The sequence below is a fragment of the Triticum aestivum genome, chromosome 3D, assembly GCF_018294505.1.
Source record: "Triticum aestivum cultivar Chinese Spring chromosome 3D, IWGSC CS RefSeq v2.1, whole genome shotgun sequence".
Lineage (NCBI taxonomy): Eukaryota > Viridiplantae > Streptophyta > Magnoliopsida > Poales > Poaceae > Triticum > Triticum aestivum.
In genome coordinates, this window is record NC_057802.1 from 130,389,083 (window position 1) to 130,461,171 (window position 72,089).

Below are 72,089 nucleotides of genomic sequence, written 5' to 3' on the forward strand. Positions count from 1 at the left end.
GTCAAGGAGGGAGAGATAGAGATTTGCAAGATACATACGTATCTGAATGTTGCAGACCCGTTGACTAAGCCTCTCTCACGAGAAAAATATGATCGGCACCAAGACTCCAAGGGTGTTAGAATCATTACAATGTAATCTAGATTATTGACTCTAGTGCAAGTGGGAGACTGAAGGAAATATGCCCTAGAGGTGATAATAAAGTTGTTATTTATATTTCCTTATATCATGATAAATGTTTATTATTCATGCTAGAATTGTATTAACCGGAAACTCAGTACATGTGTGAATACATAGACAAATAGACTGTCACTAGTATGCCTCTACTTGACTATCTCGTTAATCAAAGATGGTTAAGTTTCCTAGCCATGGACAAATATTTGTCATTTGATAAACGGGATCACATCATTAGAGAATGATGTGATTGACTTGACCCATCCGTTAGTTTAGCACAATGATCGTTTAGTTTGTTGCTATTGCTTTCTTCATAACTTATACATGTTCCTATGACTATGAGATTATGCAACTCCCTAATACCGAGGAACACTTAGTGTGCTATCCAACGTCACAACGTAACTGGGTGATTATAAAGATGCTCTACAGGTGTCTCCGATGGTGTTTGTTGAGTTGGCATAGATCGAGATTAGGATCTATCACTCCGAGTATCGGAGAGGTATCTCTGGGCCCTCTCGGTAAATGCACATCACTATAAGCCTTGCAAGCATTGTGACTAATGAGTTAGTTGCGGGATGATGCATTACGGAACGAGTAAAGAGACTTGCCGGTAATGAGATTGAACTAGGTATTGAGATACCGACGATCGAATCTCGAGCAAGTAACATACTGATGACAAAGGGAACTACATATGTTGTTGTGCAGTTTGACCGATAAAGATCTTCGTAGAATATGTAGGAACCAATATGAGCATCCAGGTTCCGCTATTGGTTATTGACCGGAGATGAGTCTCGGTCATGTCTACATAGTTCTCGAACCCGTAGGGTCCACACGCTTAACGTTCGGTGATGATTGGTATTATGAGTTTATGTGTTTTGATGTACTGAAGGTTGTTCGGAGTCCGATATGATCACGGACATGATGAGGAGTCTCGAAATGGTCGATACATAAAGATCGATATATTGGATGACTATGTTTGGACATCGGAATGGTTCCGGGTGAGTTCGGGCATTTATCGGAGTACCGGGAGGTTACTGAAACCCCCCGGGAAGTATATGGGCCTTATTGGGCCATAGTGGGAGAGAGGAGAAGGGATCCTAGTAGGGGGAGCCCCCCCAAGCCCAATCCGAATTGGGTGGGGGGCCGGCCCCCCCTTTCCTCCCCCCTCTCTCCCCTTCCTTCCTCTCCTAATCCAACTAGGGAAGGGGGGGAATCCTACTCCCGGTGGGAGTAGGACTCCCCTTGGGCGCGCCATAGAGGGCAGGCCCTCCCCCTCCTCCACTCCTTTATATACGGGGAGGGGGGCACCCCATGGACACACAAGTTGATTGTTTAGCCATGTGCGGTGCCCCCTCCACAGATTTCCACCTCGGTCATATCGTTGTAGTGCTTAGGTGAAGCCCTGCGCCGGTAACTTCATCATCACCGTCATCACGCCGTCGTGCTGACGAAGCTCTCCCTCGACACTCAGCTGGATCAAGAGTTCGTGGGACGTCACCAAGCCGAACGTGTGCATATCGCGGAGGTGTCGTACTTTGGGTACTAGGATCGGTCGGATCATGAAGACGTACGACTACATCAACCGCGTTGTCATAACGCTTCCGCTTACGGTCTATGAGGGTACGTGGACTACACTCTCCCCTCTCGTTGCTATGCATCACCATGATAGATCTTGTGTGTGCGTAGGAAAATGTTGAAATTACTGCGTTTCCCAACAGCATGCACTTCAACATCCATGCGAACGACGACTTAGTCAATGAACTAGCCACCGAGATGGACAAGGACAGGGCGATTTCTAGTTGCCTCAACACGATCCCCATCTCGTCCCTTTCCTAGAAGTCGGTGAATCCCTTCTTCTGCATGCTCAACTACATCACCAACCCCAGCGGGGCAGATGAGGCTAAGGTTCTAAACGACCTTCATGATGACAACCTCATTGTCCTCACCATGCCGATGACAGGCACCGACGACACCAACAAAAAGATGGAGGCGATTCAGGCAAAAAGACAGCGGGAAATGCACATGCCAGCTTCAACCACAAACCGACCTACTAGCATCGAATGAGCCAGTCCAGACTGTAGCGAGCGCTGTGTGTCACCTGGTGAAACTGCATGTGTCACTTAAAGTATATTTTGGTGTGATGACAATATGGTTAGAGGAACTAATATTGGGTGCTAAGGTTTATCTCAGTATATTGGTTGCAAGTTGTTCTTGATGGAGATGTGCGACCCCCATTTCAAAAAGATCAAAGGCATGGTCTACCGGCGATTAGAAGGTTTTTTTTGTTCGATTCAAGTCATAGGAAAGACCGCATTATTAAGAGGGGTCGGTGTGGATTTGTGTTGTGTGGGAATGTCATTGCCAAAACTAAACACCAGTCTACCCACTCCTACCACTTATATCCGTAGTGTGCTAACGTGTAGTACTCAGAAAGTTTGCAACAGAAAGTTTCTGGGTACCCCGTGCGCACGGTGTCTTTGACCCTCGTGCACACGGGGTACCACGTAAACTTCCTGGGTACCCCGTGCGCACGAGGTCTTTTGATCCCCCCACCGTGCGCACAGGGTACTGCGTAACTCCCTGAGTACCCCGTGCTCACGAGGTGGTGCGTCTGTTCCTGAGTACCCCGTGCGCACGGGGTCTCTTGACCCCCGTGTGCACGGGGTGGTGCGTTTGTTCCTGGGTACCCCGTGCGCATGGGGTCCAACGGGCAGAAATGGACACCCGGCCAAGAACACTATAAACCCCCCTTCTTCCTCCTCCATCCCTAGCCCTAATGTCTTGTTAAGCTCCACCATGCTACACTCCATTTTGCTCAATACTCTCAATCCCTCCACCCAAACTTGTTGAAACTTTGGGGATTGGGAGAGCAAGACTGCTACTTCTTGAACTTGCCTTGGTTTTTCCCTTGAAGAGGAAAGGGTGATGTAGCAAACTAGAGTAAGTATTTCCCTCAGCTTTTGAGAACCAAGGTATCAATCTAGTAGGAGACAACGCGCAAGCCATCGAATACCTGCACAAACAAACAACTTGCACCCAACGCGACAAAGGGGTTGTCAATCCCTTCACGGTTATTTGCAAAGTGAGATCTGATAGAGATGGATAAACGGTCAAGTAATATTTTTGGTATTTTCGGTTTATGGAACGGAAAGTAAAAGATTGCAAAATAAGTAAATAGGAAACTAAGATTGTAGATCGGAAACTTATACAATGGAAAATAGACCCGGGGCCATAGGTTTCACTAGAGGCTTCTCTCAAGATAGAAATTATTATGGTGGGTGAACAAATTACTGCCGACCAATTGATAGAAAAGCGCAAAGTTATGACGATATCTAAGGCAATGATCATGAATATAGGCATCACGTCCATATCATGTAGACCGACTCCTGCCTGCATCTACTACTATTACTCCACATATCGACCGACTCCTGCCTGCATCAAGAGTATTAAGTTCATAGAACAGAGTAACGCATTAAGTAAGATGACATGATGTAGCGAGATAAACTCAATAAATATGATGAAAACCCCATGTTGTTATCCTCGATGGCAACAATACAATACGTGTCGGTTCCCCTTCTGTCACTTGGATCGAGCACCGCAAGATTGAACCCAAAGCTAAGCACTTCTCCCATTGCAAGAAATACCAATCTAGTTGGCCAAACTAAATCGATAGTTCAAAGAGACTTGCAAAGATATCAAATCATGCATATAAGAATTCAGAGAAGATTCAAATAATATTCATAGATAAGCTGTTCATAAATCCATAATTCATCGGATCTTGGCAAACACACCAGAAAAGAGTATTACATCGAATAGATCTCCAAGAACATCGAGGAGAACATGGTATTGAGAATTAAAGAGAGAGAAGAAGCCATCTAGCTACTAGCTATGGACCCGTAGGTTTGTGGTAAACTACTCATGCTTCATCGGAGAGGCAATGGTGTTGATGTAGAAGCCCTCCGTGATCGAATCCCCCTCCGGCAGGACGCCGGAAAAGGCCCCTAGATGGGATCTCACGGGTACAGAAGGTTGCGGCAGTGGAAAAGTGTTTTCGTGGCTCTCCTGGTAGGTTTTGTAATATTTGAGAATATATAGGCGGAAGAAATAGGTCGGTGGAGTCACGAGGGGCCCAATAGGGTGGGGACGCGCCCTACCCCCTGGGCGCACCCTCCGTCCTCGTGGGTGCCTCGTGGCTTTCCTGACGTGTACTCTAAGTCCTCTGGATGTCTTATGGTCCAAGAAAAATCATCGCGAAAGGTTCATTCCGTTTGGACTCCGTTCGATTCTGTGAAACTCTAAAACAAGGAAAAAACAGGAACTTGCACTGGGCTCTAGGTTAATAGGTGTAAGTGCATCTAGTGCCCCTTAGTGATTTTGGTGTATTGAAGACTTATAGGTTAAGAGACTGATGCGTTTGTGAGTGTACACATGTTTATAAGTCTATGAGGAGTTTGATATTTACAAAGAAAGTCGACCCCTAAAAATGAAGTTCTTCAACTGAAGACTTTGGATTTCTGCAGACTTTGAAAATGAAGAAGTTGGTGTGACCCTGAAGACTTGGTATTCATTCGAGGAACATGAAGCGTGAAGACTTTTGTTTTCGTAGTTTCATTTTATCTTTCTTGAGTCATAGGAAACACCGTACTGTTAAAAGGGGTCGAGGAAATACTAAGGAAAAATTTCCATGTGATGCTCAACTCAAAATAGTACACCTACCAATCCCTTCGACTGAAGCCATTGGAAATCTCATACAGTTCAGTCAATTTATTCAGTGACAGAGACGAAGCTCTTCTGGTCTCTGAGGAATTTGTTCTGACTGAGGAGTTAGGAATTCGCCAGTGCGGATTGCCTACAAGTGAGGAACATGATAGCCCTGAGGAATTTGATAGTCAAATTTCTGACCGTTGTTGTGCTATGCGCCAGCTGTCCCAAAATATCTTCCCACCTAACAGTCATATCATTGAAGGGCATTTATGTCTTATCATGTTGGGATGCTCCCTAGGCTATAAATAGCCGCCCCCTACAACCACTAGCTGGTTGGCTACTCCGATAGAAACTGACACTTGTCATTTGAGAGCATCCCATCCTCCGAGGACTTTGAGCGAAAATCATCAAGTGAGGAAACCCAAACCCAAACACCTACAAACCTAAAGTGATTGAGCATCACTGAAGAGATTGATTCTGCGTGGATCCGACGCTTGTTACCTTTGAAGACTGTGCATCTTCCAGACGGTTAGGCGGCATGGTCTAGAGCATCCAAGAGGGAATTTGTAAAACCCCGGTGTAATGATGCTACAGTAATCCTTGGGGTTAAGGTAATCATTTTTGCCAAACAAGTGTTTGGTCATCATTGTCTCCTCTCTCTTTCAAATTCCAGTTGAATTCAATTTCAAATTATGAGTGAAATTCAAAATGATCAAACATGAAAACTAAAATGTTCATCATGTGGAAAGTATTCTTCTGGTAATATTGGTGGTGAACCAACATTTTTGCAAAGTGTCTAAATGGCCTAAAATAGCTATAACAGAAAGTTGTTAAAAGAAAAAGCAAAAGTTAAAAAGAAAAAGAAAAGGGGGAGAGAGAGAGCAACCCCCTCCCTGGACCGAGCCCACCTGGGCCGGCCCACCTAACCCACCCAAGCCAGCCCAGTTGCCCCCCTCACACCGGTCTCTCCCCCCGCCCTGTTCCTCGGACCGCAACAAGGGCGTCGCCGCTGAACCCACCGCGCCGGCCACACCGCTACAGGCGCCGCGGGGAGGATAAGGACGCCAGCGTCGACCCCCTGCCCCCCGAGAGATCTTTTCCCCCTTCCCCACGAGCTGCTGCTTGCCCTCTCCGCCTCTCCCATTCCTCACCGCATCCGAGCGCCGCCGTAACGCACGCGGTCCCCGACACCACCTCGCCTCGCCACCGTGCCAAGAAGGACCGCCTCGACCTCCTCTGCCTCCCCGGCGAATCACCCGAGCAGGAGCGCCTCTGCATCGTCCCCTACGTCGCTGTCTTCCTCCTCTGCTCCGACGAGCTTCGCCGTCGATTCCGCCGAACCGAGCCTTCCCCGAGTGCGCTTAAGCACAACTGCAGGCTCACTGTAAGAGCGCGCGACATTCCCCTCCCTCTCCCATGCGTTTCCGTCGCCATAGCCACCGCTGCCATCGCCGCCCGAACGCAGCTCCGCCGCATAGCTCACCGCCGTCGCTATGGGCATCGTCTTGCTCACCCGAGCACACGAGCGTGCTCAGGGCTACCCGCTGAGGCTGCCCGTGGCACTTGCTTCCCTCCCCGTATCCCTTAGCACCTACCTCGACGAGCGCCCGAACGAGTCGCTGCCTCCGCTCGCCGCCGGCGTGCTTCCGGTGACCAAATGGTCATGGGCTCGCGACCGTTGGCCTCGCCGCAACGCGTACGCCCTGCCCCGCCTCTAAGTTCGCTCGCTAACGCACAATATCGCCTTCACCGTAGCTCGCCCGAGCGCGTCGCCGCCGGCGACGCCGTAGCTCCTAGCTCCGGCCACCACCACTCGATGCGCGGTCGAGTGGCCGTTCGAACGCGGCTAGCCATGCTCCTCCCCGAGCCCTGTACACGTTTTCCGGCGAGATCTGAGCCGCGCCGCCACGTTTGGCGTCGCCGGCGTTGAGCCGCCGGCCACCGCCAACGTGGCACACCAGGGGCCACCCCCTGGGTCATTGCCAGCGGGCCCAGCGGGCCCCGTTGACTGGGTTGACCCAGTCAACGTGCTGACTGGACCGGCCCATGCAACTGACTGATGGCGCCCACACCCCTAATTAACGAAGTTAATCAAGCTAATTTAATTAACCTAATTAGTCACTGACACTTGGGGCCCACCCCTCTAATTAGTCTGTTAAATTAGTTGAACCCACTTTTTAACCTAGAGAGGCTGACAGGTGGGCCCCACCTGTTAGTTTGACTAGTCAGCAGGTCTACCGAATGCTAACGCGTTGCTGACGTCATGCTGACGTAGTAATTCCTTTTTGTTAATTTAATTAATTTCAGAAAATGCTTTAATCTTTGAAAATTCATATAAAATAGACCGTAGCTCGGATGAAAATGCTTTGTACATGAAAGTTGCTTAGAAAAAATCCAACGAATCCGAATACGCGGTCCGTTCATCTGTCACATGCCCCTAGCATGCTGAACATGGAACATTCCCCCTTCGGTCATCTGTGTGACACAGGTCCAGAACCGGGAAAACATTCCCGGTTGAATCCACCCTTGACCTTTATCATGCAGTACTACGTTAGGTCGACCCTAGTTCTGCTTTTCATCATGTCATGCTTAGTGGTACCTCTGTTTGCTCTGTATTTACTGTTTCTTCCCCCTCTTCTCTCGGGTAGACCCCGAGACCGATGATGCCCCTTTGATCATCTATGTCGACGACGACCCTTCTTCCCTTTCAGCAGAGCTTCCAGGCAAGCCCCCCTTTGATCATCCCGATATCGCCCATTCCATTCTCTCATGCTTGCATTAGATTTTGCTACTGTTATTGTTTGCTCCTATTCTGATGCATAGCCTGCTTTTGTAACCTGCTCATTGTTACTTACTTGCTTATCCTAAACTGCTTAGTATAGGTTGGTTAGTGATCCATCAGTGACCCCCACCTGGTCCTTGTTGCCCCTGCTTCATCATCAACGACTCGATCAACGTGATCGACGACCAGAGCCCGACACCTCACATCACATCACGCCCCTTTTGTTGCTCGACTCTGCAAAGTTACCATCGAGTGCCGAGGGTGGAACCTCATACATCACTCCTGATGAGATCTCTGTAGGGTAGCTATTCGGTCATGGTCATCGAGGGTGATTTCCTCCTTAACCACTTCCGATATGGCTCTGTCGTCCAACCCCTTAAGTGTGAACCCCGGGGGTGGATCCTCTTCCGTTCACCTTGATGATTACATTGAGTGGAATTCACCGGGGGTGATTCCTCGGGTTTTCCCCTTGATGTTTGGACACACAGATACTTGGGCTTTACAACTGTTACTTGGAAAGGCGGGTCGACCCTGAGGGGTACCTAAGGGAGTCCTGGACTAAGGGGTCCTCGGGCGTCCGGCCTGTTAGCCATGGGCCGGACTGATGGGCTGCGAGGATACGAAGACCGAAGACTGCACCCGTGTCCGGATGGGACTCTCCTTGGCGTGGAAGGCAAGCTTGGCGGCCGAATATGTAGATTCATTTCTTTGTAACCGACCTTGTGTAACCCTAGATCCTCCCGGTGTCTATATAAACCGGTGGACTTAGTCCGGAAACACATACTCATTACCATAGTCATACATGCCAGACTTCTAGGGTTTAGCCATTACGATCTCGTGGTAGATCAACTCTTGTAATACTCATATCCATCAATATCAATCAAGCAGGAAGTAGGGTATTACCTCCATAGAGAGGGCCCGAACCTGGGTAAACATCGTGTCCCTTGTCTCATATTACCATCGACCTTAGACGCACAGTTCAGGACCCCCTACCCGAGATCCGCCGGTTTTGACACCGATATTGTTGCTTTCATTGAGAGTTCCACTGTGCTGTCGACGAAAGGTTCGATGCCCCCTTCAATCGTCGATAGTGACGCTGTCCAAGGAGAAACCTTCCTCCCCGGACAGATCTTCGTGTTTGGCGGCTTCGAGCTGCGGGCCAACTCGTTTGGCCACCTGGAGCAGATCGATAGCTATGCCCCTGGCCATCAGGTCAGATTTGGGAGTTTGAATTACGTTGCGAACATCCGTGGAGATTTGATATTCACCAGATTCGAGACCGCAGCGATCGCTCCTGGTCACCTTGACGACCATGACCCAAATCTGTCGTCAGACCGCACCCCGGAGATAGCTCCTGTGACCGCTCCGGCCTTAGGTCCTGAGCACACTGCGGCATCCAAGGGTTGGAGGCTCAACCCCACCACGGAGGCCACAAATTCCCTAGCGTTGGAGCCGCACATGGACTTAACCTCACACAATATATGTGTCACCAGAATTCCGGACTCATCTCTGGTTATAAGTTTCGAACCATGTGAGCCCGCGGACGCCGAACTTGATCATTCATCAATCTTCGAATTCAGCGCCGTAGACATCTTCCAGCACTCGCCTTTGGGCGATGTGCTAATCTCATTAAAGAGCCTGTCCTTGGCGGGGGACTCGCAACCGAACTATGTCAGGTTCGAATTAGGGGCTGATGATCGAGAATTTCGCTTCCCACCCGCCACCCACTTCATAGCCACTGTCGAGGACTTAACCGACACGCTTGATTACGACTCCGAAGAAATTGACGGTATGGACGATGATGCCGATGAGGAGCAAGGCCAGAATCCGCCATACACTGGACGCTGGACGGCCACTTCTTCGTACGATGTGTACATGGTGGATACACCCAAAACAACTTACGACAATGACAAAGAAAATCCAGTCGAGAATAAACCTCCTGAGACACAGCAAAAATGCCTCACATCGTTCAAAAGACAGCAATGCTGGCACCGGTGAAGATAATACTCCGGACGAAGCCGAAAACAATAAAGACATTGCTGAGGTAACATCCGAACAGGAGGAGCAAGAAAACGGGCAAGCTAGCCCCAACGAACGGGCCAGACCCAACGACTCGGAGGACGGTAGTTACCGTCCGCTCTCCGAGGATGAGGAAAGCCTCGGCAACGAAGATTTCATCATGCGTGGGGAACCTCTCGAGCAGGAGCGCTTCAAGCGCCACCTAATAGTAACGGCAAGGAGCCTGAAAAAGAAACAGCAGCAGCTTCAAGCTGATCAAGAACTGCTTGTCGACAGATGGACTGGTGTCCTGGCAGCCAAAGAATACGGCCTCAGACGCCCAGCCAAGAGTTATCCAAAGCAATGGATGCTACCCCAGTTCGATGAAGAGGCGCCGGAACCCATACCTCCCTCGCGTAATGCGGCCGATCGACAACCACGCGGTCGGGACAGTGCGGCGGACTGACCACCACGTGGTCGGGATAGAGCAGCAACTCAGACCGAACAGCAGCCTGCCCCACCGCCTCGTAAAAATAGAGACGAAACAGCTCGGGGTCATACATACGACCTCCGGCAGACCCTGGATAGTAGAGCATGACATACCCGATCGATTTATGGATTGCGAGGACGTCCCTCGACACGTGACGACGACTACCTATTCGGACGTGACAAACCTAGTCACACCCGAGCCGATAACCGCAGACGAACTCCATCAGAGCTACGGCATAATGCGGCCAGATACAGAGGTTCCGTGCACCCTCTTTGCTTCACTGATGAAGTACTGGATCACGAATTCCCCAAAGGGTTCAAACCCGTGAATACCGAATCATACGACGGGACAACTAATCCCGCGGTATGGATTGAGGATTTTATCCTCCACATCCACATGGCCCAGGGAGATGACCTCCATGCTATCAAGTAGCTCCCGCTAAAGCTTAAAGGACTAGCTCGGCACTGGTTAAACAGCCTGCCTAAAAATTCTATTAGAAGCTGGGAGGAATTGGAAGAGGCCTTCCTCGACAACTTCCAAGGTACATATGTCCGGCCACGAGACACCGATGACTTTAGTCACATAGTCCAACAGCCTGGAGAGTCAGCCAGGAAATTCTGGACTAGATTCCTAACTAAAAAGAACCAGATCGTTGACAGTCCGAATGACGAATCCCTAGCGGCCTTTAAACATAGCATCCGTGACGAATGGCTCGCCCGCCATCTCGGCCAAGAAAAGCCCAAATCTATGGCAGCCCCCACGGCACTCATGACCCGCTTTTGCGCGAGTGTGGATAGTTGGCTGGCTCGTAGCAAAAACACAGCCAGTGAGGCGGGCCCCTCTGAGGTCAAAACCAACAACGGCAAACTCCGACGTAACAGACACAAGCGCCGAAGCAACGGTGATAATACCGACAACACTACAGTTAACGCCGGATTCAGCGGCTCCAAGTCTGGTCAGCGGAAAAATCCGTACAAAAGGAACAGTCAAGGACCATCCAGCTTGGACCGCATACTCGATCGTCCATGCCAGATACATGGCACCCCAGACAAACCAGCTAATCATGCCAACAGGGATTGTTGGGTCTTCAAACAGGCCGGCAAGTTAAATGCCAAGAACAAAGAAAAGGGATCGCAAAGTTAGGACGATGACGAAAAGAGCCCCGGCAACCAAACTCAGGGGGGCAGAAGAAGTCCCCCCCTCAAGTCAAAACGGTGAACATGATATATGCTACACACATCCCCAAAAGGGAGCGCAAGCGCGCACTAAGGGACGTTTACGCGATAGAGCCAGTCGCCCCAAAATTCAACCCATGGTCATCATGCCCGATCACTTTTGATCGTCGGGAACATCCGACCAGTATCCGGCATGGCGGATCAGCCGCACTAGTCCTGGACCCAATCATTGATGGATTCCACCTCACGCGAGTCCTCATGGACGGTGGTAGCAGCCTCAATCTGCTCTATCAAGACACAGTGCGCAAAATGGCATTAATCCATCAAGGATCAATCCCACGAAGACTACCTTCAAAGGAGTCATACCAGGTGTAGAGGCCCGCTGTACGGGCTCAATCACACTAGAGGTTGTCTTCGGATCCCCCGACAACTTCTGAAGCGAGGAGTTAATCTTCGACATCGTCCCCATTCCACAGTGGTTATCACGCACTACTCGGACGGACTGCATTTGCTCAGTTCAACGCGGTGCTACACTATGCTTATCTTAAGCTCAAGATGCCCGGTCCACGCGGCGTCATAACGGTCAACGGAAACACGGAACACTCCCTCCGTACAGAGGAGCACACCGCCACCCTAGCAGCAGAAGTACAGAGCGGCCTTCTCAAGCAGAACCGTAATCCGGCCGCTGAGCCTGTGGACATCGTAAAGAGGGTCCGGACTACGCTGCAACAGGATAGCTCGGTTCATCAAGAGCTCAATTAGCAATTTAGCCTCCGTCCCAGCCCCGATCAGGTAGTGGCATTCGTACCACGCGCGCATAATCACGCACTAGAAATCCCATGGGCATCGACGGAGGCACAACTAGCTGGTGATCCGCAATACGGCTCGACCGCTCCCGGACACATATACTTTCACAATTTCTTTTCTGCTTTTCAGGTAACTTTTCCAGAGGCCTTCCCCGACGACTTCATCGCGGATCCTTTCAAAGGACAAATACACCAAGCTGGCAGTCAGCTCGGACATTGAGGGAAATTTCTAAGTGGTTTCTTAAGCAACCACTCTACCTGTCTCTAGGGTCCCACGCGCAGGTCTCCCTTGGTCGTGGCATGTCAAATAGCCAGTTGCCTATCACACTACTCGTACCAATGCACTTTGACGTATTAATCAAATCATAATGGAAACATTTTGCGGGCCAAATTTTAAGGCCCCTGCTCATTGCTTTTTGCTCCTTTTCTGTTTCCCTTTTTACTATTAATAAGCTTATCAGATAGCACCCGTACACTGTTGTACGTTTCACTTTGCCAAGGGCTTCATAGCGCCCCGCACTATGGCAACAAAGTCCAAACACTTTTTACAGTATAGTTCGGGACCCCAAATTTAGCACTATATACTTTGGCTCCGAATCATGTCTTTGGTCAATAGTTGGGTTGCCCGGCTCCTGTGCTTGCTACCTTGCGTTCCGCTATATCGGCTAAGGTAGTAAAGGGAGAACTACTGCGATTGTGCCCTTGTTTATCCAAAGGAGCACCTCAGTAGAGAAAGCCGAAAACTGACTGTCATGATGCAGCGAGAGCCTGTCAGCTGTTCGGAGGATGAAAATCATTGGAGATTTCTTCCGCGTTACGCGAAGGATCGGTACTTCCCGATCAGATGCTTATAGCACTCTAGTTCGGAAACTAGGGGCTGCGTCCATGTTTTTATTGTTGAACTCCTATGGCTAAGTGAGGGCGTTAAAGCCGAATAGTCTGGTTGCCTGGTTCGTTGCGCTAAACAACTCCTTCAAGGACCATATAATTGGATCAAGATTGTTTAGATTCCATCCCGAACACCTCCGTACTACCTACGTGGGGGCAGAAGCCGATGACTGGCCAACCCTCAGATTTCATATAAACACGGCCGCACAGGAGGTAAAATTAAAAACATAACAATCATTATATTACAAACCCACTTTGTTTCACTATACAAGGCAAAGACAACACGAATGTATTCATTCAAAAATAATGTAATGCCCACACTGCGCTACTACAATGCGAGACCCCTCCAAGACACCCGTGAAATAGCGCTCGGGTGTGCGGTGCTCCTTGCCCTCTAGTGGCCCCTGGGCCAGCTCGACGGCGTTCATCTTCGCCCACCACATCTTGCAACGGGCTAAGGCCATACGAGAACCCTCAATACAGGCCGATCGCTTGACGATAACCAGCTGAGGACATGCGTTCACCATCCGCCACACGAGTCCGAAGTAGTTGCTGGGCATAGCTTCGACTGGCCATAGCCGGATTATCAAATCCTTCATGGCTAGTTCGGCCACCCTATGCAGCTCCACCAGCTGTTTCAGCTGATCGGTGAAGGGCACGGGATGCTCTGGCGCAAGATATTGCGACCAGAATAGCTTCTTCGTGGAGCTCCATTCCTCGGCTCGGAAGAACTCCATGGCGTCGGACACACTTCACGGCAAATCAGCAAAAGCCCCTAGAGAACTCCGAATCCGGGTTGGTAAAAGATACTTCCTCTTTGCACATTTGCTTTGCATACTGAATGCCTTACCCGCTGCGATCTTCCTCGCCTCTTGGATCTCTTGGAGGGCACCCTAGGCCTCATTCCGAGCCGTCTCTGTGCTCTGACGAGCCTTGGAAAGTTCGGCCTCTTTAGCCGACGCGTCACGCTCCAAGATCTCGCACTTTTTCACCACGTCATGGAGCTCTTGTTGGACCTCGTTGACCCAGGCCTTGAGCTTCTTACGGGCAGCCTGCTCCTTGACGGCCTTCCCCTCGGCTTCGCCCAGGGCCTTTTTCAGGGCCTCGACCTCGGTTGTCGCTCCTATTTATATCAAGACACTTCGGTCAATATACAACATCCTACTCTTTCCAAGTACTTCTTGGGTCATTACATACCTTTATTCTCCTGGAGCTGCCTCTTCACCTGGCCGAGCTCCTCCTCGGCCTTCTCCAGTCTCCGCTTAAGCTCGGAGACTTCGGCAGCATGTGAGGCCGCGGACAGCAGCGATGCTTGCATATTCATTCCCGATAAATTTAGTTAGTTTCCTACAAGTAAGGGTCGACCCTCTGTCCGGCTTTTCTTTCCGAACACCGGATAGTGTCTCAGGGGCTACTGACTATATTGGGATTTTTGCGTCGCTTACCTCAAAACCTGTCAGCAGGCTGCTGCAGGCTTTGGTCAGCCCGCTCTTGGCGGACCGGACCCTCTCAATCACCGTACCCATAAGGATACGATGCTCGTCCACAATGGAGGCACCTCGAAGCGCCTCCATCAGATTATCCGGTGGCCTAGGTTGGACAGGGGCCACCGGTGGAATGGGCGCACCCCCCCTCTTTCAAAGGAGGTCGCTCGCCAGAATCCGGAGCCGTATGGGTCGCCGTAACCATATTTGGATGAGGGCCGAACTGAATACGGCCCTCCTCGCCAGTCTCCATGGGGATTTGCTCCCCTGTGTGTCCGGCGGTGGAGGTTTCGCCCTCTGGCGCCCTCTTGACAGCGTCTGGAGCCTCTCCTCGACCTGGAGCGGTCTTTCGGGACAACACATCGGTGTCGTCCATGGCCCTGGGAGAGTGAGCGGTCGGCGGTGACATGTTGGCCATCTCCTTGGAGTCCAGCGAACCTCCTGACGAGGATCGCTAGAAGCTGTCGTGGGCCGGACTGAAATAACACAACTAACCAGGTTAATGCAATGAGGAGAAGAGGCTGGACACATGGATATTCATGAATCATAGTACTTACGATGCAGCCTGAGGCTTGGCACGGGAGCGGCGCTCCAGACTACTGTCGACGTCCCATACGGAGTTATCCGCAAGGGAGCCCTTCCTCTTCTTGGGTGTCCCCACCCCCCAGATTCATGGAGGCCGCCCTCTTCTCCCTCCCCTCATCACGGGGAGGGATCTCCTCCTCCTACTCCTCCTCATCATTCTCTGGGACCGAGGAACGGGTCTCTTCGTCTTCGGACGTTACGTCTGAAGTACCGTTAAGACGGGGGCCACCTTTGGCCCCTTGGCCTTCTTCTTGGCCTTCTTCTCCGGCGCCTTATAGGGTGCCGGCACCAGCATCTTCGCTAAACGCGGGATGATTGGTTCTTCAGGCAGCGGAGCCGGACACTGGATCCGCTTCGCCCTCTCCATCCAATCCTGAAGAAGGAATGATGATAAAAGCTCAGACATCACCCTTGAAACAAGCAATTAGGGGATGCATTAAAAATAGCGTACCTCGCTGGCGGGGTGGTTAGTGTCGTGCCCGCGGTCCGAGTCTGTGGCCGATGGTTTCTCGTTGCCCTTAAAGAGCAACTTCCAGGCACCTTCGTGAGTGGTTTCGAAGAGCCTCTTCAGGGTATGGTGCTTCTTCGGGTTGAACTTCCATAGAGGGCGGCTTCGGCTTTGGCACGGGAGAATCCGGCGAACTAGCATCACCTGGATTACATCGACAAGTTTGAAATTCTTGTCCACCATGCTCTGAACGCGCGTCTGTAGCACTATCAGCTCGTTTGGCGAACACCAGTTCGGGCTCTTCTCGACCCAGGAGGTGAGCCGCATTGGAGCACCGGGGTTGAACTCAGCAACTGCGGCCCAGTTGGTGCTGCGGGGTTCCGTAATGTAGAACCATTGTTTCTGCCATTCCTTGACAGTCTCCACGAAAGTGCCTTTCGGCCAGGAGACATTGGACAACTTACTCACCATGGCTCCTCCGCACTCCGCGTGGTGGCCATCCACCACCTTTGGCTTTACGTTGAAAACCTTGAGCCACAGCCCGAAGTGGGGTTGGATGCGGAGGAAGGCCTCACACACGACGATGAACGCCGAGATTTTGAGGAAGGAGTTCGGGGATAGATCATGGAAGTCTATCCCGTAATAGTACATCAGCCCATGAACGAAAGGGTGGAGTGGAAACCCTAGCCCGCAGACAAAATGAGGGATGAACACCACCCTCTCGTTGGGCTTCGGCGTGGGGACGACTTGTCCCTGGGCCGGCAGATGGTGGGCAATTTCCTTCGCCAAGTACCCTGCCGCCCGAAGCTCTGTAATGTCCTTCTCCTTGACGGAGAATACCATCCACTTGCCTTGGCCTCCGGATCCGGACATGGTTGAGTGCTAGCTTGAGTGGGAAGAAGATGAGAACTTGGGCGTTGGAGCTCAAGATTGGAAGGGCGGAGGGAGAGAAGGCGTGGGAGAAGAAGGGGGAATCCTTATCCCCTTATAAGGGCAGTGAATATTGAATGCCTCCCCACTCGCCTCAAAACTCGCCTATTCCCAAGGATTGTGTAAATGGTACGGTTGGGTTACCCATGGCCATATTGATGAGAATCCCGCAATAAGGGGACACGGTCTCTGCTTTGACAAGACGTGCCAATGGCAACCGCATCTCGAAACGTGGAGAAAACGGTTCGAAATTATGACCGGACAGATGTGATGTCTTGTTACAAAAAGTTGTCAGCGGATTGGACTCGTATAAAATTATCTTCTCTCTGCGGTTATGTGCGGTGTGTGTGTTACAGGTCCGGACACGTCGATACGTCCGAAGACAATCCTGGCGTTCGGAAAGGGGAACCCGCCTTGCAATGCCAAAGATGAATCTGCGCGCCGGACTCCTCGTCATTGAAGCCAGGTTCAGGGGCTACTGAGGGAGTCCTAGACTAAGGGGTCCTCGGGCGTCCGGCCTATTAGCCATGGGCCGGACTGATGGGCAGCGAGGATACAAAGACCGAAGACGGCACCCGTGTCCGGATGGGACTCTCCTTGGTGTGGAAGGCAAGCTTGGCGGCCGAATATGTAGATTACTTTCTTTGTAACCGACCTTGTGTAACCCTAGATCCTCCCGGTGTCTATATAAACCGGAGGACTCAGTCCGGAAACACATATTCATTACCATAGTCATACAGGCTAGACTTCTAGGGTTTAGCCATTACTATCTCATGGTAGATCAACTCTTGTAATAATCATATCCATCAAGATCAATCAAGCAGGAAGTAGGGTATTACCTCCATAGAGAGGGCCCGGACCTGGGTAAACATCGTGTCCCTTGTCTCCTGTTACCATCGACCTTAGACGCATAGTTCGGGACCCCCTACCCAAGATCCGCCGGTTTTGACACCGACAGTACCCGCGAGTGATGTGGAGACGGGTTGACCTGGAGGGTGCCCGCGAGATAATTACGAGGCATGGCCGGGCATTCCTAGCCCTTGCCGCAAGTCCTCGAGACGGGGCAATGGGGTCACATCTTTTGTGAGTCTCTGCTTGTTACCGCGCATTCCTAATCCACTACGATTTGGATATTTTATCCGAGGGGCCTCTGGCCTAATAGCACTAACTATCACATGGGCATAGTATGGGCGTTCTGCGTCGTATGCATCAGCTGAAGCTTAATCGACGTCAGCGACTAAGCGGCGCGCGCCGGGTTGGACTGCGTAAGCTCCTGCCTTGTTTAAGGAGGTAGCTAGGTCTGCTCACCGGCCGCGTACGCAACATGTAGGAGTTCCCGGGGAGATGGCCCATGACCCCTAGGGCATAGGTTTAGTCCGGAGTGCTGACCTCTTTATTAAGCCTTGGTCGGGTTGCGGCGTATTGTTTGGCCGAGGCCGGGCATGGCCCAGGAAAGTGTGTCCGGCCGGAGTTAAGCGAGCGTGGTGGGTAAGTTGGTGCACCCCTGCAGGGAAGAAAACATATATCAATAGCCTGTCCTACGGTAACGGACACTTGAAGTTGTATCCCGATCGATACAACTAGAACTGGATACTTGAGGTGATAACTGGATAGTATGGCTCTGGGATTGCTTTCTCGCAGGGAGTCGAGAAAGGATCTCTGGCCGAGGTTGATAACACTACTACTACTTTACTTTATGCTACTCTTAACTCTTCTAATGCTGCAAGACCACTGAAGATGCTGAAGCTGCTAGTCTTCGATAGGACTAGGCTCTCCCCTCTATTCTGGCATTCTGCAGTTCAGTCCACAAATACAGCCCATTTCATTGGTACCGATGCATATGAAGTGTAGATCCTTGCTTGTGAGTACTTTCGATGAGTACTCACGGTTGCTTTGCTACCCCTTTCCCCCTTTCTTCTTCTTTCCGATTGATGCAACCAGATGTCGGAGCCCAGGAGCCAGATGCCACCTTCGATGCCTACTACTACGTGGAGACCGCCGACGACCAGGAGTAGTTAGGAGGCTCCCAGGCAGGAGGCCTTGCCTTTTTGATCGTAGATGCTTTTGTGCTGGCCTTCTTAAGGCAAACTTGTTTAACTCATGTCTGTACTCAGATAATGTTGCTTCCACTGACTCGTTTGTATTCAAGCTGATGTATTCGAGCCCTCGAGGTCATGGCTTGTAATATAAAGATGGTATTATTTTAATTTGTGTCTAGAGTTGTGTTGTGATATCTTCCCGTGAGTCCTTGACCTAGATCGTACAAATTTGCGTGTATGATTAGTGTACGATTGAATCAAGGGCGTCACAAAATTGTGGATCGCCGAGTGACTGAGTTTGTGAAGCTTTGGAAGTCACCTGAAGACTTACCACGAGTGATTGGGCGAGGTCTGTGTGACCTTAGCTCAAGGAGAATACGGTGAGGACTGTGTGTCCGGGACTGTGTGTCTCAGGTTTAAATACCTAGCCGCTCCAACCAGAAGTACAACTGTCACAGCAGTTGGAACTGGTCTACCAAATCATTGTCTTCATCAAGCCTACTGGTTCTATTTCCTCAACTCTTTCATTTCATCATTACTGTGTTGTGTGCTTGTTCATATCTGTTTGAAGACTTTGACTGAAGACTTTCTCAATTTCCTCAGTTCAATTTGTTCAGTCTGTTTGTCTTCATCCTGTGTATCATGTGTTTACGCTTTCTGTACTCTGTGCTTGTTTTCATTTCATCATGATGACCATGCTTATGTTATGTTATGTTTGCATCTGAGTACTTATTTCGCTGCAAGTAGTTCTTCTCTTAGGAATTTCCTCACCCTGAAATTCCTAAGTGAAGAATTCATAAAAATCGCCTATTCACCCCCCCTCTAGTCGACTTAATGCACTTTCAATAGGTTAGTCCCAAAAATAATATAAAATAGCATAATAATGTATATAAAACATCCAAAATAGATAATATAATAGCATGGAACAATAAAAAATTATAGATCGTTGGAGACGTATCAAGCATCCCCAAGCTTAATTCCTGCTCGTCCTCGAGTAGGTAAATGATAAAAACAGAATTTTTGATGTGGAATGCTACGTAACATATTTATCCATGTAATTTTCTCTATTGTGGCATGAATGTTCAGATCCGTATGATTCAAAACAAAAGTTTAATATTGACATAAAAACAATAATACTTCAATCATACTAACAAAATAATTACGTCTTCGCAAAATACTCAAATCGTGCACAACCCCGATGACAAGCCAAGTAATTGTTTCATACTTTTGACGTTCTCAAACTTTTTCAACTTTCATGCAATACATGAGCGTGAGCCATGGACATAGCACTATGGGTGGAATAGAAGGTGGTTGTGGAGAAGAAAAAAAGAGGGAGATAGTCTCACATCAACTAGGCATATCAATGGGCTATGGAGATGCCCATCAATAGATATCAATGTGAGTGAATAGGGATTGCCATGCAACGGATGCACTGAGATATAAGTTTATGAAAGCTCAAAAAGAAAACTAAGTGGGTGTGCATCCAACTTGCTTGCTCATGAAGACCTAGGGCATTTTGAGGAAGCCCATCGTTGCAATATACAAGCCAAGTTCTATAATGAAAAATTCCTACTAGTATATGAAAGTGACAACATAGGAGACTCTCTATCATGAAGATCATGGTGCTACTTTGAAGCACAAGTATGGAAAAAGGATAGTAACATTGCCCCTTCTCTCTTTTTCTCTCATTTTTCTTGTTTTTTCTTTTTTCCTCTTCCTTTTCTTTTTTATCTTTTCTTTTTTTCTTTCTTTCTTTCTTTCTTTTTTCTTTTCTTTTATTTCGTCACATGGGGCAATGCTCTAAAAATGAAGATCATCATACTTCAATTTACTTACAACTCGATACTAGAACAAAATATGACTCTATATGAATGCCTCCGGCAGTGTACCGAGATGTCCAATGAATCAAGAGTGACATGTATAAAATGATGAACGGTGGCTTTGCCACAAATACGATGTCAACTATATTATCATGCAAAGCAATATGATAGTGACGATGTGTGTCATCATAACGGAATGGTGGAAAGTTGCATGGCAATATATCTCGGAATGGCCATGGAAATGCCATAATAGGTAGGTATGGTGGCTATTTTGAGGAAGGTATATGGTGGGTTTATGGCACCGGAGAAAGTTGCGCGGTACAAGAGAGGCTAGCAATGGCGGAAAGGTGAGAGTGCGTATAATCCATGGACTCAACATTAGTCATAAAGAACTCACATACTTATTGAAAAAATATATTAGTCATTGAAACAAAGTACTACGTGCATGCTCCTAGGGGGACAGATTGGTAGGAAAAGACCATCGCTCATCCCCGACCGCCACTCATAAGGAAGACAATCAAAAAATATCTCATGGTCCAACTTCGTTACATAACGGTTCACCATACGCGCATGCTACGGGACTCACAAGCCTTAACATAAGTATTTCTAAAATTCACAACTACTTACTAGCATGACTCTAATATCACTATCTTCATATGTCAAAACAATCATAAGGAATCAAACTTCTCATAGTATTCAATGCACTTTATATGAAAGTTTTTATTATATCCCTCTTGGATGCCTACCATATTAGGACTAAATTTATAACCAAAGCAAATTACCATGCTGTTAAGAGACTCTCAAAATAATATAAGTGAAGTGCGAGAGTTCATCAATTTCTATAAAATAAAACCACCACCGTGCTCTAAAAAGATATAAGCCCTAGAGCAAAATTGCCTAGTTCAAAATATATAAGTGAAGCACATAGAGTATTCTAATAAATCATGATTCATGCGTGTCTGTCTCAAAAGGTGTGTACAGCAAGGATGATTGTGGCAAACTAAAAAGCAAAGACTCAAATCATACAATAATCTCCAAGCAAAACACATATCATGTGGTGAATAAAAATATAGCCTCAAGTAAAGTTACCGATAGACGAAGACGAAAGAGGGGATGCCTTCTCGGGGCATCCCCAAGCTTAGGCTCTTGGTATCCTTGAATATTACCTTGGGGTGCCTTGGGCATCCCCAAGATTAGGCTCTTGCCACACTTTATTCCATAGTCCATCAAATCCTTACCCAAAACTTGAAAACTTCACAACACAAAACTCAACAGAAAATCTCGTAAGCTCCGTTAGTATAAGAAAATAACTCACCACTTTTGGTACTGTTGTGAACTCATTCTTTATTTATATTGGTGTAATATCTATTGTATTCCAACTTTTCCATGGTTCATACCCCCCGATACTAGCCATAGATTTATCAAAATAAGCAAACAACACAAAGAAAACAGAATCTGTCAAAAACAGAACAGTCTGTAGCAATCTGGATATTTCGAATACTTCTGTAACTCCAAAAATTCTGAAAAATTAGGACGACCTAAGAAATTTGTTTATTAACCTTATGAAAAAAGAATCAATATTTTATCACGCTCCTGTGATTTTTTAACAATTCTGGGACTGAGCACAAAAGTTTCTGTTTTTCAGCAAGATCAAATCAACTATCACTGTAAGCTATCCCAAAGGTCTTACTTGGGAGAAACACTAATTAAAACACAAAATCACATCTAACCAGAGGCCAGATGAAATATTTATTGCAAAACAGAACCTAAAAAGCAAAAACAAAAGTAAAATTGGGTTGCCTCCCAACAAGCGCTGTTGTTTAATGCCCTTAGCTAGGCATAAAGCACGAATAAATCTAAGTATTATCATATTTGGCCTTCATCTTTTTAGCGGAATTATGCGCGAATCCGGGAGGTTCCTAGAGTTTCCCTTCATATTCGGAAATCTTTAGATCTAGAGTATCCAACCGCTTATTGCAAAGAGTGATCAACATATTCATGCGGTGAAGGTTTCCACTAACATTTTTAAGGGGTTCAAGAGATTTTCGCAAAATTTTCGTAACTTCACATAGTTTCTCAAAAACTTGCGTCCCTTCTTGAGTATGATGTAATCCCTTTTGTGTGGGTAGTACTCCTACTATTCCCTCTATAATCTCATACGCAATGTTGGGATCAATTTCAATAAAATTCCCTTTAGCAGTGAAATCCAAGAGTTGCCTATGGGAAATGTTTAGTCCAACATAAAAATTACGAAGTAATATCTTGAAATTTCCCTCTAAAGTGCGATTACAATAGAATTCTATCATCCTATATCAAGAATCTTTTAAATTTTCACATTGTCTTTGTTTGAAGTGAAGAACCTCAAAATCAGGAGACAAAGGAAGGGGAGAAGGACTAGCCATAGGAGCAAGACAAGCACACAAAAAGGCAGACCAAGAAGACGAACAGAAGATGGGCCAAGAAATGGCAAATCTTTTTGAAAATCATTTTAGAAGTGGGGGAGTGGAAAATGAGAGTGAATGGCAAATAATGTAATGCGAGGGATGAGAGTTTATGATGGGTACATGGTATGTCTTGGCTTGGCGTAGATCTCCCCGGCAACGGCGCCAGAAATTCTTCCTGCTACTTCTTGAGCTTGCGTTGGTTTTTCCCTTGAAGAGGAAAGGGTGATATAGCAAAGTAGAGTAAGTATTTCCCTCAACTTTTGAGAACCAAGGTATTAATCCAGTAGGAGACAACGCGCAAGCCACTGAATACCTGCACCAACAAACACTAACTTGCACCCAAGATGACAAAGGGGTTGTCAATCCCTTCATGGTTATTTGCAAAGTGAGATCTGATAGAGATGGATAAACGGTAAAGTAATATTTTTGGTTTATGGAACGGAAAGTAAAAGATTGCAAAAGAAGCAAATAGGAAACTAAAATTGTAGATTGGAAACTTATATGATGGAAAATAGACCCGGGGGTCATAGTTTTCACTAGAGGCTTCTCTCAAGATAGAAATTATTACGGTGGGTGAACAAATTACTATCGAGCAACTGATAGAAAAGCGTAAAGTTATGACGATATCTAAGGCAATGATCATGAATATAGGCATCACGTCCATATCAAGTAGACCGACTCCTGCCTGCATCTACTACTATTACTTCACACATCGACCGACTCCTGTATGCATCTAGAGTATTAAGTTCATAGAACAGAGTAACGCATTAAGTAAGATGACATGATGTAGCGAGATAAACTCAACAATACGATACGTGTCGGTTCCCCTTCTGTCACTGGGATCGAGCACCACAAGATTGAACCCAAAGCTAAGCACTTCTCCCATTGCAAGAAAAACCAATCTAGTGGGCCAAACCAAATCGATAGTTCGAAGAGACTTGCAAAGATATCAAATCATGCATATAAGAATTCAAAGAAGCTTCAATAATATTCATAAATAAGCTGACCATAAATCCACAATTCATCGGATCTCAGCAAACACACCGCAAAAGAGTATTACATCGAATAAATCTCCAAGAACATCGAGGAGAACATGGTATAAAGAAGCCATCTAGCTACTAGCTATGGACATGTAGGTCTGTGGTAAATAACTTCTCACGTTTCATAGGAGAGGCAATGGTGTTGATGTAGAAGCCGTCCATGATCGAATCCTCCTCCGGCATGCGCCGGAAAAGGCCCCTAGTGGGATCTCACGGGTGCAGAAGGTTGCGGTGGTAGAAAAGTGTTTTCATGGCTCTCCTGGTAGGTTTTGGAATAGTTGAGAATATATAGGCAGAAGAAATAGGTCGGTGGAGTCACAAGGGGCCCACAAGGGTGGGGGTGCACCCTCCGTCCTCGTGGGTGCCTTGTGGCTTTCCTGACGTGTACTCCAAGTCCTTTGGATGTCTTCCTTGTCATTTGATATTCCTTTTCTGTGAAAATCTAAAACAAGGAAGAAACAGAAACTGGCCCTGGGCTCTAGGTTAATAGGTTAGGCCCAAAAATAATATAAAATAGCATAATAATGCATATAAAACATCCAAAACAGATAATGTAATAGCATGGAACAATCAAAAATTATAGATACGTTGGAGATGTATCAAAGACCCAATCTACATCTTGAACAAATCAAGTTGCGTTCCCTGCAATATTTCTTCCCCAGTGACTTGTTACTCTTGGAGCTTGGGCTCCTAGGCAGCTAGAGGTTCCTCTGGAAGCATCCTTGCTTGTGGTGTGCTCCGGAGAAGTTTGTAAAGGTGTGGTGGCCGCCTTCAAGACCAACCCAAGTGATTGGAGGCTCATCCATTGGGGGTGACTCAAAAGAGATTACGTTGAGCCTTTGTGGCCTTCCGCAAGCTTTGGCTCCTGCAGTGCTCTAAACGGAGAGTAGCTCTTCCCCAAGGAAGAGTGAACTTTGGGATAAAATCCGCGTCCTCGCCTCACTTGTGGTTAATCCTTTCCCGTACTTTACTTTGCCTTGTCTGCTTGTTGGCTTGCTAATTAGATTGTTGCATAGCATATTTAGCTTTAAGCTTGCTTGTCTTATATGTTGTGTTCACCTAGTTGCATATCTAGTGAACCCTATTTATCCGCTAAACCTTAAAATTGACAAAAAGGATAAAAATTTGTAGTCTCCTATTCACCCCCTCTCTAGTCGACCATATCAATCCTTTCAATTGGTATCAGAGCCTCATGCTCTAATGTAAGGTTTTAGAACCTTAGAGGATATGGTCGACCTAGGGAATGTGGGAGGTGGCCCACTCATTGCGGAGGATGGTGAAAACCTACCCCCCGCCGCGCCCGATACACTTGGTGCTCCGATCGTTGCTCTCGCCGCTCCCGTTAACCCGGGTGCCCCCTTGACCGCGGAAAATATTCTTTCAATGTTTGCAGATCTCAAAACCGCTATGTTGAAAGAAGTTCGTTCCTCGGTTAAGGAGGAAATTGATGCTCGCTTAAAGCCCTCGACATCCGCATCGAACTCATTTGATCCAAATGTCATTCATGATGCGGATGATTCGAGAGAATCCCTTGAATCACCGGTTCGTACTCAAGTTCCCAAGTACAATGCCGTGGAACCCTTTTACTCACCACAACCCTTGCAACATCCTCGCATTTATCCTGTTGGGCCTCCGCCCCCTTTGAAACCTAATGTGTTTGCTAAATGAAAGCTAGATATGGAGTCTCGTATTCGTAGTGTTTCAATACAACTTTGGTGGATTGTTGTCAATGGATTCAACCCCAAGGACCCAATGAATCTCACTCCAAGAGAAGTGGTTGATGACCAACTCAATGCAACCGCCCACAACCTGTTGCGCACCGCAGTGATTGATGGCTATAGTGACTCCATTGCTCTCCTTAAGACCGCCAAGGAAATTTGGGAGATGAAGCAATTCAAAGATCTTGATTGGCTTTGCTCAAGAAATAAGTCAATCTCTTTGTGAGGAATGAGGGTGAGTCCACGGAAGAGGTGTAACGCCCACGATGCGGCTATATCTCCCACGTGTCGAGGCACGACTTAGAGGCATAACCGCATTGTGGTTTTGTCGCAAGAAGGGTCATCTTCACACAATCCCATGTAATGAACAAGAATGGGATAAAGAGTTGGCTTACAATCGCCAGTTCACACAATACATAAATATAATTCATACATCATCCAAAATCCACACATAGACCGACTACGGTCAAGATCCAAATGAAAATAAGATAACCCCAAATGCTAGATCCCCGATCGTCCCAACTGGGCTCCACTACTGATCATCAGGAAACGACACATAGTAACGACCACGTTCCTCATCGAACTCCCACTTGAGGTCGATCCCATCATCTGCACTGGCATCGTCGGCACCTGCAACTGTTTTGGTAGAATCTGTGAGTCACGAGGACTCAGCAATCTCACACCCGTGAGATCAAGACTATTTAAGCTTATAGGAAAGGATGGTGTAATGAGGTGGAGCTGCAGCAGGCACTAAGCATATATGGTGCCTAACATACGCAAATGAGAGCAAGAAGAGAAGCAACAGAACGGTCGTCATCTAGTAATGACCAAGAAGTGATCCTGAACTCTTACTTACGTCATCCATAACTCAAACCGTGTTCAATTCCCGGACTCCGCCGAGAAGAGACCATCACGGCTACACACACGGTTGATGTATTTTAATTAAGTCAAACCGTGTTCAATTCCCGGACTCCGCCGAGAAGAGACCATCACGGCTACACACACGGTTGATCCTGAACTCTTACTTACGTCATCCATAACTCAAACCGTGTTCAATTCCCGGACTCCGCCGAGAAGAGACCATCACGGCTACACACACGGTTGATGTATTTTAATTAAGTCAAGTGACAAGTTCTCTACAACCGGAAATTAACAAATTCCCATCTGCCTCATAACCGCGGGCACGGCTTTCGAATGATAAATACCCTGCAGGGGTGTCCCAACTTAGCCCATCATAAGCTCTCACGGTCAACGAAGGATAAACCTTCTCCCGAAAAGACCCGATCAGTCTCGGAACCCCGGTTTACAAGACATTTCGACAAGGGTAAAACAAGACCAACAAAGCCGCCCGAATGTGCCGACAAATCCCGATAGGAGATGCACATATCTCGTTCTCAGGGCACACCGGATAAGTCAAGCTACGAGTAAAACCAGACCTCGAGTTTCCCCGAGGTGGCCCCGCAGGCTGCTCGATTCGGACCAACACTCGAAGGAGCACTGGCCTAGGGGGGGTTAAAATAAAGATGACCCTCGGGCTCGCGAAAACCCGGGGGAAAAAGGCTTAGGTCGCAAATGGTAAAACCAAGGTTGGGCCTTGCTGGAGGAGTTTTATTCAAGGCGAACTGTCAAGGGGGTCCCATAAATCACCCAACCGTGTAAGGAACGCAAACTCAAGGAACATAATACCGGTATGACAGAAACTAGGGCGGCAAGAGTGGAACAAAACACCAGGCATAAGGCCGAGCCTTCCACCCTTTACCAAATATATAGATGCATTAATATAATAAGAGATATTGTGATATCCCAACATATCCATGTTCCAACATGGAACCAACTTCAACTTCACCTGCAACTAGCAACGCTATAAGAAGGGCTGAGCAAAAGCGGTAACTTAGCCAAACAACGGTTTGCTAGGAAAGGATGGTTAGGAGCTGACATGGAAATATGGGGGCATGATATAGCAAGTGGTAGGTAGCGCAGCATGGCAATAGAGCGAACAACTAGCAAAGCAAAGATAGAAGTGATTTCGAGGGTATGGTCATCTTGCCTGCAAGGTTCTCAGAGTTGTCGAAAGTTGATCCTCGTAAGCGTACTCAACAGGTTCCTCGTTCACGAACTCATCTCTCGGCTCTACCCAAGACAAGAACACAAGCAATGGAACCACAATCAATCACGGGAAATGCACAAGCAACACAATGCAAAACAAGAATGATATGCAAGATATGATATGCGATGCATATGCGTGCTCCGGAAGGAAAATGATGAACAAGGAAGTAACTTGGCAAACCAAGCATGCCACTGGAAAGGTGAGATGATTTCGGTCGAAATCGATATAAAGATCACCGGAAACGGATGCACGGTTTGCAACTGGCAAGCAAAACAAGAATGACACGAATATGCGATTAACAGCATGATAGCACTTAGAATGCAAAAAGTAACAATGCTACAGCACTCCAACATAACAACAAAGCATATGGCAGTAATCTAGAGGAGATGCTTGGCAAAAGATGAACACTGAGCTACGGCTAGATCACAACACAGCAGGTTCAAACAAGCATGGCAAAAGTGCAAAAGATATCAGGTTCACAGACGGTGAAATTACTGGACATGTCTGAAACAGCATCAGGTAGCAATGTTCAGAGCACGAAAACAACATGCTACAGGAACTTAAAATGGCAAAACAAGGCATGGAAGTGTTCTACTAAATGCATATGACAAAAGTCCCTTACTGACCATAAGCCAGAAAGGAACAGAAGATATGATGGCAACCATGTAAACATAGCAAGTTTCGTTAACAGGTTTCAGACTTAGCAGAAAACAGAGCATGGCAGAAACAATAATATGAAGAAATCTTGGTGAGCTTGATGCACTCACCACAAAGCAATTCATGACAAAACTAGCATACCTACAGCAAGATGGCATGTTTATTAAGCTATACATGGCAAGAGAAAATACATAGCATGTATGAATCAACTACAACAAGCTTGGCAAAATTGAATATCATGTTAACAATCTGCCCAGAAATATTTTATAGCAAAAGTAGAGCAAGATTTAGTCATGCTATGGCACTCCATAAATGCAAACAAGGGCAGGAATGGATCAATTACAATAATATCTACAAAACATCCTTACTGAGCATCACCAAAATATGCATGGATCTCTCTGTAGCATCAAGTTTACATGGCAACAAAATAACAGCAGACAGACTTTTGAGAAATCACTGTCCCTGAAATCAGAAACATTACGGAGCCTAACTTGCATGCTTGTGCTAGTCACCACAGAGATCACAAAAATACATGGCATAGACCTCTGTAAAGGTGGCATGGCATACAACAAAACACATGTAGAGCTCATGCCCATAAGATGCACAGATTAAATGCAACAAAAATAACAAATCTCCAAGTTCTGATAAGCAACAGCAGATAACAGCAACTAGCACTCTTGCACCAGAGATTTGGGCATCAAGATGAACTCTAATGAACATGGTGCAATTTAACAAAATGAAGAGCATCACGAGAAGAACAATTCTATATAATACACGCGCGAAACGGATCTGTATGTAGAGAGTTATGACGCTATTAACATGGGCACATACTGAAAAATATAAAAGAGGGAAAAATCGGGGGTAGGGGAAAAAGTCAACCGTAGGTCTCTTCCAGATCCGATCGGGGCCGGCTCGATGGAGCTCGCCGGAGCTAGGGGAGGCGCGGCGGGGCCGGCGGAGCGGCGACGGGCGGCGAACGAGGCGGAGGGCGGCGGTTCGCGGGGGAGAGGGGCGGCGCCGGGCGACGGGAGGCGGAGGCGCGGCGGCACGGCGGCGCCGGCGAAGAAGGACGGCGAGGCGGCGTCGGCGGGGCACGGCGAGGCGACGGCGGCGGGGCACGGCGGCGGCGCGGGGCGGCGCGGAGGCGCGCGCGGGGTACGGGCGGCGGTGGGCTGCCACGTGGCGGCGCCTGGTTGGTCGCGGGCGGCGGCGGGAGCGTCCGGCGGCGCGGAGGGATAGGGTTAGGGTTTGGACTGCGAACGATTTCGGGAGGACTCACATATAAATAGGTAGAGGGAGCTAGGAGGCTCCAAATGAGGTGCGGTTTTCGCCCACACGATCGTGATCGAACGACCTAGAGCATGGAGATGACTTGGAGGGGTTTTGGGCCTTTTAGAGAGGGGTTTTGCTACAACACACAAAAGGACTTTGCGGTTGCCCGGTTAACCGTTGGAGTACCAAACGACCTCCAAATGGAACGAAACTTGACCGGTGGCCTACCGGTGGTATACCAAGGCCACTTGACAAGTCTCGGTCCATTCCGAGAACGTTTAACACCCGCTCACGAAAAGAAACAAGAGGGGTGCGCTGGAGGAGGTGGGAGCGCCGGATTGCAAAACGGACAACGGGGAAAATGCTCGGATGCCTGAGACGAACACGTATGCAAATGCAATGCACATGATATGATATGCATGACATGAACAAAATGCAAAAGGAAAGAAAAAACCCGACCACGAAGGGAATATCATAGCACATAGCCGAAAATGGCAAGAGTTGGAGTTACAAATATGGAAAGTTACATCCGGGGTGTTACAAGAGGTTTACCGAAGGTTGAAGTCCCTTGTGCTCAACTTGAGAACCTTTGGGTGCACTTGGGAAAATGATGATTTCATCAAGGACAAGTTCATAGATGCTATGGTTCTCACGGAACATACCATGGTCATGATGATACATCAATGTCCGGATTATCACAAGTTGACCGCGGCTCAAGTTGTCTCCACCTTCCCCACTCATGTTCTTTTGGAGACCAAGTCCAAGAAGACCTTTGCAATTTCTCAAGCAACTAAGAACTCCAACCTTGCCTTGAAGGCCAAGAAAGTGATTAGTCAACCCTCAAGGGATGATGAAGTGAGTGAGGAGGCATGCGAGGAAGATGTTGACACTTCATGCCCGGCAAATGACTTTGCGGAAGACTTGGTGGCTCTCTTAGTCAAAAAGTACTCTAGGACAATGGCAAACAACGGGAAGAATCTTCAAGGAAGATCGTTTGGACAAAGGAAATGCTACAATTATGATAGCCCAAGACACTTTGTGCATGATTGTTCGTATGAGAGACGGGAAGGCACGTCCAAGAAGTTTGTGCTCAAGAAGAAGAAGTTCACCAAGTTCACAAAGAGGAAAGATGACAAGGCTCTAGTCCATGAAGAATACATGTCCGGAGATGACGATGGCGGTGATGATGATTAAGTGGGCACGACCGCAATTGCCGTACATGCCACTACCTCCTCCTCCACCACCGGCCTCTTCGACTCCCCAAACGAGGACAAGCCCTTCACTCATCGATGCCTTATAGCCAAAGAGGTAAAAACAAAGTCCAAATCTCAAAAACCCGCCATCTACACTCCCAATGTCTCATGTGAGATAGTGGAGGATGAGTGTGACGAGGGCGTGGATAATGATGAGGAATCCTTGATGGCTTTCATGAAAAATCTTCATGGTGAAGCTCGTGCTTGTTTTGGCGATCTCCTTAAGTCACTCGCCGAACGCGATGATTTTATTGAGAACGCTGAAAACCTCCTCATAGAGGAAAACGAGTCGAACTCCTCGAGCACATACTACATGAAGAGAGTGTCATGAGAGCGTCACTTGAGGAAGCCTTCTCGGCTCATCAAATTGACTTTGTTAAAACCAATGATGCTTTGCAACTTGCTCTTGATAACAAGGATGCCGTAAATATTAGATTTGAAAAGCTTCTAGTTGATCACACGAGACTTGTGGAGGAACATGAGTTCCTTGTGACTAGTTCCAAGGTTGTCAAAGGTGACCTGATTGCCCTCACCGAGTCTTATGCTCAACTTAAAGTTACAACCATTAAGGCACTTACTTCCGTACCTCATATGGAGTTAAATGATGAATCTTGTATGGCTAACTTTGTTTAGGATTGCATCTCTCTCCAAGAGGAGAATAAGAAGTTAAAGGCCCAAATAGATAAAGGGCTTGTATCATGCATTCAAGGGGAGAAAAACCACAATTACCTCTTGAGTAACTGAAAGGAGTGTGTTGCCATGGAGGGAATTGGGTTTGACCTCGCATCCAAGAAAGGTAAGAACAAGAAGAAGAACAACAAGAAGAAGATCGGTCCGACTCCTCCTCCTCCCCAAAAGGTAGTGTTTGTGCAAGAAGGGCATGAGGAGAAGGAGAATGAAAAAGGGGTTGTTAGGAATGGCAAGGTCACTAGGGACAAGGCCATTCCCAAGGATTTTTCCGGCAAGAATAATCCATCTTATGTCCTCATGAGAGGAGATGATGGTTACACATTCGGAAAATTTGCTGGCACTAACTATGATGATTATGCTTGGACTATTTGGGTTCCTAAGACCCTTGTTGCCAACTCTCTAGGACCCATTGCAAAATGGGTACCTAAAACCAATGCTTTATTCTTTTAGGACTATATCTCTAGTGGAAAACAATGGATGATCAATAGTGGATGCACCAATCATATGACCGGAGAAAGGGAGATGCTTGTGGAGTTTGTTGATTCTCTCAAGGCCCCTCCGAACATCTCCTTTGGTGACAATAGCAAGGGCCAGGTATTTTGTTTGGGCAAGGTGGTAATCTCTAATGATTCATCACTTTCAAATGTCATGCTTGTCCAATCCCTTAACTACAATTTACTATCAACCATTCAATTGGCACGTGCCAGTTATGATTCTCATTTTGGTGAATTCCATGTGACCGTCCTTAAGAGAATCAATCTCAAAGTGGTCTTTTTTGGGCATGTTGAAGACAACCTTTACGTGGTTGATTTCTCAAAACAGAAAACTCATCTTGCAACATGCCTAATGGCCAAGGCCGATGTGGGGTGGTTATGGCATCGACGGCTAGCCCACGTTGGCATGCGAAATTTACAAGCTCTCTTAAAGGGGGATCACATCCTTGGACTAACCAATGTGTATTTTTCCAATATCGTCCTTGTAGTGCTTGCATTGCCAGAAAACTACATGAAAAATCTCATAAAGTGAAGACTATCATCACCAACTTGAGGCCTCTTGAGCTTATCCACTTGGATATATTTGGGCCTCCAACTTATGATAGTTTGGGAGGGAGGAGGTATTGCCTTGTCATTGTCAATGACTTCACAAGATATACTTGGGTGTTCTTTCTCAAGACCAAAGATGAAACTCAAGAAACCTTCATCAACTTTGCCAAAAAATCTCAACGTCAACATAATTATGAGATCAAGGCAATTCGAAGTGACAATGGCACCGAGTTCAAGAATTACATGGTGGATGAGTTATTGAGTGAAGAGGGAATAAAGCATCAATTTGTTGTGCCATATACTCCCCAACAAAATGGTGTTGCGGAGAGGAAGAATCAGACTCTCATTGAGATAGCTAGGACCATGCTTGATGAGTATAAGTCTGCATATAAGCTTTGGGTCGAAGCCATCAACACTGCGTGTCATGCTTGAAATCGGCTTTATCTTCACAAGCTCAAGAACAAGAGCCCATATGAACTCCTAATCGGGAGAAAGCCTAACATCAAATACTTTCGATATTTGGTTGTAAGTGTTTTATTCTAAACAAAAAATCCAGTTTAGCCGAGTTTGAGCCTAAAACTTATCAGGGCATATTTGTTGCATACACGTCAAACTCTCATGCTTACCCTCAATAAATCCACTGGATGCATTGAGGAAATGGTGAATGTGGAGTTTGATGAAGATAACGGTTCCCGTGTGGAGCAAATTGTTCCTAGTGTTGTAGGTGATGAGGCTTCTTCACAAGCTATAAGGACTATGGGGATAGGCCACATTCTTCCACAAGAAACACCCCAAGTGCAAGTAGAACAAGAAGGAGTAAGAGCCCCTCTTGTGGAGTCTCCACAAGGGAAGTCATCACCGGCACCACTTGTACAAGATGCTACAGGAGATCATCAACCTATCCAAGAACAAGATCAAGTCCCTCATGTTCCCGAGCATGATCAAGGGCTAGCTCATTCAAATGTTGAAGAACCAATTATTGAGGCTCGAGATCAAGCTCAAGTTCTAGATCAAGATCAAGATCAACCCCAACCACAAATTTCTTCATCATCATCACTTCCCAATGAACAAGAACTTGTGGTTGCAAAGAGAAGGGTGTCTCCAAGGCTAAAACAATATCAAGGACAAGATTCTTCATCAAATCCAAAACCAAGTGAAGAAGGGCTTGCAATCAAAGAGCAAAAAGTGGCCGCCAAGTTAAAGCATCTTCAACATCTCACCGAGAACATCTATGGAAGCATGAAAAAGGGGGTAACTACTCGTAGACATTTGGCAAACTTTTGTGAACATCACTCGTTTGTCTCTTGTGTTGAGCCCCTTAAGGTTGAAGATGCACTTGATGACCCGGATTGGGTAGATGCCATGCATAAAAAACTCAACAACTTCACCCACAACAAAGTATGGACTCTTGTGGAGAGACCCAAAGAGCGTCATAATGCCGTTGGAACAAATTGGATCTTCAAGAACAAGCAAGATGAACGTGGACAAGTAACAAGGAACAAGGAAAGGTTAGTGGCACAAGGTTTCACCCAAGTTGAAGGTTTGGACATCAGTGAAACTTTTTCCCCGTTGCCCATCTTGAATCCATTCGCATCTTGTTTGCATATGCCTCTCATCATGATTTTAAATTTTATCAAATGGATGTGAAGAGTGCATTTCTTAATGGTTCTCTTAAAGAGTTGGTGTATGTCAAGCAACCTCCCGGTTTTGAAGACCCCAGTCACCCCTCTCACGTTTATGAACTCCATAAGGAGCTCTATGGACTTCAACAAGCACCTCGGGCTAAGTATGATCACCTTACTGCGTTCCTAAGCGAGAATGGGTTGCAGATTGGGGTGATAGATTCCACTCTCTTCACAAAGAGGGTAAAAGGAGAATGTTTGTGTGCCAAATATATGCTGATGATATTATCTTTGGTTCCACTAACCATGATATTAATGTTGAGTTTGATAATCTTATGAATAAGGAATTTGCCATGAGCATGATGGGAGAGTTGAAGTTCTTCCTCGATTTTCAAGTGAAGCAATTGAGAGGCGGAACCTTCATCAACCAATCTCTTTATATTCAAGACATGCTCAAGAGGTTCAAAATGCAAGATGTCAAGCCCGTGAAGACACACATGCCCACAAATGGCCAACTTCATCTTGATCCCGATGGTAAAGAAGTGGATCAAAAGGTATATCGCACCATGATCGGTTCCTTGCTTTACCTTTGTGCATCCAGACCGGATATTATGTCCAGTGTATATGTGTGCAAGATTTCAATCTGCTCCCAAGGAGAGCCATTATTCGGTGGTGAAAAGAATCCTTCGATATTTGGTTCATAGCCCGAACTTGGGCCATTGGTATCCCAAAGGATCATGTTTCAAGTTAGTGGGGTACTCGAATTCGGATTGGGCCGGAGACAAGGTTGACCGCAAGTCCACTTCCAGTTCATGTCAATTCCTAGGGAGATATTTGGTAAGTTGGTCTTCGAAGAAGCAAAATTGTATATCTGTCTCAACCGCTGAAGCCGAGTACATTGCCGTCGGAAGTTGTTGTGCACAGTTATTATGGATGAGGCAAACTTTGATGGATTATGGTGTCAAATGTGACAAAGTGCCTCTTTTGTGCGACAATGAAAGTGCAATCAAGATCGTCGAGAATCCAGTGCAACACAGCAAGACCAAGCATATTGAATTTTGTCATCATTTCATTCGAGATCATGTGGCCAAGGGAGACATTGATCTATTCCATGTCAACACCGAGAAGCAACTTGCCGATATTTTCACCAAGCCACTTGATGAAGCAAGATTCTGTGAGTTAAGGCATGAGCTAAATATCATGGATATAAGTAACTTGGGTTGAGATTCTTGCTCATGCACACATACTCTTATAATATCTTGCTTAGATGTAGGCACATGTCTCGGACGAGCTAGCTCAACTCATGAGCTACCTCATCCTAGAAGTGCATAAATTGAACAAAATGTTTCACATTAGCCACTTTTACGTGGCAGTTGTGCTTCAAAGATGAGTGTTGGTCTTGGGCCCAAGGTTCATATCTTCGCGGTGCCATACCTAACAAACTCAAACATGGTGGCTTTGGCCACCGCCCTCCTTTGGAGGTTAAATCTGTTTTCTTGTGTGTGTTGTGTTTTTGTCCCTTTCGTGTTTGTGGTTCTCTTGTGTTTTGTTGCTTGTTGATTTTTCTCATCCAGTACAAGTGCTCCACATATACCCTTCTAGTAGTGTTGGATTTCACATTCAATGTATTCGGAACCATAGACTAAAATGCTCCTTAAAGGCCTGGTAAGAGTTTCCACTCAGCCATGCCTTCAAGGGATATATGTGGTCAAAAGTTCCTGAGTACCCTGTGTCCATGGGCTTGTACCCTATGCACGGGACCCCCGGGCGCACGAGGCTCACTTAGCCCGTGAGCATGGGGTCTACGGTTCCTGGCCCTGAAGAGGTGGGGCATGGGGGGTCTTGGTTCATTCACACCCGTCACGCCTCCACACCCCAGGGACCTCCAGCGCCGCCACCTTCACCTCCCCTCGCTGGTGCTCCTCCAGGGGCCGTCGAGGATCGTTGCTCCGTGGAGATCCTTCGGGATGGGTTCCTCCTCTGGTATATCCCATCCCCCTCTCCTTCTTGTATCTCCATGGATTCATTGCTAACATCTAGGGTTCCCCCTTGATCTCTAGATTAGGGTAGTTGTTCTCCTTTTGTGGGACAATTCATAGTGCAAATCCTTAGTGGTTCCCCTGCCGCACTCACTCCCAGCTTTCGATCTGGAAGTGGCTGCCACTGGGGAACCCCCGTGTCCATGGGGTGTTTGAAGCCCATGCACACGGGGCCCCGTGCCCACGGTCATGTATCGTGTGCACGGGGTACATAGGAAGGTTCTGCCTGTTCCTATCCTACTCCTTTGCCATTCATCTCAAGCATTGGTACTCATTTGTGTCTCTTGCATGGTGTGTTGTTTGGTGTTTGTGTGTTTCAGACTCCGCCGACAAGAGGGCCGAGCTCCGTCGCAAGCGCGCAAAAGCCGGTTCCAAGGATTTCACGGTTGCTCGTCGTTAGCCGTCTGAAGGTATTGGTCAGGGGTCAGGGTCAGGGAAGGGTCGTGCTCGCCCTGTGTCATGGGAAACCATGGCCACCTATGGGGCCATGAGCCCCTTTTGGTTTGGCGGGGGAATGGGCACATTGCACAAAGAGCGGAGGAGCGTAACACAACATGGCAGAGATCACACGGGCAGTTTTACCCAGGTTCGGGCCGCCGCGATGCGTAAAACCCTAATCCTGCTTTTGTGGATTGATGGTGTTAAATGGTGTGAAATGCAGCGCTCTTGCCTGGCAGGGTTGCCTCGGGGCGAGAGTGGCTATGCGCGTATGAATGTGTGAGGGTCCGAATCCTTTCTACAGTTACCATGGGCCTCCTTTTATAGATGAAGGGGTCACCACAATGGCAAATCAGTCTTTGCATACTAATTAGATAGCAAACAGTGCTATCATACCTAACTCTGCAGGCTGACAGAGTGCATTAAATGCGACGCTTAGTGTCACATCATAGCAAGCCCGGCAGGCCCTGCCGGGCTGTTTTGCCACCTTTGCACCTGCTTGCTTGACACGTCTCGGGACGGGTGTCGTTTGGAGGTATTTTCTGTAGGAAGTGGCTGCCATGTGGCAGGAAGCAGCCACTTAGTCACTTAGGAGCTTGACACCACACTGGTCGACGACGTGCGTCACTAAGAGGTGGTGTGGGGGAGTGGTTCGCCTCCGCGAGCCCCGATAGGCCTGTCGGGGCGATCTTGGAGGCTTGCTGGGTAACCCCAACCTTGCCAGGCTCGCCTACCTGGCAAGGGAGGTTTTTTCCATAGTGATATCTTGTCTCTCTGGTAGTCTTGGTCTTCTTGATCTACATTTTTATCCTTCAAAGAGCTGATTCCTTCGTGCTTTGATCTGACCTTGGTGTTGTAATCTCGTCCTTGGGCCTATGCACAGTCTAGGCAACGGACCCAGGGTCTGTTGCACCGATAGGAGCCCCCGGGCCTGGCCCGCATGCGCTGCCAGGCATCACCGGGGCAGGCCCTAACCAGTGCACAGGTAGGGGCGTAGAGGTGGCTGGCCCCTTGAGATATTCTTTGCTTCTTCATTAACTTGAGCCTGGGCCAGTTTCCGATTTTCCCGCACGCCGCATAACGCCAATCGCGGTGGGGGCACTCTTGTAATGGCCCGTGAATGACTTTAACGCACGGGCAAGTAACTGCCAATTCACTCTTCCCACCACACCCTTATCCTTAGCCACGTATGCTGCATGCATCGAGTGGGGTAGGTAACGGAGGCGCGTGTTGCGGGAGAGCATCAGGGCAGAGGCCCGGTCTTCTTGGGTTGGTGGAGGAAGGCAATAGTTACCCGTCGAGGGATCGACTCTCTTCCCCGACCTGCCTATAAAAGGAGGGGCGGGGGAGGAGCAGAGGCATTCATCCTCACATCCCTTCTCCTCAATCCTCTGCTTCGTGTTGGTCATGCCGAAAGGGAGAGCCCGGGCCCAGGCCCCAGGCCATAGCTTGGGTTTGGCGGTGTCGAATTCTCATGCTGATGCTTGGGGAGTGAGTCTGGTCCAGGTCCGGAGGAGGTGCGGTGGGCGAGCCATCCGCGGTGCAGGAGATATCAAGCTTTCCCATTGTGGTTGAATGCTCGTCTCCTCTGCCTCGGCCGGCTGTGTAGGAAGCGTCGGACCTGGCCACGAGCCATTGCAGCCCATCGCCCTGGTGACTAGGTTCTTGGAGCCTCCGACACCCGTCCAGGATGGAGGGCTCGGGGTTGTTGGTAATCCCAGCACTGCCCCTTCTAGCGGAACCGGGGTCGATGCTGAAGAAGGGGGCGCCTTCCTGCCCGCCAAGGTAGGGAGCGGCGCACCTCGAGTCCCCTGGCCGTCTTAGCCGGCGGCCGCTTCTCCGGGGAAGGTGTCGGGCCGGGGGCCCGGCGTCTTCCTAGAGTGGTGGTGATGGAGAGAAAATGAGGGAAGACAGAGAAGGCGGGTGGCAGGGCGTCAACTCAGAGTACGATGGCACCGACGCCTTCGTCTCCTTCTCGCGACCTGCCGCCTCGTCTTTCCGCTCTTCCCCTCCCTCCCCGGCACCATCATCACCGGTCTCTTCGGGTGATAGCCGGGGAGGGATGTTTCCTTGGTGCCTTCATCCCCCTCCAGTAGTCTTCCAGCTGAGCTTTGGTGGATGACTCCACCGGCGCTTGAGCTGGGGCTTCTTGCTGGTCCTGGAGGTGGTGACCAGGGCACCACCGAGCTGCTCCCCCTGCCCCTCCTTCACAACCTCGCCACTCCCGATCATGTCAGGCTCCACCTGGAAGGGCATGATGGGACCTGGGTGATCTCCTGCTTGGGCGCTCCTTTCGCCCTCTCCTCTTCCCACCGCAATACCTGGCGGAGGGAAAACGAAAAGAGGAGATTACGGGGCACTTATCTTTTTTCAATCTGAAATCAGTGGGCACTTGCCAAATTTTAGTTCAAATTATGTAATCTCCTGAATCCATGTTTGCATCCTGTAAGGTCAGAACTTGTTTGATTAGCATATTATTGAAAAAAGATAAACCATGCCAGGGACTCGGCATGTAATATGTCCATGCAGATGTGGAATGCCTCTATACTTTTAAGTAAACAAGTTTTCCCCGGCAGGCTACCCTGCCGGTACCCTCAGTTTTGTTGTCGTGGAGTTAGGCCAACCGGGCACAAATCATGGAGAGGGACCAGCCCCCCGCCAATCTTTTTCACCAAAGGCCACTACGACCATCCTAACCGAAGCAACATTCAAGTCAAGGGAATGGGAGCACCTAAGTTTCAAAAAGCGGCAAGGTTTTCTTATGCACAAGTCCTCGCTTATAGAACACGTATGGATAAGAGAGAGAACTTATCTGTTTGGCTTGTCAGAGATCACAGTGCAAGCTTATCTTTCCATCTCCTCTTGGGGACCAACTACTCGGCAGGAGCCTGCAGTTTATGCAGATGAAAATGATGCCAGATGTGATCTTATCTACATGAACATGCGATGATCATGAAATGCTTATGCATGCATACAACTTGTCGGGGGCCCCCAACACTTCATTTATTCTTTGTTTCTCAGGGTCTGCGCCTGGCTTTGTACAAGGAGTTACATGCAACTGAGGCAAGGCCTGTACAAAAGGGTGGCTGCCGGGCAGGGCTCGACAGCCGCGCCTTACTGGCAGAAATTGCGGAGATGCTCAATATTCGATGAGTTTTGCAATTGAATGCCATCTCAGGTCTCCAAATGGACTGCGCCAGGTCTGGTGACTCATACTACCCGGTAAGGGCCTTCCCACTTCGGCGTCAACTTGTTTGCACCCTTGGCGGACCTAACGCGCCTAAGGACAAGGTTGCCTTCCTCAAAACACCGGGTGTGAACCCTGCGGCTGTGATAGCAACGCAGGGCTTGCTAGTAGCGGGCGGCATGCGTAGCAGCCCGGAGACAGTTCTCCTCGAGAAGCACAGCGTCGTCATGTCGGTGATGTTCCTGTGCTACTTCATCGTAGGCAAGCACTCGAGGTGACCGTAAATAAGTTCCATGGGGGTAACTGCTTCTGCTCCATAGACTAGGGAGATGGGAGTCTGCCCGGTAGCTTGATTTGGCATTGTTCTGAGGGACCAAAGAACCACCGGCAGCTCGTCGATCCATCGCCTGCCGCACTTCTGCAGCTTATCAAATGTTCTCGTCTTGAGTCCTCGCAACACTTCAACTTTCGCCCTCTCAGCTTGTCCATTGCTTCTGGGATGTGCAACAGAGGCAAATGAGATCTTGCTTCCGAGGGCATGAACATATTGCATGAAGGCGCGGCTCATGGACTGGGTGCCGTTGTCAGCGATAATCCGGACAGGGACCCCGAAGTGGCCCACCAATCCTTTCAAGAACCTTATAACTGACTGAGCAAACACCTTTCTCACGGCTTCTACTTCTGGCCACTTTGTTAACTTTTCGATTGCAACAAATAAGAATTCAAAGCCCCCAGCAGCTCGGGGGAAGGGCCAAGGATATCGAGCCCCGATATCGAAAATGGCTATGATAAAGGGATTGTCTGAAGAGCTTGAGCAGGAAGATGGATGTTCTTGGAATGGAACTGGCAGGCTTCATATTTGGTGACTAGCTCGACCGCATCTTGGAGGGCTGCGGGCCAATAGAATCCATGTCGGAATGCTTTCTCAACCAACGCTCTATCCAACGTGGGAGCCGCACATGCCTTTGTGTATTTCTGCCAGCAGTTTCTTTCCTTCTTCCTAGCAAATGCACTTCAATTTCAAACCGTTGGGCCTCCTTTTGTATAGTGTGTCATCGACAAACTGATACATACTGGCCCTCCGGGCTACTCTTTCAGCTTCTTCTTGCTCTTCGGAAAGTTCTCCGGTTTGGAGGAAGTGGACTATGTGCCTTGCCCAAGTTGGAGCCTGGGCTGACAATGAGGACTAGTGGGACCTCCTCATTCATGGGAGCACGTTCCTCGACCGCAGGGACCAATGACCCAGCAGGAGGGTGCAGCCCGACAATCGAAGGGGTGTTGTTTCCGGCAGGGTCCCTGCCAGGAGCCCCAGGAGGCTCTATCGGGAGAGGCTTACCGGAGTTCAAATTCCTCCTTTTTCGGGCCATTGTTGCCGGGGATACGGAGGGCTGAGTAAGATGGAGAACAAAAGTTCCTGGTTCCACAGGAAGTTTTTGCGCAACACACTTTGACAGATGATCAGCAATGTTGTTTTCCGCATGGGGTACATGCTCTGTTTGTAATCCATCAAAGTGCTCCTCCGGTCTTCTGACTTCCTCAACGTATGCCTCCATCAATGGACTTTGGTAATCCTTGTTGACTTGTCTCACCACAAGTTGTGAATCTCCTCGAATGATCAACTTCTTGATTCCCAATTCAATGGCAATCCTGAGCACGTCAAGGAGCCCTTCATACTCTGCTGTATTGTTGGTCGCCTCCTCCCGGGGAAAATGCATCAGGACGATGTACTTCAGGTGCTCTCAAGTGGGAGCAATGAGAAGAACGCCGGCCCCTGCACCTTGTAGGGAGAAAGCACCATCAAAATACATTGTCGTGGAATTGTCACGGCAGATGTCCTCGAGCTAGGACTTAGTCGTAGAGCCATCGCAGCTAGGAAGCTTAAAGGGGTTAAACGGGACAAGGAACACGGGAGTTATACTAGTTCGGCCCCTTACGGTGAAGGTAAAAGCCTACGTCCAGTTGAGGTGGTATTGATTATGGTTTTGATGACCAGGGAGCCTAATCGCTATGCCTGGTTCTCGACGAGATCTTACTTGTCCCTAAACCGCCGCCGGGTCGCCCTTTATATAGAGAGGTTGACGCCCAGCGGCTCTCAGAGTCCCGGCCGGCTCATAAGAGTGTTCGGCTCGGACTCTCAACTATTCTTGCCTTACACTACAAGTTCCACCATAATGGCGGTTATCACTACGGGCCTTAAGCCATCTCCGGGTCTTAAGCCCACATTGACCATGCCGTCTTCAAGCTCGGTACTAGGCTTCGCGTGATGACCATTATGAGTAACCCGGCCCCTCCTGGGCGCGTGACTCTAATGGTTATGTCCTCAACATTAGGCCCCAGATTGATTTGAACCGGTTCATGTCAATCTTCAACTCCTTTGAGAGAAAAAATCTTCCGGCTTATGGTCGGGCGAAGGTCATAACCCGCCGTGACGTCATCTTCTGGAGTTCTGGTAACCCGCCGTGACATCATCTTCCATTAAGTCCATTTTTTTATTCTGTTATACTCCAACGGATCTTATCTTTAATGGCTATCCCGAAAATCGAGGCGCTTTCATAGCGAGATAATCACGCCGTGGCCTCCATGTTTTTCGCGCCCACTTATGAGCCTCACCTTATAAATAGCCCGGCCCATGAGCCTTCAGTTACTCGTCGCCTCCATCTTCCTCCTCCTCTTGCCACTGTACTGCTGCCCGAGCTCCACCGCCGCCGCGGGTCTCCTCTTCTTCACCAACTCAGGCCGCTGCATCAACCTGACGTGACCAGACAAACGCGACGAACCTCCGCAGTAACTCCGCATCTGTAAGTCCCTGCACCTCTCCACCGTAGATCCGCATTTAGGGTTCCGCTGTTCTTCCTCTGTTCTTCGCTGTTCTTCTCGAGTTCCTTGTAGTTCTTCTACTGCAGCCATGTTTTGATCTAAAAGTAGTACGGAGCTCCTGCGGTAGTTGTTGCGCATCCATTTTGTTGCTAGTAGATCCCCTTTGTCTGCAATAAGATCTCGTTCTGAGTCCATGAACTTCTTCTGCGTCAGTCCTAGGTCTAGAAATTTTTCTTTTTAGCCGACCGTTTGATCCAGAATAATTACTGCGATCTGTGAAACTTGTTTGCGCCACACTTAGTCAAAAAATTGCATCTGTTTAGCTATGGCGGCTCACATTTCCGGCTTAAGAGAAGCCACGCGCTGTAAAATTTCCGGCTCATTTATGATCAAGCTGTAGACAACTTGAATTACTCACGACGCCCACAGCGGCTTAGATAACCCGACGGAATTAGCTATGTGTCATTAGGCCCCTTCATAAGCCGCCATTTTGAGTGTTGAACTGTAAATTTCCTCCGGCTTATAATTGAACCGGACATTTCCCTTTTGTCATAGGCTATATCTTTCATAATGCCACCCAAGGTTCCCAAGGCACCCATCACGTGCAACTGGATGAGATCCAATGTCACTGACGACACTTTAGCCGATTTCGTAAAGACGGGTTACCTGCCCAAGAAGGAGGTCATGTCTTATCGTGCTCCTGACCCGTCAGAGGAAAGACCTCAACCAAGAGATGGTGAGGTGGTGATATTTGCTGATCACATGAGCCGGGGCTTCGCACCGCCCGGCTCAAAATTCTTTAGAGAGGTTCTGAACTTCTTTGATTTGCGGCCGCAAGACATAGGACCCAATTCCGTGTCAAATATGTGCAATTTTCAAGTATTCTGCGAAGTCTACCTTGGAGAAGAGCCCAGCCTGCTGCTCTTTAGGGAGTTGTTCTATCTGAACCGCCAGAACGAGTGCGCCAACGGGCCGAGCTTGGAACTTGGTGGAATCTCCATTCAACGTCGGAGAGATTGCCTCTTCCCTTATGCTGAGCCGCCAAGCCATCCAAAGGACTGGAACCAGACATGGTTCTACTGCCAGGATACTTCTCCGGCTGACGAGAGCCCTCTGCCTCTGCTCCTGAAGCCACCGCTCCAATCGACGAGCCAGTCATAGAGACTTCCGCTAACCCAGAGATCCCCAGCCCAGCTCAGCCGGCCGATGACCCGGATGTCGTAATCACCCGGACCAAGTTTGTCGAGCCGGGGAGACCCACTGCGCTGGCCAAATGCTCCGCCAAAGAAGAACTGTTGGAGCGCCGCAGGGCCAGGCTGGAGATCGCTGACTATGCGAATTTGAGCATTGGAGACATCATCTCAAGTTACATTGGTCAAGTGCACAACAGCCGAGACTTAGAGATTGATATGGTAAAGCAAATACAGCAAAAATCTGAGGTACCACTCTCTTGCTTACTGTGTAGTCATTCCCCTCATGCTAGCCCCCAAGTCTACCACTGATGACAGAATATGTTGTAGACTTAACTTCCGGCTTACTTTCATAAACCGGCAATTTGTAAATAGAACCTTTCAGCATGCATTAGCCCCCAAGTGCCAAGTGTCTTTGCTTGGAAAATGCTTGGGACTTTAAAGTTGTATAATAACTATTCGTACTATAACCCGGAAATTGTACAGGCTGCTTGCAAGAAATTTGAAGCTGATATCTCTGAGCTGAAGAACCGCCTGAAGACTCAGGAAACTGAGACCCGGAAGGCCAACGCTAAATTTGAGTCCAGTGTTGCTGCACAAGAAAAGCTGAAGAATAAGTTTGAAACCGAAAGGAAGACTTGGGCCGAGGAGAAGGCTGCTTTGGTCAGCCGGGCCGAACAGGCGGAGGCGGCTCTGACGGAGAGAACCGCCGAACTCTCCGGCTTAAAACGCCATGTGTCACAGATGGTCGCCGCAATCTTCGGTAAGTCATTTTGCAGGCTTTCAACAAGTTTACAGTCTTTATGTCTCATAATTCCCATCATTGCTAGCGGCTTATCTGACTTTGTTAAACAGGCCCCAGAAGCGCCAACCTCAATCAGAACGTGCTGACCTAGCTGAAGGCCGTGTACACCTTGGTGGAGCAACTCTACACCGAGTCACAGCGGGCCTTGGCCGTTGTGGCCCTGTCCAATGAGGTTTCGACTCACCTGGCGGACGTACTTCGCCGGCTTGCCGTTCTTCCTCAGCGCTTCCAAGAGCTACGACGGGCCTCTGCAAGAGCCGGAGCCATTGTTGCTCTGAGCCGGGCCAAGGCTTTCCTCCCGGAGCTAGACCCGGCGGAGATTACGCTTGGATACCCCAGTCTGAAGGAAGACGGTAGTCCCTTTGATCAAAAAGACTTTGCGGCCTGTGTGAAGAGTGTGCGCCCGGTGGCTACCTCGATTGGGAATGACACTGACCTCACCAAGTATCAGCCGGGCTATGACTCGGAGAATCAGAGGATCCCCACTCCACGCTACGAAGCAATCAGCTTGATCCCTCTGACTCGTAAGCATACCTTCGCCCCAGAAGTTGACCCGGCCGGGTTAATTGACGAGGAGGCTCAATTTGAAGCTTTGAGCGGCATTGACTGGAAATCTTCAACCTTCCAGGTCATGGGAACAGCCGGAGGAGCGGAGAGGGATGAGCCGGAAGCCTCGACCCAGCAAGCATCTTGACTCTTATGCGGCCCATGGTTATGCCTTTAAAACAATGCCTCACCTTTTGGACTCGGGGAGTCTTGTAATAGAGTAGGACAAACATGTTAACCTTGTCGTGCCATCGTGCAGATGTTGAATGCTTAGCTCCATTGAAGTTGCTTCCTTATATTCCTCCGGGTCATAATTGATCATTTATTGTCCTTAAGCTCAAATAGCTGTCTTTAACCATCCAGCATAGAAAAACAAGTCACAAGTCTCTAGGCGGCTTATCGCAGTGAGAACCATAGACCTTACATATATAACCCGGAATATGAATTAAAAATCACCAAAGACTGGCCCTCAATTATATCTTTGATGTAACCATAACTGCATACTTACAAGCCTACAAGTATAGTTCCGGCTTATGTAACCCGAATAATGAGGTGAAGATCTCAACTCCGGGTTACCAGCATCAAGAATACTTATTATGTATTATCAACGTTGTGAATCAAAATTAAGTCGGCAAAAGAAGAGCCGCCCTTGCCCACTGCTGATGTGACCAACAGAACCTGTTGTAAGTCAGAAGATCAAAAACTTAGGGGCTTCCGATTTGAATACGACCGGAGAACCGTGCCAAAGGGGTTAAGCTAAGATTCGAATGCGATCATATAGCCCCCAGTGGCTTTGGCGATGCCAATCAAGAGGGTACCGACAACTATGTTCTCTTTGGTTCGAATACGACCCATGTTTGAACAGGAAGCCCCCAAATGACCTTAAGAGTTGTTTAACGACGCTGATTCGAATACGATCCATGTCGGTTCCCAAAGGGGGTTGAGCTATGATTCAAATATGATCAACAAAAACTCCCCAATGAGCTCGGCACTTTGCCAATCAAATGGGTATCGACATCTATGTTCTCTTTGGTTCGAATACGACCCATGTTTGAACAGGAAGCCCCCAAGTGATTATATTGGTCACGGCTAGATTCGAATACGATCATAAGCCGGATCCACCTCCAAGTGACCATGTGATGTTGTAATGGAAATAACACGTTTACCTTTGGAGGAGAAAAGGACAGAGGTCCTGCTTTATTATTTAACATAATATATACATGGCTATAGAAATATGTACATTATGAGAGCCGGTGGCTCAGGTGTAATAAGGCCGAAGCTGAGCTATGTTCCACGGCCGACGGGTCTCTTCCTCCGACTTGCGTGAATCTTTATGCTCCCAAGGCGGGGATAGCTTGTGTGCATCTGTTTGATCTTGGATGAGCCGGAGCACCAGATCACCTTCCTGGAAGACCCGGGACTTAACCTGGCGACTGTGATAACGGCGCAGGTCTTGTTGGTAAATCGCTGAGCGAGCTGCTGCCACGTCACGCTAGTCGTCCAACAAGTCAAGAGCATCCTGGCGCGCCTGTTCATTATCCGCCTCAACATAAGCCGCCACTCGAGGTGAGTCATGACGGATGTCACTGGGGAGGACTGCTTCCGCTCCATAAACCATGAAGAAAGGCGTGTAACCCGTAGACCTGTTAGGAGTAGTATTGATGCTCCATAACACGGAGGGTAACTCCTCCACCCAACAACCCGGCGTCCGTTGCAAAGGGACCAAAAGCCGGGGCTTAATGCCCTTCAAGATCTCCTGATTAGCTCTCTCAGCTTGACCATTGGATTGAGGATGAGCCACTGATGAAACATCAAGTCGAATATGCTCTCGTTGACAAAACTCCTCCATGGCGCCCTTAGATAGATTGGTACCATTGTCAGTTATAATGCTGTGTGGAAAGCTAAAGCGAAATATCACCCTTTTCATGAACTGAACCGCCGTGGCTGCGTCACACTTGCTAACTGGCTCTGCCTCAACCCACTTTGTGAACTTGTCAACTGCCACCAAAAGGTGGGTCTTCTTATCCTTGGACCTTTTAAAAGGCCCAACCATATCAAGCCCCCAGACCGCAAATGGCCAAGTGATTGGTATCATCCTCAGCTCCTGAGCCAGCACTTGAGCCCGTCGCAAGAACCTCTGGCAACCATCACATTTACTGACCAAGTCCTCCGCATCAGCATGAGCTGTCAGCCAATAAAAACCATGACGAAAAGCCTTAGCCACAAGAGATTTTGAGCCGGCATGATGGCCACAATCCCCCTCGTGAATCTCACGCGAAATATCTTGGCCTTCCTCAGGGGAAACACAACGCTGGAAAGTTCCAGTGACACTGCGACGATGTAGCTCACCATTGATAATGACCATTGACTTAGACCGCCGGGTTATTTGTCTGGCCAAAGTTTCATCCTCAGGCAAATCTCCCCGGGTCATGTAAGCCAAGTATGGTACCGTCCAGTCTGGGGTGATGTGGAGAGCCGCCACCAACTGTGCTTCCGGGTCAGGGACAGCCAAGTCTTCCTCTGTAGGTAACTTAACAGAAGGGTTATGCAAGATGTGCAAGAAGGTATTAGGCGGCACCGGCTTTCGCTGAGAGCCCAGCCGGCTTAATGCATCAGCCGCCTCGTTCTTCCTGCGATCGATGTGCTCTACTTGGTAACCCTGGAAGTGTCCAGCAACGGCATCAACTTCACGGCGATAAGCCGCCATGAGAGGGTCCTTGGAATCCCACTTGCCTGATACTTGTTGAGCCACTAAATCTGAGTCGCCCAAACATCTTACTCTGCTCAAGCTCATCTCCTTAGCCACCCGAAGACCATGGAGCAAAGCCTCGTACTCAGCCGCATTGTTAGTGCATGGAAACATCAACCGTAGCACATAACGGAACTTGTCACCTTTAGGGGAAGTCAACACGACTCCAGCCCCCGAGCCCTCCAATTGCCTAGACCCATTGAAGTGAATAGTCCAATATGTATTATCCGGCTTTTCTTCAGGCACTTGTAGCTCTGTCCGATCATTGATGAAATCCACCAAAGCTTGAGATTTAACAGCAGTGCGCGGTACGTATTTCAGACCATGAGGCCCGAGCTCTATAGCCCACTTAGCCACTCTTCCTGTGGCTTCTCTGTTTTGAATGATATCTCCAAGGGGAGCAGAACTAACCACAGTGATAGGGTGACCCTGGAAATAATGCTTAAGCTTCCGGCTTGCCATGAACACACCATAAACAAGCTTCTGCCAATGTGGATACCGCTGTTTGGACTCGATGAGCACTTCACTGACGTAATAAACTGGCCGCTGAACCGGATACTCCTTACCCTCTTCCTTGCGCTCCACCACCACAGCCACACTGACGGCTCGTGTGTTAGCAGCTACATACAGTAATAAGGGCTCCTTGTCAACCGGAGCAGCAAGGACTGGGGGCTCAGCCAGCTGTCTCTTCAAATCCTCAAAAGCAGTATTAGCAGCATCATTCCAGACAAAGTCATCAGTTTTCTTCATCAACTGGTACAGTGGCATGGCCTTTTCACCCAAACGGCTTATAAACCGGCTCAAAGCAACGATGCGGCCTGCGAGACGCTGGGCGTCGTTGATGCACGCCGGCTTAGCCAGAGAGGTGATTGCCTTTATCTTTTCCGGGTTAGCTTCAATGCCTCTGTTGGAAACCAGGAAACCCAAGAGCTTGCCTGCAGGAATACCAAAAACACACTTGGCCAGGTTAAGCATCATCTTGTAAACCCGGAGATTATCAAAGGTTTCTCTAAGGTCATCTACCAGGGTCTCCTTCTCCCTGGACTTGACCACGATATCATCCACATAGGCGTGAACATTGCGCCCAATCTGGTTATGAAGACAATTCTGCACACAACGCTGGTAAGTCGCCTGTGCACTCTTGAGTCCAAAAGGCATAGACACATAACAGAAGGCTCCAAAGGGAGTGATGAACGCCGTCTTCTCCTGGTCCTTAACTGCCATTTTAATCTGATGGTATCCCGAATAAGCATCCAAGAAACTTAAGCGTTCGCAACCCGCCGTAGCATCAATAATTTGATCAATACGGGGGAGAGCAAAAGGATCAGCCGGACACGCCTTGTTTAAGTCCGTGTAGTCCACACACATCCGCCAGGTGCCATTCTTCTTGAGCACGAGCACCGGGTTAGCTAACCATTCCGGATGAAAGACTTCGACAATAAACCCGGCCGCCAAGAGCCGGGCCACCTCCTCACCAATGGTTTCCGCCTCTCTTCATTAAACCGCCGAAGGAACTGCCTGACCGGCTTAAATTTCAGATCAATATTGAGAGTGTGCTCAGCGAGTTCTCTAGGTACACCTGGCATGTCAGAAGGTTTCCATGCAAAAATGTCTCTGTTCTCACGGATGAACTCGATGAGCGCGCTTTCCTATTTTGGATCCAGATTGGCACTAATGCTAAACTGCTGAGATGAGTCACCTGGAACGAAATCAACAAGTTTAGTCTCATCAGCCGACTTAAATTTCATTGCCGGCTCATGCTCCGTGGTCGGTTTTTTCAGAGATGTCATATCTGTTGGGTCAACATTGTCTTTGTAAAACTTCAACTCCTCTGTTGCACAAACAGACTCTGCATGAGCCGCGTCGCCTTCCTCACACTCCAAGGCTATCTTTCGGCTGCCATGAACCGTAATGGTCCCATTGTGACCCGGCATCTTGAGCTGTAAGTATATGTAACACGGTCGTGCCATGAACTTGGCGTAAGCCGGCCGCCCAAATATGGCATGGTACGGACTTCTTATCTTGACTACTTCAAAGGTCAATTTTTCCACCCTGTAGTTGTATTCATCTCCAAAGGCCACTTCCAGTTCGATCTTACCAACTAGATAAGCCAACTTACCAGGCACCACACCATGGAAAACAGTATTGGACTGGCTGAGGTTCTTATCAATCAACCCCATGCGACGGAAGGTTTCATAATAGAGGATGTTGATGCTGCTGCCTCCATCCATGAGCACCTTAGTGAACTTATATCCTCCCACTTGAGGAGCCACCACCAGGGCCAGGTGACCCGGATTATCAACCCGGGGAGGGTGATCCTCCCTGCTCCACACAATGGGCTGCTCAGACCATCTTAAATAGCGTGGAAACGCCGGCTCAACAGCATTCACAGCCCTCTTATGAAGCTTCTGATCTCGCTTACACAGACTGGTGGTAAATACGTGATACTGTCCACCATTGAGCTGCTTTGGATTGGTCTGGTATCCTCCCTGTTGCTGTTGATGCCCCTGGCGGGACTGCTGATTAAAGCCCCCTTGAACATTCTGAGGATTGGAATTTGAGCCGCCGCCCGAGCCATGAAAGCCGCCGGCGCCTGAGCCGCCGCCTGGGCCATTGTTGCCATTAAAGGCGTTGGAATTCTTAAAGGCCTTCATGATTGCGCAATATTTCCATAGATGTGTAGCTGGCTTCTCCCTGGAGCCATGCCTTGGACAAGGCTCATTCAACAACTGCTCAAGCGTTGGGCCTGAACCGCCGGCTCGGGGAGGTGGCCTCCCTTTACGTCGCTGGTTGTTACCCTATGAGCTGGCATTGGCCACAAACTCCATGCTGCCATCAGCCTTACGCTTGTTACCTCCTTGGTTCGCCGGGTTATGCAGAGGACCCTTGCCATTGCCGTTCCTCTTTCCCTTCCCCATCCTTTCATCATCTGACGCGGGGTCCTTGGTACTATCAGAGTCGGCGTACTTGACGAGAGCCGCCATCAGCGTACCCATATCATTGCAGTCGCGCTTGAGCCGCCCGAGTTTCATCTTCAGGGGCAGGAAACGACAATTCTGCTCCAACATTAAGACTGCAGAGCCGGCATCCATCTTATCATATGAATGTATTATTTCTTTGACCCGGCGAACCCAATGTGTCATAGACTCACCCTCCTGCTGTTTACAGTTAGTCAAATCCACAATTGACATAGACTGCCTACAGGTATCTTTGAAGTTTTGGATGAACCGGGCTTTCAGCTCAGCCCAAGACCCGATAGAATTCGGCGGCAGCCCTTTCAACCAAGTGCGGGCAGTCCCATCTAACATCATGGTGAAGTACTTGGCCATCGCCGCTTCGCTGACCTCCAGCAATTCCATGGCCATCTCGTAACTCTCGATCCAGGCTCCGGGTTGTAAATCAGCCGTGTAATTAGGCACCTTCCTAGGCCCTTTAAAGTCCTTGGGTAGACGTTCATTGCGGAGAGCCGGCACTAAACAAGGGACACCTCCAGTCCTCGTAGGGATACCCACGTCGGCGGAAGCCGTCGGATAAGCCGGGGGTGTCTGGTAAGCCGTCAACTGAGGCACCTGCTCCGCCTCTTGCCGTGCTCTGTCTTGGTCTGCTGCGTGAAAGGCCCCGTTATGAGCCGGGCCGTGGCCAGGTGGCAAGTCATGGCGTCGGACATTACTTGAGCCGGTCGCTGAGACCATGTGTCTGCTATAACTCGGGCTCCGGCCTGGACGAGGGGTTGAATGGATCCTGTCCCGGCTATAAGAGTACGCCTCTTGCTGCGCCAGAGCTGTCTGAAGGAGTTCTCTGACCCGGCGGGTTTCAACCGCCGTTGGAGAGTCGCCATCAATTGGGAGAGCCGCCAGCCGTGCCGCCGCGGCGACCATGTTTTCCAGCGGGTTGGCATAATGACCCGGTGGTATTGGCACGTACTGAGGCGGGGCAGGGTTCGCCCGGGGAGGTCCCATCACTTGGGGCTGAATTGGTGTCCCAGCCCCGGGCACTATGATCTCCGGCGGGTTACTAGACCCTGCACCCGGCGTGTTAAAGAGGTTTCGAGGATCGTAAACCGGAGGGAGTCGAGATTGGGCCTTTTGATGCCTCCTTCTCATGACCTCATTGGATGCGTTTTGATCCATCGTGAGCCGGAAGGACTGTGCCTGAATCAGCTGAGTCTGGGCGTCGAGAGCCGCCCTCTCTACAGCCATCCTGATCCCCTCCATCGCCAGATCCTCCTTGGCCTTTGCTAGATCCAATTTTAACTGTGCCACCTCCGCGTCATCTTGAACTTGATCCGCCGGAGCCACCGTAGCGGTCAACAGGGCCGTCATCTTGTATGTGAGATCCATCAGCACCTGAGCCGGCGAGGGCACCGGGCTTCCTGACCCAGAGGCGGGGTTCTGAACAGGTTGCGCGCCGGCCATGAAGATTCCAACCCGGCTCGGCGGTTCAAAGGGGTCCGGAATGCTGTCGCCGTCGGAACAACCCCTGAGCCTGCCATCCTGAAGTTGATATAACGAATTTGACTCATCCGTAGCCGACTCGCCGTCAGAGCCGGCAGCCGTCTCATCACTAGATCCAGACCCTTAAGAGAGTCCTCCATGGACACATCCCACGAAAGCATGCTTCAAGGCAGGTAGAGCCCGGGCGGGTCGTGCACGCTGAGCCGTCTCGATGAGATCGGTGCAGAGTTCCGGCTCAGGGCCCGGCTCACCAATCTTACCAATGAAGACGTGGATTCCGCCGAAGGGGACCCGGTACCCGTACTCGATTGAGCCGGCGTCGGGGCCCCAGGTTGCATCGTCGATGTAGAGCTTGCCGCGACGACTCTTGGTCATGCGTCCCACAGCGTATCCCTTGAGCCCTTCGAAGCTGCCCTTCAAGAACTCAAATCCACCGTGCGCAAGCCCCACGGTGGGCGCCAACTGTCGTGGAATTGTCACGACAGATGTCCTCGAGCTAGGACTTAGTCGTAGAGCCATTGCAGCTAGGAAGCTTAAAGGGCGGGACAAGGAACACGGGGGTTATACTGGTTCGGCCCCTTACGGTGAAGGTAAAAGCCTACGTCCAGTTGAGGTGGTATTGATTATGGTTTCGATGACCAGGGAGCCTAATCGCTATGCCTGGTTCTCGACGAGATCTTACTTGTCCCTAAACCGCCACCGGGTCGCCCCTTTATATAGAGAGGTTGATGCCCAGCGGCTCTCAGAGTCCCGGCCGGCTCATAAGAGTGTCCGGCTCGGACTCTCAACTATTCTTGCCTTACACTGCAAGTTCCACCATAATGGCGGTTATCACTACGGGCCTTAAGCCATCTCTGGGTCTTAAGACCACATTCACCCGCCGTCTTCAAGCTCGGTACTGGGCTTCGCGTGATGACCATTATGAGTAACCCGGCCCCTCCTGGGCGGGTGACTCTAATGGTTATGTCCTCAACATACATGATCCATTCTTGGGGTGCTTTATTGCCGGGAGTAACTGTTTCCAGCACTTCTTCATCAGGGGTTGGCGTCCATTCTGCAATAAACTTTGCCAATTCCCTGTTCTGGATCTTTGATGTGCTTTCAAATTTCAGGCCAAAGCTGGATAACTCCAATGCCCACTCCACTATTCTTCCGGCAGCCTCAGGGTTTCGGAGTATCCTTTGCAAAGGATAGCGGGTGACAACCGTGATCTCATGGGCTTGAAAGTAGTGGCGCAGTTTCCTTGAGGCCATGACAAGGCCAAAAATCAACTTTTGCACACCAGAGTACCTGGATCTAGCCCCCTGCAACAGGGAGCTGACGAAGTACACTGGGCGCTGCACAGCTTTCTTCCTTGATGCGTCATTGGGGTTGTCTCCGCTACCGCACTATTCTTTGTCCTGATTCATATCTGGCATTGCCGGGCTATTCTCACTCTCCCCCTGGAATGGACACTAGTTGAGGCTGCTGCTTCCTCCACTTCCTGCTGCACCACTAGTGCTACACTAATCACTTGATTAGTTGCCGCCAGGTATAGCAGCAACGGCTCCTGTGTTTGGGAGCGATCAAAGTGGGCACAGAGGACAAGTAGGTCCTCAAATCTTGTAGTGTTGTATTTGATTCTGGAGTCCACTTCATGGGTCCTGCCTTCTTCAAGATCTTGAAGAACGACAAGGCGTGCTCGGCAGACTTGGAGATGAATCTACTAAGCGCGGCAACGCACCCTGTCGAACGCCTCACATCCTTAACTGTCTTAGGTGCCTGAATCTGCTCAATAGCCTTGATCTTTTTGGGGTTGACCTCTATCCCGCGATGGGACATGAAGAAACCAAGTAGCTTGCCAGAGGGAACGCTAAACACGCACTTCTCCGGGTTCAGCTTCAAGTTGATCTTGCACAGATTAGCAAATGTCTCTTCTAAATCCTGGATGAGGGTTGATCTGTCCTTGGTCTTGACCACAATATCATCCATATAAGCTTCAATGTTCCTGTGCAACTGTGATTCAAAACCACTCTGGACTGCTCTTGCAAAAGTGGACCCAACACTCTTCAACTTGAAAGGCATGTGCACAATGCAGTATGTGCCACATGGGGTGATGAATGAGGTCTTCTCTTCGTCTTCCTTGGACATAAAAATCTGATGATATCCAGAGTACGCATCCAGAAAGGAGAGAAAATCACATCCTGAAGTGGAATCCACAATCTGGTCGATGCGCGGCAAGGGAAATGTGTCCTTCGGGCAGGCCTTGTTAAGATATGTGAAATCTATGCAAAGCCTCCATTTTCCGTTAGTCTTGCGTACGACCACTGGGTTTGCTAACCATGTTGGATGTAGTACTCCTCTGACCAAACCAGCTACCTCAAGTTTCTTGATTTCCTCTACAATGAATTGCTGCCGCTCCAAGGCTTGCTTCGGACCTTCTGCTTGGCAGGTCGGGCATGTGGGCAGACAGCAAGGTGGTGCTCGATTAGCTCCCTGGGAACACCGGGGATATAAGATGGTTGCCAAGCAAACACATTGATATTCGCCCGCAGGAAGGCAAAGAGCGCACTTTCCTATTTGTCATCAAGGGTGGCACTGATAGTAAAGGTACTATCAGCGCCAGCCAGCCGTGCCGGGACCTTTTTCACATGAGGTGCAGCAGCCTTGGATTTCTTGCTATTCGAACTCTCTAGTAAGTCATCAACAGGTGTAGCATCCTCCGAAGAGGTACGCTTCCCGGATTCCTTGTCGGTGTCCCTGCTAGCCTTCTTCTTTCCTCTACTTTCCTTGGCGGGAACTGCGGCCTCTGCCGCGACTGCGTCCCGGTACATCTTATCCACGCAAATAATTGTGTCCTTCTCGTCTAACGGAACAAAAATGACACCCACCGGCCCTGGCATCTTCAAGGTGTTGTATGCATAGTGGGATGCTGCCATGAATTTTGCCAGAGCTGGGCATCCAAGGATTCTGTTGTACGGCAGGGGAGGTCGACCACATCAAGCACAACCTTCTCAGTCCGGTAGTTCAACTGTCCTCCAAATGTCACTGGCAACGTGATCTTTCCCTTAGGATGACTCCTACCAGGGTTGATTCCTTGAAACGTGCCCGTGACCTTGAGTTCTTCCCCAGCTATCTGAAGTTTTCTGATGACCTTTGGGGAAATCAGATTCAACCTGGCCATGCTGTCAACCAACATCTTTGTGACTTTGAGGTTGCGGATCATTGGTGAAACCGACAACGGCAAGCATCCTACCGCAGTGGTGCAGTCAGGATGGTCCCCTTCGTCAAATATGATGGGCGTGCATGACCACTTGAGCAGCTTCCGAGATTCTGCTGCTGGCTCCACGGTATTGACCTCACGCGCCCATCGTTTAAGTTGGCGGTGAGAGGAGTGCAGATATGCACCACCGTCAACGCACAGGGCGTCAGTGGCCTTCTGGAATTCCTGCTCACTGGTTTCCTCTTCATCCCCTCCATCACTTTCATCATTGCAATCCTCCTTCTCTCGGCCCCTGGTGGGTTTTCCTTGGTTCCGAAGAGCCTTGCTGGGGCGATTTGCTTCACAGCCTCGGCCCTTCCCGCCAGCGTCATTCTGGCCTTTTTTCCTTATCACGCTTCTCATATTCAGCCCTCTGCTTCTTGGCGAGCTGCTCAACCTGATGAGATTCCTAGAGATCGTGGCCCTTGGTCCGATGAATCTTGCAATACGGCCCATCACCTTTCCTAGCCTTCTCGGCAGCCGCAGCCTCCCGGCAATCAGTGCACGTGGCAACTTCCTTGCCGAGGGCTTCGGCCTTGGCCTTCTTGCCAGTACTAGGTGTGCCCGATCCCTCAACGGTTAGCACAGCCTGAACCTTGCGCTTCTTGTTGCGCTTCTTGTTCTTCTTCTTCTGACTGGTGGCCTCGTCGTCATGTTCTGAGTTGACATCGATGCCATCTTCTTCTCCAGGAAGCTTCCTCCCCTCCTCCACCCGAGCACACTTGTCCACCAAGGTGTAAAGTTCCTTCACAGTCTTGGGCAACCGGACGTTCATCTTGGAACGTATCCGGCGCTTGCGTATGTTGGACTGGAATGCAGCTATCACAGCTGCCGGGTGAATATCTGGAATATTCCTGTGGACTCGGCTAAACCTCTGCATGTACTTCCGTAGAGTCTCTCCTTCCTTCTGCGGGAGAAGCTGCAAATCGCTGGGCCATCCTGGTTCTTGGTGGCCGCCCGTGAAGGCGCCAACGAACTCATGGCACAGGTCAGCCCAGGTCAAGATGGAGTTCTCTGGCACATGCATCGGTCAGGACCTCATGTTTGGCTTTTGCGCCAGTGGGAAGTAATTGGCAAAAACCTTCTCATCTCTTCCCCCGGCATCTTGAACAGGGATGGTGTAGATGCTCAAGAACTCTGACGGGTTCAGTCTCCCATCATACTTCTCTGGTATCTCTGGCTTGAACATGCGAGCGGACGACTAACGGACTTGCCACGGCTCACAGGTGAAGGCAGGGCACCTAGCCTCGAAAGGCAGGTACCCGCCTCTGCCGAGCGCAGGCTCGTCGACGTTGGGGCCATCGCGCCCATTGGACTGGTGGTGGTTGTCATGGCGTCGCTCGATGGTGACGTGTGCGCCCTGCATCCGCCTGTCCTCCGGGGCTCGCCATCGGCCTTGACATGCTCGCGGATCAGACGAAGCCATCGAGACGTCATCAAGCTCTTGGACTCGTGGCCCTTGCGCTGGTTGCCACGGTGGGGATTGCATCGTGGCAGTGGCCCCTTCCACACGGCCAGCAGCGTGAGCTGCCGTCGTCGTCTGGGGAGGCCATGGCGGGCTAGCTTGCTGTGAGCCTCCAGCCTCGGCAAAGCCAATCAGACTCTAAATGGTGGCTCTCCACTCATCCATCTGATCAGCTGCCGGCAGAAACCTCAGTTGCAGCTGGGCCCGTGCCATGGCCTCCAAAGCGGTGCTTGGCATTGGTGACGATGATGTAGATCGAAGCGTCGCCCGGCTCCTGACGGTGCCGGCAGTGGCGGTGCCAGGGTCCCGTTGTCGGGAGGTAGTCGCTGGGATGGCGTGGTGACGAGGTGGTGGCATATGTGGACCAATGACCCCATTCGGAGCATCGTCTGGGCCAGCTTGCTCCGGGGGCGGTGCATGTCCTGCAACCGCGCCCACGGCAGGGGCGGCCAGAGGATTGCGATTCGCCTCGGGACGAACGTCACCGCTATGGTTATGCCCCTCGGCCAGGCTGGGAGGGACAGAAGGAATAATCTCTCTACCCGTACCTCGTGGAGCGTGGTTGCCAGGATGTTGTTGGTGCTGTCCTTCTTCGATGCCTCCCGCTCCTGCTTCGGCCGTGGGGGAGGTGGTGACAATGCCGCCTGCGCCGACCATGTCCCTCGCAACGCCCACATCCTCACGCACCTCCGCATTCCCCGCGGCGTCGGCGGTCGCGGGCGGCGGGGCCTTCGAGGTGGACGGGTGAGCTGCGGCACCGGACTTCTTCTTGGGCGCCATAGTCGATGGAGCCGTTGATGATGAAGGTAACGCGCTGCTTACGCCCTCTGGTTCGCGCAAGTGATCCCCCTACCTGGCACGCCAAAGATGCCATGGGAAACCACAGCCACCTATGGGGCCATGAGCCCCTTTTGGTTCGGCGGGGGGATCGGCACGTTGCAGAAATAGCGCAGGAGCGTAACACAACACGGCAGAGATCACACGGGCAGTTTTACCCTGGTTCGGGCCACCGCAAGGCGTAAAACCCAACTCCTGCTTTGGTGTATTGACGGTGGAAAATGGTGTGAAATGCAACGTCTTGCCCGGCAGGGTTGCCTCGGGGCGAGAGTGGCTACGTGCGTATGAATGTGTGAGGGTCCAAATCCTTTCTACGGTTGCCATGGGCCTCCTTTTATAGATAAAGGGGTCACCACAATGGCAAATCAGTCTTTGCATACTGATTAGATAGCAAATAGTGCTATCATACCTAACTCTACAAGCTGATAGAGCGCATTAAATGCGCCGCTCAGTGTCACATCACAACATGCCCAGTAGGCCCTGCCGGGCTTTTTTGCCAGCTTTGCGCCTGCTTGCTTGACACATCTTAGGATGGGTGTCGTTTGGAGGTATTTTTTGTAGGAAGTGGCTGCCATGTGGCAGGAAGCAGCCACTTAGTCACTTAAGAGCTTGACACCGCACTGATCGACGACGTGCGTCGCTGAGAGGTGATGTGGAGGAGTGGTTCACCTCCGCGAGCCCCGGCAGGCCTGCTGGGGCGATCTTGGAGGCTTGCTTCTGGGGTAACCCCAACCTTTCCAGGCTCGCCTGCTCGGCAAGGTAGTTTTTTCCCATAGTGATATCTTGTTTCTCTGGCTAGTCTTGGTTTTCTTGATCTACATTTTGATCCTTCAAAGAGCTAATTCCTTCGTGCTTTGATCTGACCTTGGTGCTGTAATCTCATCCTTGGGCCTGTGCACAGTCTGGGCAACGGACCCAGGATCTATTGCACCGACACCGTGCAACCGCCAAGTAGCCCGTTGTTGAGGCCTTTGAGGATTCAGAGGAGAAGTATGACTCCCAGGAAGATGCTCACTATGTCAACCCCACAGATGCAGATATAGAGGCTAAGGATGATCTTGTTGATGGAGATGATGAAGATGAAGAAGAGATGTCTAGTCCTGAGCAAGCCATTCCCAGTGGGCGGGACCTCAGGGGGCTTCCCCTTGCAAAATGGTCCAAGCGAGAGATTTGGGCTGAGAGGCAGAATCATCCCTATGCTATTGCCACTGGTTTGGGGGTGGATCCCCGGTTCAAGAATGAGTTTGAGCAGAGAGTGTACCATGAGCTACTCATGGCGAGGGGCCAGAAGTTTGCTCCTCACAAGCAAGTTAATGTTGAGTGTCTCCGGGACAATGATCACCTCTATCCTGGTGTGTATTCTGCTCATGGGAGGTTGGGCCTTATTCCTTTTGTCACATTCAACCATCTGTACAATGAGGACCTGGTGATGCAGTTCTTTGCCATCGTGTTCTTCTCCAATGACTTTGCTCGCACCCTCACATGGATGTCTCGGGCACATCGGTGCTCTGCTTCTATGTCAAAGTTTTCTGAGATCATTCCTTCCCCATTCATTGATGAAGAAGAGATAAATGATGAGTTTGGTAGGGCTCGTGAGAGTGGACAGCGTCACAAGGATGAGATTGCATTTGCTTACAAGTAGGAGAAGTCCTTTGTCACCGGTTCCATCAAAGACCTTGTGCCTATCTATGATACTATGCGCCATATCCCGAGGTACACTCTCACAGCTAAGGCAGGTGACTCACACAATGTGAGGAGCTCTATGTTGGATGTGTTTGTGTACTTGCATCAGAAGAAGAAGGTGGATGTTCTGGATTTCATGTTCTACAAGCTTCGTCGGTGTGTGTGTGTGTGCAGGAGAACAAGTCTTTGATCTATACTCCATTCATCCATGCGTTGATTGAGTCCGTTTGCCCAGCTAAGTACATCTGATAGTACGACATCGGTTCTGAAGCGCAATTGCAACTGGACCCCTACTTCTCCTACTCCTTATGTGCCTCCCAAGAAGGGATGCAATCCTAGGCCTGAAGATCAAGCCACATACACTCCCGGTATGTCCTCCACTGCTCGGACCCCTCGTGGTAAGGGCAAGAAGGTAGGGTCTGAGGCTAGTATCACCAGAGGATAGAAGAAGTCCTTTTTTAAGACCATGAGCAACTTGTCAAGATGTGCCAGTCTATCTAGCGCCGTCAGGTCATGGAGATCAATGAGGACAAGCTTGTGAGGTGTCAGAGGAAGGCAGAGCGTGCTGCAGCTGGTGAGGAGGTTGCCCTAGGGTATGAGGACAATGACAATGAGGCCACAACTCGTTCCTTTCTGATGGGAGGGTGGCGCTTTGATGTTGATGATTATGCTTCGAGCGTGCCTCCTCTTGTCTAGTGGGTCTTTGTGTTGCCTTTTCCCTTTTTGTTCTCTTGATGACAAAAGGGGAGAAGTGGTGTTTGTTTTTGAGTTTTTAGTGTGTTGAGATCTGAAGCCTCGTGGTTATATCGCTTTATTGATGTTTAAGTTGGCTTGAGATACTCTTACTTGCTTTCCTTGGTGTGGTTGTGAGCTACTCGTGTTAGCTCATGAGATTCTAGTTATTTATCTTGAAACTTATATGCCTATGCTATGATCATATTGTGCTTATTATGTTGTCTCACGATATTTGCTCACTACACCATTACATGAGATCTAGTCACTGTTGTAGGTTTATTCATGTCTTGAAAATATTGATCTTGGGGGAGCCTCTTATATGTGTGCTTGATGCATTCTCAAGCATATATTTTATCTGGGCACACATATAGGGGATCTACTATGATCAATCATTGCCGCATGGCGTTGCTTAGTTTTATATTATGATGCCATGTCCTAACCATGTTGTCATCAATGCACCAAAAAGGGGGGAGATTGAAAGTGCATGTGTCACTTAAAGTATATTTTGGTGTGATGAAAATATGGTTAGAGGAACTAATATTGGGTGCTAAGGTTTATCTCAGGATATTGGTTCCAAGTTGCTGATTGAGATGTGTGACCCCCCATTTCAAAAAGATCAAAGGCATGGTCTACCCGCGATTCGAAGGTTTTCTTTTTGGTTCGATTCGAGTCGTAGGAAAGACCGCACTATTAAGAGGGGTCGGTGTGGATTTGTGTTGTGTGGGAATATCATTGACAAAACTAAACACTAGCCTACCCACTCCTACCACTTATATCCGTAGTGTGCTAGCGTGTGGTACTCAAAATGTTTGCAACAGAAAGTATCTGGGCACCCCGTGCGCACGGGGTCTTTTGACCCCCGTGTACATGGGGTATTGCGTAAACTTACTGGGTACCCCATGCGCACGGGGTCTTTTGGCCCCCTGTGTGCACGGGGTACTACGTAACTCCCTGAGTACCCCGTGTGCACGGGGTCTTTTGACCCTAATACGTCCATTTTGCATCATGCTTTTATGTTGATATTTATTGCATTATGGGCTGTTATTACACATTATATCACAATACTTATGCCTATTCTCTCTCTTATTTTATAAGGTTTACATGAAGAGGAGGAATGCCGGTAGCAGGGATTCTGGATTGGAAAAGGAGCAAATATTAGAGACCTATTCTACACAACTCCAAAAGTCGACAAAGCCAATGAAGATGCGGACAACTCAAGAATAGATGGCGACTCCCACCTCCCCACCGCCACCCTAACCCTAGCCACCCCACATCGCCGGCGATCCCCACATCCCTCCATGGGTTTTGCCATCTGATCGGCTCATCTTTCCCTGCGTCTCTTCCTCTCGCCTCTGGTTGTCATCTTCCTCATGGCGGTTCACGCTGCGCTCTCCTTGGGATTGGATTTCTCCCCGGGGATGAAGTTGGCGTCTGAGATCCAACGCACCTTCAACAGATCGGTGCATCCATCTGAAGACCCGGGCCATTTCATTATGGTCATCTCTTTTGCACGACACACCTTCCGGCTTGATGAGCAAACTGTGGGGTTCGCTCTTGAAGCGGCCATCGGAGGTTATTGCTCCCACCTCAAGGTATCTTTTCTTCACCATGGCGTCTACTCTTTCAACGTTTCTTGCAAGGAGGTGGGTTTTTTCATTCTGCACCAGCGGAGTTTTGTCTGCGATCAGTTCAAGTGTTTTTTCCACCTCTGGGGTCATGGTGGCCCGGATTGCCAGAAGGAATTCCGTCTTTGGCAATCTGAATGCCAAGAGGAATGGGTTTTAGTCAGCCCCTCTAAGAGGAGAGCTCGTATTGGTTTAGAGGCCATGAAATTTCCTCCGGCCAAATCTTCTCTCCGTGCTCGCGCGACCAGATCTCTTCCTAAGAAGCATGCTACATTTGCAACGTTCATGCAGTACCCAGCGCGTAAGGGCTATAGCTATGGCCCGTCTACCGATGAGGTGGCCACGGTCCGAGCAGCGGGCTACCGTGTCTCGTCTCATGAGGATGCGGATGATCTTTCTCCGGCGACCACCCCACCGCCGGCAAGGCTAGCGATTCAGTTTGGAACAATCCCGCCTTCCCCGGAGGGTTTATCTCCTGCCCGTTTAAACCCTGGAACTTCGGGTGGCCGTTTAGTTTTCACATTGGAAGGTTTGGATTCTACCGTACCCGCTCAACCGCCTCTACCAGGCCATATTCCTCAGTTGGGCTCCAGGGTGCAGCCCATATGTTTGTCAGATGACGAGAGTGGCAGCCCATCACCTATGGCCTCTAGGGCTTCGTCTCCTGAGGATATTATCCGAGACCTGCAAAGTTTTGATGTTATGATTGAAGAGATGGCTGCGAGCTATTGGGACTGTCAGAATTGCCTTGGCTATGCGCCACACATCAGAGACATGCACGAATCCGGTCCGGTGCCGTAATTGTTTTCGTTCGGGACACGTTAAAAAAATTGCACCGGCAAGCCGCCTGACTTATCCGTCTGGGTGCCTAAAGTCCCATCGCCGGGTTTTGGGAAGCGGGACCGAACAGAGGATTCTCCCCCTGCCTCTCAGTTTCCCGAGACCAAACGCCTCCGGAGAAAACCCCATCTGCTTCTCCGCCGCCACCATCGCCGCCGGACCGCCCTCACGAGCACGCCCACGCTTCCCCCAGCTCTGGTCCGGCTCCTGCTCTGCAGCCTTCAATGGCGGTGTTTGAGATTGACCCGCATCGCTTTATCCCTGCGGGCTTTGACATTGAAGATGGCGGAGCAGATCGTCTACCTCGCACCTTCTACACGCCGGCCGTCCCGCCGCCCCGAGCGCATGAGCAGTACATGGTGGCCATTGTGGAGCCGATCCCGCCTCCAGAGCTAGTTGGGGTCCGTCGCCAGCAGGTTCTTGATTTTCTAGTTCAAGTGATGCATGTTCCAGTTCTTTCTGCTCAGACTTGGTATCAAGGAGTTGGTCTGTTTGAGATGGAAGATCCAGTTGTCCGGGGCTCTTTCACTCTGCATCCACCGTTCCCCTTAGGGATTGATGATGATGGCAACGAGTTTTTTGTCCGTTTTATTCCGCATAATCAGGGTGAAGGTTTTCGTGCTATTCATGGTCAGCGGACGGGGTGGTTGATGTTCATCGGCATCCCTTTAGACTACAGGAATACGCAGTGCATTGCTGATATGGTTGGCTCTTTTGGGCAGTTTCACTACTGGAATAGTACTGACCGGCGCAAGGTTCGAGCTTTGGTCCGTGCCTCGTTCCCCGACAATGCGCTAGTTCCTCGTTCGGTCACCTTTCGGGAATTTGCCAATTGGGGCGACGTCATGGTTTCTTGGTCTGCTGGTTGCTATATCCTGTCAGGGGAATTCGCTGGTGCCATGATCCCAGCGGATGAGGACCCAATGCCTCTAAATGGGAACCCCCACCCGTTGCCTGGAGTTCAAGTGCCGCAGCCATTTTGGGCAATGCCTCCATACCCTGCTTTGGGATGGAACGCTGTTCCTCCGGGCCCTCCTCAAGGGCAGAATGAGGGGGCGGGCTGGGCTGACAATGTGCCGCAAGGAGCAGGATGGGGCCCATGGGAGGAGCAGATTCAGCCTGACCATCAGCAGCAGCATCAAGAGGTCCAACCTGTCCAAGACCAGGATTCTATGATTCTGAACCCATCTGCGGATTCTTCTGACGATGAGGATATGGCTGAGGTCCAGCAGCCTCTACAAGCCCCACCAATTGTGCAGCTGGAGCCGATTCATCTTGGCTTGGTCCGGGTTTTTTATGGACCAGTTCTGCCGCCGGCCATGATCTGGGAGAGATCTTTCAAGACTTTGTTACCTGAATTCTTCATCAAGGATATACCAGCCTGCCTCCCTAGTTCTTCTGCGCTGTTGCTACAAATCAAATTTGGGTCTGCCGATCTGCAAGCGAAGTATCAGCTTTTCTCTGCTCCGCCTGATGTCTCCGTCCCTGGACCCAGCTCCTCGGTGGTCATTGAGGAGTTGGCATCTGACGATCACTCGTGCTCCACTTACCAGGTCTCTCAAGAGGACTTTCAGTTTTCTTCGGTTACACCTTCTCCGCTGGGTAAGCGACCACGTCAGTCTGCACGCTCAAGGCGCTCTATCACGCTTGTGGAGCCAGTTTCCGACTTCTCCATTCGACGCATGACGCGCAGTGCTGCCAAGAGGACAGGCATGAAGCCCGTCTCTGCCATTCCTCCGAGGTCTGCCCCCCAGCGTCGCCCGAAGGCCAAGAAGCTTCGACTTGACGATGAGCCCAACATGCTCCCTCTCCCACCTCCGACGCCTATTCCGACGCTGCAGGCCATTGGAGTGGCTTTGGGCATCGATCCAGCCGAGTTATCAGTGGAGAAGCTTATGGCTTCTCCCAATCCTGCTGAAGAAGGTGATGGTTCACATGATGCTTGATGGCCCACGAAGATTCCTGGCGAGTTGGGCGCTTTTGCTTTTGCGCTCTTTTTTTGTTTTCAGTGACTGTCTGCAACACTTGGTTACTGTTATTGCAACATGTGGTCCGTTTATGTCCATGCTGTTAAGCAGCTGGATCTGCAACTATATCCCTGCGTTGTTTTTTTATGGATAATTGCTATTTTCGCAACTGGAATGTGCTCTGTTGGAATGCGCGAGGGCTCAATTCTGAGGCTCGACAGTGTGATCTCCGTGCCAAGATTGAGGAGAGCAGATGTTCTATTATTTGTCTGCAAGAAACTAAATGTGAGAGCTTTGATATCCGTACGATTAGATCCTTTTGCCCTAGGCGGTTTGATCAATTTGCGTTCTCCCCTTCTGTTGGAGCCTCTGGTGGGATCCTCGTTGTTTGGAATTCCTCGATCTTTCATGGTCAGCTTGTGGATATTCAGAGGTTTGGTGTTATCGTCTCTTTCCAGTCGTTACAGAATTCTGAAAAATGGACCCTAACCACTGTCTATGGGCCATGTGAGGGCCAGCCTAGGGATGATTTTGTTAGTTGGCTTTATCACCTACCAATTCCACCGGATGAAAATTGGCTCTTGTTGGGGGACTTCAATTTCATCAGATCTTTGGACAACCGAAACCTTCCGGGTGGTGATACCAATGATATCTTTCTATTCAACGAAATAATTGGTCACCTGGGACTTTTGGAGCTGCCCTTGAAGGGACGGAGCTTTACCTGGTCTAATATGCAGCAGAACCCCCTGCTTGAGCAACTCGATTGGTTCTTCACTACTGCTGATTGGATTTCACACTACCCAAACACTGTGGTTACACCACTAGCCAGAACTTCCTCTGACCACGTGCCTTGTGTGGTGTCCATTGACACTACCATTCCTGCGGCCAAGATTTTTCGGTTTGAAAATTTCTGGTTGGATATGCCGGGGTTCATGGATTGTGTCTCTAAGTCCTGGAATGCACCTGTTTTCTCTGATCTTTCTGCTTCCGCGGTTATCACAAGGAAATTTAAGCAACTGCGGTACGATTTGAAAATTTGGAGCAAAAAATTATCGTACATCAAAAAGCTTACTGTTGATTGTTCAAAGGTGATTCTGCACTTTGATCAGCTGGAGGAAGTGCGACCTTTAACACGGCCGGAATTCAACTTCCAGAAATTCGAGAAGTTACACTATGAACATCTGTTAAAACTTCACTATATATATTGGAAGCAGCGGTGCACTATTAGGTACATCAAGGTTGGTGAGGAGAATTCAAAATTTTTTCATGCCATGGCCTCCGAGCGTATGAGGAGAAACTCAATCTCCAGTCTCAAAACCAGCTCCATGCTTCATCCAGTGACTGATCATGCTCAGATGGCGGGAATCCTTTGGGCCTCTTTCAAATCTAGGATGGGCCGGGCCCAAGGGATCTCTATGGGCTTTGATTTGAATCATTTAATTCAACCCATCCCGGGGCTGGAGGAGTTATCCTTGCCTTTTTCTGATGAAGAAATTCACAAAGTTTTGAAGGATTTGCCGGCGGATCGGGCACCTGGCCCAGATGGCTTTAATGGGATGTTCGTCAAGCGCTGTTGGCCTATCATTGAGGGGGATTTCTTGAGGATGATTCGGGCTTTTTATGAGGGGAAGCTCTCGTTGGAAAATATCAACTCCTCCCTCATTACGCTCATTCCCAAAATCATGTCACCAGAAGGGCCGGATGATTTCCGGCCGATTTCCCTCACCAACACATGTCTTAAATTCCTCACAAAATTACTGGCCAACAGATTGCAGCGGGTGATCCTCAAGTGCATCCACAAAAATCAATATGGGTTCCTCAAGGGCCGGTCGATTCAGGATTGTCTGGCCTGGAGCTTTGAGTATATTCATCAATGTAAGCAATCCAAGCGCCCAATTGTAATCCTTAAGTTGGACTTTGCTAAGGCCTTTGACACAGTTGAGCATGAGGTTATTCTTCAGATGTTGCAGCATAAAGGTTTTGATGCCAAATGGGTTCTTTGGGTTAAACAGCTGTTGTCTACAGGTTCTTCGTCTGTGCTGTTAAATGGCATTCCTGGAAAGCAATTCTTGTGTAAGTGTGGTGTCAGGCAGGGTGATCCACTCTCTCCTCTGTTGTTCGTCATCGCAGCCGACCTGTTGCAATCTGTGGTCAATCAAATGCTCGCGTCTGGCACACTCTCTTTGCCTCTTCAGACACATGACAGGGATTTTCCCATCATTCAATATGCGGATGATACGATCCTATTTCTTGCAGCTAAGGATGATGAGCTTGTGGCCCTCAAGAATATGCTGCTTACATTTCAACAATCCACTGGTTTAAAGGTCAACTTTGCTAAATCCTCAATGATCCCACTGAATATGCCTAATGAGGAGGCTGACAGACTTGCTGCTATTCTTGGTTGTAAAATTGGCCAACTTCCATTTACTTATCTTGGATTGCCATTGGGAACTACAAGGCCTAGGATCATCGACCTCATGCCCTTAGTTGACAGTCTTGAAAGGAGGTTAACTGCAAGCTCTTCTATGCTGAATCAAGGCTCTCGTTTGCAGCTTCTCACCTCTGTCCTGACCTCTCTGCCAATATACTTTCTGTGTACCCTCAATATCCCAGCCGGGATCATTAAGCAACTGGACAGGATCTTCAGGCAATGTCTTTGGAGGGGTAATAATGATGTTCCAAAACAGTCCCTGGCTGCTTGGGAGCTCGTTTGCAGGCCAAGAGATAAGGGTGGTTTAGGCATTATTAATCTGAACATCCAGAACAAAGGGCTGCTTCTCAAGCATCTACATAAATTCTATAACAAGGTTGATGTTCCTTGGGTGACCCTCATATGGAATAGTTACTATGATCATGGGGTCCCACAGGCAACAGCTACTGTTGGCTCTTTCTGGTGGAGAGATATTCTGAAGCTGCATGAGGCTTACACTGCTATTGCTTCAGTACACATCAACATGGGTGATTCTGCCCTTTTCTGGACTAATTCCTGGCACATTGGGGGCTCTGCTAGACCCCTCTGTTGGAGATTGCCAAGGTTGTTTTCTTTTGTCATTAATGACAGGATCTCTGTGAGGGAATTTCTCCAATCCCAGGATCTCTTCTCCATGTTTTATCTGCCTCTTTCTCAGGAAGCTGCTGCTGAGTTGCACATATTGGAAAATTGGATCATGCAGTTAGACAGAGACCCCACCATCCCTGATGTTTGGATATGGCCTGGTCAATCAGGAGGGTATACGGCAAAAAGTTTTTACAGGATCATGCACTCCCACTTGCCTACAATACAACCCTGTAAATGGCTTTGGCAGAGTAAATGCACCATGAAGATCAAGGTGTTTGGCTGGCTTTTGTTCTTTGACAGACTTAACACCAAGGATATGCTGGTTAGGAGACACTGGCGCTCGAATCAGGATGACAATCTTTGCCTCATCTGCAGTGAGTTGGCGTATGAGAATAGGATACATCTATTTTTTCACTGCACCTTCAGCTGTAGAATCTGGAACTATTTGGGTATTGATTGGTCTGGAGGTTCAGATATCCTGCAATGTCTCCTGCACGCCAGGTCTAACTTCACACACCCTTTCTTCGTTGAAGTTATACTAACAGCAGCCTGGAATATTTGGATCCGGCGAAATGGCAGAATTTTCAGAGCTGAGAGAGCTACTTTCAGTGCTTGGAAGTGTAATTTCATCCATGACATTTCCTTGCTTGCTCACAGGGTGAAGGATTGTAACAAGCCGAAACTTTTGGCTTGGATTGATTCTTTGTTGTAAAGCAAGTACAGTTAGTTAGCAAATAGGTAGACTCTTTCCCCTTTTGTTTTCCTTCCTTGTATAGTTTGTTTTACTTGTACAGTGGATCTTTTTTAATAAAGGGCTGTGGGGCTTTGCCTCACAGTAAATATTCAAAAAAAAACAACTCCAAAAGTCCTGAAACTTCATGGAGCATGTTTTTGGAATATATAAAAAATATTGGGCGAAGAAAGAACCAGAGGGCGCCTCTAGCCAGCCACAAGGGTGGAGGGCGCGCCCCCCGACCTTGTGGGCCCCCTGGCAGGCCTCCGGTGCCCCTCTTCTGCTCTATGGTGTCTTTTACCCTGGAAAAAATCAAGAAGAAGCTTTCGGGATGAAGCGCCGCCATCTCGAGGCGGAACCTTGGCAGAACCAATCTAGGGCTCCGGTAGAGCTGTTCTGCCGGGGAAACATCCACCCGGGAGGGGGAAATCATCTCCATCGTCATCACCATCGATCCTCTCATCGAGAGGGGGTCAACCTCCATCAACATCTTCACCAGCACCATCTCCTCTCGAACCCTAGTTCATCTCTTGTATTCGATCTTGGTCCCAAAACCTCAGATTGGTACCTGTGGGTTGCTAGTAGTGTTGATTACTCCTTGTAGTTGATGCTAGTTGGTTTATTCGGTGGAACATCATATGTTCAGATCCTTAATGATAATTAATACTCCTTTGATTATGATTATGAATATGCTTTGTTAGTACTTACGTTTGTTCCTGAGGACATGGGATACGTCTTGTTATAAGTAATCATGTGAATTTGGTATTCGTTCGATATTTTGATGAGATGTATGTTGTCTTTCCTCTAGTGGTGTTATGTGAACGTCGACTACATGACACTTCACCATTTTTTTGGTCCTAGGGTAAGGCATTGGGAAGTAATAAGTAGATGATGGGTTGCTAGAGTGACAGAAGCTTAAACCCTAGTTTATGCGTTGCTTCGTAAGGGGCTGATTTGGATCCATATGTTTCATGCTATGGTTAGGTTTAGCTTAATTCTTCTTTCGTAGTTGCGGATGCTTGCGAGGGGTTAATCATAAGTGGGAGGCTTGTCCAAGGAAGGGCAGCACCCAACCACCGGTCCACCCACATATCAAATTATAAAAGCAACGAACACGAATCATATGAGCATGATGAAAACTAGCTTGACAACAATTCCCATGTGTCCTTGGGGCACTTTGCTTTATATAAGAGTTCATCCAGGCTTGTCCTTTGCTATAAAAAGGATTGGGCCACCTTTCTGCACCTTAGTTACTTTATTTACTTGTTACTTGTTACCCGTTACGAATTATCTTATCACAAAACTATCTGTCACCGATAATTTCAGTGCTTGCAGAGAATACTTTGCTGAAAACCACTTGTCATTTCCTTCTGCTCCTCGTTTGGTTCGACACTCTTACTTATCAAAAGGACTACGGTAGATCCCCTATACTTGTGGGTCATCAAGACTCTTTTCTGGCGCCGTTGCCGGGGAGTGAAGCGCCTTTGGTAAGGAAACATTTATATAGTGTACTAAAATTTACTGTCACTTTGTTACTATGGAAAATAATCCTTTGAGGGGTTTGTTCGGGGTATCTTCACCTCGACCGGAACCACAATTAGTTGCTCCCCAACCTACTGCACCTACTAAAAATATTGATTATGAAATGCCTTCGGGTATGATAGAGAAACTGCTAGCTAATCCTTATGCAGGAGATGGAACATTACATCTCGATATGCACCTAATCTATGTGGATGAAGTTTGTGGATTATTTAAGCTTGCAGGTATACCCGTGGATGTTGTCAAGAAGAATTTCTTCCTTTTATCTTTGAAGGGAAAGGCATCTACATGGTAAGGCTATTGGATGATATTGGATCATGGAACTACAACTGATTTAAATTGGAATTTCATCAGAAGTTTTATCCTATGCATCTGGTTCATCGTAATCGGAATTATATATATAATTTTTGTCCTCGTGAAGGAGAAAGTATTGCTCAAGCTTGGGGGAGGCTTAAGTCTATGTTATATTGATGCCCCAATCATGAGCTCTCAAGAGAAATTATTACTCAAAATTTTTATGCTCGGCTTTCTCGTAATGATCGATCCATGCTCGATACTTCTTGTACTGGTTCCTGTATGAAGAAGGATATTGAATTCAAATGGGAATTATTGGAAAGAATTAAACACAACTCTGAAGATTGGGATCTCGACAAAGGTAAAGAGTCAGGTATAAACACTACAAAAAAATACACTTCCGTGATGATACGTGTTTGTCACAGTAGGTCGCGTTTTTTGTCATGCATGTACATCGATGACAAATTTATGACAGAATCAAGATAGTCATACCTGTGCTGTCGTAGACGTGTTCCATGACATTACCAAAATTATCATCACGGAAGTGTCCAATTCCATGACGATAAATCGCGCGTCACATAAGTGCTTTCGTCAAGGGTGACCGAAACGTGGCATCCACCGTAACGGAACGCCGTTAAGCTATCGGGTCGGGTTTTGGATCCGATAACCCGTTAACAGCCCTGACCAATGGGGATTTTCCACGTGTAAAATCATCATTGGCTAGAGGAAACATGTGTCGGCTCATCGTTGGGACAGATGTCATCCACTCACTGGACAGAAGGCGCCTATGATACGTCGACACGTGGCACGGCCCAACAGTCGCCCATTCATGTGAAAAGGCCGGCCCGTTTGACTTGGTCAAATGCTGGCGGGCCGGCCCATGGAAAGCCTGTTAATGGCCTGTTCGCATATAGCCCATTTACAACCCGCTAACCCAAGGCCCGTTACGCCCTATCCGAATTAGGCCTAGTAGCGTCATCTGGGCCATCCAATATGATTCCAACCCGTTTTCACTTCTGGCCCATGTATAGCCCATGACGTCTTTCGGCCCATATGAGGCCCTTTGTAACTCTTGGCCCATTAGCGGCCCGTGCTGAAACTGGCCCGTAATGAACAGTGTATTACTTTACACCCATTAATGGCCCGTCGTGAAACTGGCCCGTAATGAACAGTGTATCACTTTATACCCATTAACGGCCCGTTATTCCGTTGGGTCGTTTCAAGCCCAAGTTAACTTTCGGCCTTCTGAGGGCCCATTTATTCTTGGGCTCATTCGCAGCATTTGGTTACTTACGGCCCGTTACTGTCATTTTCTGCTTGTGGGCCAAATTCAGCCCGTCGTTACAGTCGGCCCGTTTGTGGACCGTTAGTCTGTTGGGCCATTTTCATAGCATCACCAAATACGGCCTATTAACGGCCCGTTATGGTCAGCCCATAAAACGTACGATTTCCATTAAAGGCCCGTCTATGGCCCATTAAAGGCCCGTACAAGACCCATAAATGAGTCGGCGGCCCATGGATTCTACGAGACGTAGAAGTCCCATGGATCCTATGAGACGTACAAGGCCCATGGATCCTACGAGACGTAGAAGGCCCATGGATCCTACGAGACATAGAAGCCCCATGGATCCTACGAGACGTAGAAGGCCCATGGATCCTACGAGACATAGAAGCCCCATGG